The sequence below is a fragment of the Parasteatoda tepidariorum genome, chromosome 6, assembly GCF_982258835.1.
Source record: "Parasteatoda tepidariorum strain Cologne lab strain chromosome 6, Ptep-v5.0, whole genome shotgun sequence".
NCBI lineage: Eukaryota > Metazoa > Arthropoda > Arachnida > Araneae > Theridiidae > Parasteatoda > Parasteatoda tepidariorum.
This window is the reverse complement of record NC_141760.1, coordinates 3,925,211-3,997,299: the sequence shown is the minus strand read 5'-3', so window position 1 is coordinate 3,997,299 and position 72,089 is coordinate 3,925,211. Positions and strand designations below refer to the sequence as shown.

Here is a 72,089-nt window from a genome sequence, read left to right as displayed (position 1 = left end):
TTTTTTAAATTTATTTACACGTCTAATAATTTGATAGAATTTAATTACTTTTAAACCAATAAATTTTCAGGCGTTTTTAATTATAAAAAATTAAAAATTAAGTTCATGTTATTGTTTTAAAAAAAGTTAAGCAAATTTTCCCGTTTTTTAATAATTTAACAATAGTACTTATAATATTCTTTTCTTAACATTTTTTCAATGCGTGTTTGTTTGATAATTTGTTAGATAATCAGTATAATTTTTAAACCAAAAAATCTTCAGTCGATTTCATTTTCAAAAAAGAAAATAATATGAAAAAAAAATGAGAAAATGAATTCATGAAAAAAATTGTGATCACTTTATTACGATCACTGGTCAAAAGCTCTTTTTTTTTCCGACTCCGATAAACGCCACAACATTTCAAATCATTGGTTGCAAAAACTGTCTCAATCGATGTTTGTAGTCGGATTGGTTTTCAATCCTGGTTATATACGTGTTTCAAGACGTCACAAAATACTTTTCCTTCTTCAGTATTCATATTTATATTAAAATCACCGTCAAGACAGTAATTATAAGTTAATAATAAAAAGAATATATAAATACTTTAAATTGTTATTATGTAAATACATTAAGAATGACTGCTGGTGAAAATAAAAAGAAAAAAAGAATTCTAAAAAAATTATCAAAAAGCAGCGGTCGCCATAGCAACGCATAAAATGAGGACGCATGTACACTACTTACTCTTGAACAAAGTTGAAAAGTGTGATGACGTCCAAATAAAGTGCCATAAAACCCAAAACAAGACCCATTTTGCCAATGGGTAATAAACAAAAAAGCTCACATTTATTTTTACATTTTTTAAGTATAGAATTTGGCCATTAGTCAATTTAACTTTATTAACTTAAATAGATAAATAAAAAAAGGTCTAACGATATTTCAAATGAACGTTTTCTTCCACCAAAAAAATTTAAAAAATGTTTTACTAAAGTGAACATTTATTTTGTTTGTTTTTTCCATTTGTTTCTTTTTTCCTTTTAATTTTTAATGCATGTATGTAAAATATTTTGTTACAGTTTTATTATTATTTTTAAACCAATAATTCTTAAGTCACTTTTATTTTTAAAAAAAATTAAAATAAAGCTTGTGATTTTTTTAACTTTAAAACGTCGGTTTTAAGTCAATCTATATTCGTTATTTTAATTGAAAAAATTATGCAATGCTATTGGATGCTATGTTTTGGAATTAATATTTTGTAATTGATTTATTCCTTTTTATTAACTTTTGATTGATTTAAAGAATTGTGATAGATAATTTTCGAACATATGTTAAATCGCGATACATTGATCGCTATGTCTAACTGACGATGTATCACGATAAAGAATTTCTTACATCACCCAGTCTTACTCAACACCCGTTGATTTTCACTTGATCTTTGATTTATACTGAAATTACCTAATTTTTAAGATTAAATTCAAATAAATGATTCACTTTTGCATAAAACAAAATTTTACTTTTAATTCTATTTTTAAAATTATGACATTCATCAAATAAAATTTTCCTTTTTAAAAAGTTAGTTTCAATTTCAAATATGAAATATTTGATATGCATTTTTGTGGCATTAAAAATATTGGAAGTGAGGGTCTGACATATGCATGAATCAGAAATATTTCATTTTTTTAATATTTTATAACTGTCGTTGAACAGTCGACCCAATTTTTGAGCTTATGACCACTAATATTCAACTCCGTAGCCTTGTAATTAATTTTGAATCCAATCCAGAAGATGAGGGAACTCCTTAATCAAGTATTGGGTGAAATTTGCCTTCGCGGAGGACTTTTTGATCGAACTAATCCGCATTTGCTTGGCATGGAGAGGAAAATCGCGCAGATGAATTTAGTAAATACAATATAAAATAATACATCACATTTGATAACAGCTAATAGTTTCTTTTATTTGAATTCCCTCCTAAAACGATTTTCTAGAATAATTTATGATAATTTTTTTTCTTCATAAAAACGATCAAAACTTACTGTGTTTAATCCACGTTTAGTAAAATTGTTAGTGAGAAAAATTAAAAAAGAATTAAAACGAAAAAAAAAATTATTAAAACTAAAATAAGTTTCTCACAGGGTTTGAAAAAACCCGGGGATTTTTGAAAAAACCCAACCCGCCTGGGTTTTATTGAAAAAACCTGGGGGAAATTGGGTTTTATTTGAAAAAACCCGGTGAAAATTGGGTTTTATTTGAAAAAACCCGGGGAAAATTGGGTTTTTTCATTTAGTGCTCATAAATTTTACTGTGAAAATATTTTTATTTATTAAATACTGTTGTATAAGTAAACACTGAAATTTCATCTGACTTTTACCTGTAATAAAATTAAACTGGAATAAATATTTAATGGTCTTCCATGTTTTTATAATACGATTAATAGAAAGTGAAATTAAAATTACGTATAATTATAAAGAGTATCACTTACTTGTCCCTTTTTTCAAATATTTAGATAAATATATGCATTTTTAGATACATTTTAACTTTATAGTATCAAAAAACAAATTAATCTTAAAATTATGAAAAAGCATATATAAAAAGTTATAGTTTATTTTTTTTAAAATCAGAAAATAAAACTTTGAATTTGTTTATTGTTGTTTAATGTATCACTTAATAGAAATTTTTTTTGTTTGCTTTCAATATTTTTAAGCATGATTAAAAGTAACAAAAAAATTTGTATTCAAATGAAATCTTAAAAATAATATTTAAAAAATCTTAAAAGTAATATTTTAATTTTTAACTGTTTTTTAATGGTGATAAACTTTCTCCAAATAGTTAAAAATTGTCAGCAGATGTTAAGAGTTAACTTAAAAAAAGGTCAATTTTTTCCCTTATTATTATTATCATACAACAGATTCAAAGTGTCTACATTTCTCTCTTAGATGGTGAATGAACAATTTTATTAATCTTTTTGTTTTCACACACATTTATTTACTACTATATTTATTAAACATATGGATATTACCTATTATAAAATTATAATCTGTAAATATTTATAATCAGTAAAAACTAAAATTTCATCTGACTTGAGTTAAATAAAAAACAGAAATAAATATTTAATGGTCTTACATGTTTATATAATAAGATTAATGGAAAGTAAAATTAAAACTACGTATAATTATAAAGAGTATCAGTTACTTGTCCCATTTGTTTTCAAATAATTAACCCTAGGAAAATGATTTCATTTTTAGATAAATAATTTTAAAAAGTTCTCTTATAGAAAGTTTCAGCTTTTTTTTTATAGCCAGAAAATAAAACTGTTTAAATTTGTTAATGTATCACTTGGTAAAAAAAGAAAAAAATTGTTTCTTTTCAATTTTTTAAACATATGAATTAATATTAATAACCCTTTTATTAATATATAAAGCATGCAACTATATTTGAAAAATTGATCTTTTCAGACTATATTATTTAAATTTTTATTTGATTTAATATCATTAAAATATCACTTTTTGAAAAAACCCACTTGAAGTTTTCAATAGTACCTACACTATAAAATTATATGAAGATTCGAGTTTCTTTTACTTTACTAATATTAAAAACTTAATCATATAAATCATGCAACTCTATTTGACAAATTTATGCTGCACAATAAATTATATAAAGTAAATGTGAAACAATAAGTTTTAGTAAAAAAAAAATTTTTTTTTAGTTGAAAAAACACCTTATCGTTCCAAGTGGGTTTTTTCAAGGTGGGCCCACCCGATAAAACCCTGGTTTCTCAGCAGTTATTACTACTAAGCATAGTAAAGACTCATTATAAGGGATCTCCAATTCCGTTCCAAAAAAATAAACTATGAACACTAGGCAGAAAAAAAAAAAATTTTATTGTTATTCGGTAGCATATATTTTTTTTTTACCTAAACTCTAACAGAATTTGAGAATGACGTGGTATGTTTAAACAAATCTTAAATAAGGATATCTATGTTTTAAAAAAATGAAACTCGAGTGCATTTCGATTAAGTACCTGAGGCACTTTCAACAGAGCCAAGATCTGTAAATAACGAAACGAAACTAAACAGGAAGCGCGCGTGAATAAAAAATTTTAACAAACTCTGGCAACTTGATTTGTTCACATATTAAGTACTAACTCTAATTGCTATTCTTAATTACTGAAATACTACTGTAAAAGGCTAGAAACTTATTACTGTTATTAAAATACAAATGAGTTTCAACAAAATTAAAATTCTGCAATGAAATAAAATTATACAAAAGAGCATTTGAAACTCCATAATATTTTGATATAAATACATATGAAATGCTAATTTAAGAAAGGATAGTGATTTTAGTACAATTCTAAAAATGAAAATAATGCAACGAAATGAAACTAAAAATGATACACACTTGCACTTATTAATGCTGACAGGGCGTGTAGCCAAATTTTTCAACAGAAAATAAACACTTTTAAAGCACTTTTTAAGGACTCAAAATATTTTTAAGCACTTTAAAAAAATAACATAATAAAAGGGTTGGCGAGTTTTTGGCAATTGTTGGTTTTATCCGGTTTTAACCGTCATGTTAAAAAAAAAAAAAAACTTTTGACATGGTTTTTGACAATTGTCAAAAACTCACAATTTTGGCGTAAGGATAATTTGCTATTATAAATATGAAGTATTTTTAAATTACCATACATGTAAATTACAAGTGTTCCATCATTATGTTCTTGAATTTTATTTAAACATAAAACTCTTTTGTTTTGAAAATTACTGCCAAAACCCCAAATTTTGGTGCATGAAATATTAAATAATTATAAATAAAAATAGGTCAAATTGCAATTTATCCAATCCCTTAATTTGTTTAAGCATTGAAAATAAAAATACAAAAGCAATTACCTTATAAAAAACACTTAACAATCAACTTTATCAATTTTAATAACTACTAAATATTGATAGTAAATCAACTAAACCTTTAAATTGATTGATTTAAAAAATTATTAATAAACAGCATTAATGTAACGGCCCTCACCTGCTCCAGGGACTGCTGGATTGGGTTCAAAATGACAAGGCTACGGAGTTGAATATTAGTAGTCGTAAACTCGAAATTGGGTCGGCTGTGCAATGACTGTTATAAAATAAACTAATAAATTTGGCCGGGATAGCCTATTTGATAGGGCGTTAAACTCGTGTTCATGAGAATGGGAGTTTGAATCCAGCCGGCAGAAGAATACCCATGTATAAAATGGTGACTGGTGCATGTTAAATCTGTCGAGGTCGCAAAGTCCCCCAAGTTCTTATAACAAAGAAATACCTCTGGGTACAAATCTAGCAGTTCCCTTGTCTTCAGGATTGGGTTCAAAATGACAAGGCTACGGAGTTGAATATTAGTAGTCGTAAACTCGAAATTGGGTCGGCTGTGCAATGACTGTTATAAAATAAACTAATAAATTTGGCCGGGATAGCCTGGTTGATAGGGCGTTAAACTCGTGTTCATGAGAATGGGAGTTTGAATCCAGCCGGCAGAAGAATACCCATGTATAAAATGGTGACTGGTGCATGTTAAATCTGTCGAGGTCGCAAAGTCCTCCAAGTTCTTATAACAAAGAAATACCTCTGGGTACAAATCTAGCAGTTCCCTTGTCTTCAAGATTGGGTTCAAAATTACAAGGCTACGGAGTTGAATATTACTAGTCGTAAACTCGAAATTATGTCGTTTGTGCAATGACTGTTATAAAATAAACTAATAAATTTGGCCGGGATAGCATGGTTGATAGGGCGTAAACCCAAAATTGAGTCGGTTGTTCAACGGCGGTTATAAAAAAAATAAAACTAATAATCAAATTGTATTTTCTTGTTTTCTTTCTAACTCTTTACATATTTTCGACGCACATTCAAAATTTCATGTTTCTAAGTCTTATAGATTTTGTAACGTAAGGAAAAAAAACAATTGAGAAAAAAATTTGCAAAAAAATCATTAAAAATTGCAAATAAAATATATTCAAAATGATACTATAAAAAAAACTCTGTTAAATATATAGTTGCCCAGCACGCCAAATTTTGACTCTGTGCTTAAAATGTGTTTCGTTTCTAACTTTTTCCCCTCGTTCAAAAGATATATGTGCAACAAAAAAAAGGTTCTACATAATAGTCTCATCACAATTAATATATTTAACAATAAAGTAATATTATCAAATTTTTTAATAACATAATGTTAATACTCAACAATAAAAAATAGTGACAGTTTACTTTAGGTGTATAGAAATAGAATTGAACTTATAAGGGCCCCATCATTTTCAGTAGCTTAGGGCCCCACCAAGCTTAAATCCGGCCCTGCAAGGAATCCAGTTCAATATACGCACATGCGGACCCGCAAGTATTTCATCAAACATGTAAAACAAATGGCGTTTTCATACTCTACGGAACAACAGAACGCTGAAATAGATTGAGGTTGAATTAATTGTGAAGACGTTGAGTAGGACAATATCTTTTTGCATAATTCGTGGTGAAAATCAACATGGTAAAGAAAAAATATCTTATTTTGGAAAATGGAAAATTAAACACTTTTTTAAAACACCCATTGAAAAAAGCACCTTAAAGGCTTTTAAAAAACATAAATCGAAAATAAGCACCTTTTAAAAACTCTACGCACCCTGTGCTGATTACCCAAAATAGAACTACAAAATAAAGTGAAAAAGAAAACAAACATTCATCAAATACAGAAAACAAAAACAAAAATAAGTTTAGATAAAAATCAAATTATATTTAAATACGAGGAACAGAAAAATTACCTTTTAAACTATCGTTTCTCTCCACCACTTTGAAAAAGAGACTGAAACTTCCCGCCACCTGAAAGGAAAAGAAAAGAAAAAAATATATATAAAACAAAAATAAAAAGTGCGGGAACGAATCACAAGAAAAATAAGAAAATGTATCGATATTTTCAAGTCATCATTTGAGTAGATGTTTTTCACTGCGACATTTATTATCAAAAAAGGAATCGGCGTCAGCTGATTTTTGCAAAAAAGGAATTAAAAAATTTAATTTAGGAAGAATTTTAAGTTGAAAACTTTAAAAACAGAAGAGGATGATAAGACGAATTTAAATGAATCATACTTTGAAAAAATATTACTTTTTAAATATCTAAACTAAAAGTGATTACGAAAGAGAAATCATGTACTCACCTACGGTTTATTTGCAATTGAGGAAGGGAACATTTACATGGGTTATTTACAAAAGTAAATTAACTAGGCAAATTTACAGGGAATACTTACATGTGAGTAGTAACATAAAAAGTTAATGTGAGAATTTTAACAAGAGGATATTTGTATAAGAAAAATTACTTATGAAGAAAATAGGAATAATAAAAGATTAACTCACAATTCCTTGAAAAACATGTAAACATTATGGGAGTTCAAATAGCATTTCTCGAGAACTCATCTTATTTTTTGCTATTATTCCTCTGAACAATAGGCTGAATAGTGCTGCTATCTAGGTGTTAATTATTCAATTGGCAAAAGCTTTTTTTCTGTTGGAAGCGTATAGTGCTTTCATCTAGTGGGCAAAGGTCTTTTTTTTAGCAATTCTGTTTCTTTCAAAAATGTAGCCAGAAAATGGGAACTGGGACTAAATTGATTTTACGGGGCGCCTACACAAAAAGTGCTTATCCCCATTGTAAAAGTTGTTTTGACTAAAGAATAATTTCCTTGTGATAAAAAGTTTACATGAGTTTTTATGACAAAAGAAATTAGAATTTTGTAAGAATTAAAAAAAGGATTAAGTTCCATAGATCCGGTTGCTGCTACTGGCTTTCGGAAAAGTCATGAAAATCTATCGAAAATTACGTATGGTTTTGGAGGCTAATTTCCTGACTTACCTCAGGTTTATTTACAAATAAGGGGAATTATTTACAGGGGGAATATACAAATGATGACAGCAATGCAGATGGATTATGATAACATACAGTATGAAGTTGATGAGGGTCACTTTTTAAAAGGGAATCTTATTTTATTTACAAAATATACAATTATTAAATTTCATCATTCAAGTCTGAAATTTCATACTATAAATAAGATGGGTATACGAAAAATTGAAAAAATTGTTGAAGAAATAGATTGATAAATTCTTCTTTTGAAAGTTCAGAAAAGATTCATAATTTTCAATGCTCTTTTCCTATAACTAGTAACCATCTCGTGGTGTCCTCTATTGGTTGAATTGAAAGTTATTCAGGAGCCGTAAGGTGCTTCCATCTGGTGTACAGTTGCTTTCCGGAAATTTTAGTTGAAGTCCAATATAATAATGAAGGGGATTAAAAGATAGTGAAGAAAAGGGAAACAAGATTTTTCTTGCTGTTCCGTACAGTTGAGATTCTTCTTGAGATTTCTACTTATGAAGAAAAGAAAAAGATATAAATATTAAATATTGGAAGATTGTATTATAGTAGGGTGGGTCGATTTTTCGGGTCTGTATTTGTTAGATTGATGATAATAATCATATATTGGTAGCTTTTTTGAATTTCAACATTATTAATGAAAATTAAATTATTATAAAATTTTATAGCTAATTTTTGAAAATATGCGTTGATATTTTTAAATCATTACTAATGTTGTAATTTCTGTAATACCAGGGTGCGTTAGTTAAATACCTTAGTGTTGTGTTTTGAAGAGTTTGAATTTTTTTGAGATGGGTTGTTACAACGCCACCGTATATTGCACATTCATAGCTGACTATGGGGCGTAATATCATTTTATAAAGCAATAGCTTGTTTTTAATGTTTAATTTTGAGTTTCTTTAAATAAAAAAGAGGGGGGGGAATAGGACTGTTCTAATCTTTTTAAATTTTAAGGAAATGTTTGACGCGTGGTTTTTAAATGTTTTACATTGTAGAATGCTTGAAATTTCATTCATAAGACAAACACTATTGTTACATTATTTAAATTTCCTGTTTAAAATATTGTAAAATAATAAGTTAAACACCTTTATTTTCATTTCTTAAACATAGACAGATTTGCATGTTTTTGATACATCATTATTTATATTAATTTGTAAATGATAGCAAATGATTAAAAAATAAGCAACAAATAACAATTATATGGTTAAGAAACTCCCGTTAGTTTTATTTTTCTTAATACGCTTATAATAAATGAAATGTTCAAATTATGTTATTTCCCAAAAGACTGGGCTGACCCTTACCCAAACCGGGAAAAGATCAGCAATAAACTACAGACCCATAAGCTTGCTATCTGCTGTTAGCAAAATTGCAGAAGAAATCTTCCTAAATAAGATCAGAAATCACTGCACAGAAAATAATACCATCACCCCCCCCCCCCAACAATTTGGATTTCAACCACAATTATCAAATACCCACCAAATATTCAGAATAACGGACCTCATCCACAACGACTTCTTTAATAAAAAACACAATATTTCTTTACCTTGAAAAAGCATTCGATAAAGTAGGGATCGAAGAGCTTATACACAAAGTATTTTCGCTAAATTTTCCCTACACCTTTAATTTTTTTTATAACCGTCGTGGAACAGCAGACCGAATTTTTCAGTTTGCGACTACTAAGGTTCAACTACGTATCCTTGTAATTTTGAACCGAATCCAGAAGATCCAAGGAAACTCCTGGACCAAGTATTGGAAGAAACTTGCCTTCGTGGAGGGACTGCATGAAGGAACTAACCCGCATTTGCGCTACTCGGAGTGAAAAACCACAAAAACCTCCCACGGGTAGCCTGATGGCAAGGGGATACTAACCCATGATCCGTCTACCGCTAAGGATATTTTGCGTCAGCACTGTGGTCTCTCGAGCCCGGTGCGAAATTCGTATCGATTTGCCATCACTGAGATTCAACCCCGGTTCTTCTCATTGGAAGGCGAACGTTCTATCCCCTGAGCCCCCACGGCTTCCGCATCTTTAATTTTAATTCATATTTTATAACCATCGTTACGACTTCTAATGTTCAACTGTGTAGCCTTGTAAATTTGAACCCGATCCAGAAGACAAAGGAACTCCTGGATCAGGCATTGAAGGAAATCCTGGATCTGGTATTGAAAGAAATTTGTCTTTATGGAGGACTTTTTGATGGAACTAACCCGCATTTGAGTTACATGGAGAGGAAAACCACGAGAACCTCCCCCGGTTAATCGGACGTCAAAGGGACTCTAAACCATGATCCGTCTACCTCAGAGGATATTTTACATCAGCACTGTGGTCGGTGCAAGCTAGATGTTGGTTTGTATCGACCAGCCATTGCCTGGATTCGAACCCGGTTCATCTCTTTGGAAGACGAACTCTCTATCCCCTGAGCCATCACGGCTTTCACACCTTTAGTAAAACTTATTTAATCCTCTTCAACTAATAGAACTTACTTTGTCAAGGCCGATAATTTCCGTTAAATACCAATAATATAAAAAGCGGCGTGGCCAAGGCAGCAAGATAGGTCCAGTACTCTTCTTATTAATGATGTTCCCAAGCATCAAAACGTAATATTGGTTTTTTTCGCATTTATACTTTTTTTTAACTTCAAGCATAGTTCTCAAGAAGACTATCAGCTAACTTCTTGAGTCTCAAAAAAGTTTTATTTTATTATATTATTTGTATTATATTATTTTTTTTAAATTTCTAATCTTCTTTTCTCTTTTAATAGATTAAACATCATCTAGTATCCATTCCTTACTGAAGACAGAATCACAAATTGTAAATTAAATCCGCCAGATGAAAACACTTTCTGGCTAAAGAACACACAGGTGCTATCTTTCTAGACCTAGAAAAAGCGTTCGACAAAGTCTGGATTGAAGGTTTAATCCATTAACTCCATAAACAAAACTTACCCAAAACATTTATCAAACTTATTAAATCCTATTTATCTGACAGAAAATATTTTGTAAAAATTAATAATTCCATGTCAATAATCAATAAAAATAAGTAGCGGCGTGCCACAAGGCAGCAAATTCGGCCCTGTTCTCTTTTTGCTGTATATCAATGATATTCCTAAAAATTCAGACGCAATTCTGGCACTGCTCGCAGACGATACTGCTATTCAGTAATTAATACCCTCAATTCCTACCTAATAAACATCAAGAAATGGTTCATAGATTGGAAACTATCATTAAATATAGATAAAACACAAGCGATTATGTTCTCAAGAATCACTCTCCCTATCCCTGGCCAAATTACCCTTGACAACTCAAAAATACATTGAAAAGATAACGTAACCTACCTTGGCATGGAACTAGACAAAAGATTACCCAAGTAGCACCTAATATTAGATAACACCAGAAAATCGGTAAAATCTAACGTTATTTTGCACAACTTCTAATTTTAGAAAGATACAGGAGGTCGCTGTTTGCTCTGCATTATATAATATTAGATTCTATGCTAACTAATATTATCTAGCTTTCACCGTAATATTATTTTGCATTAGTTTTGATGCTATATAATATTAGATTTTGTATTTTCTGATATATTATCTTGTGTTGCTTTTTATTTTTTGGAATAAGCAAGAGGAAGATATGGATGATAGTAGAATAATTCGGTGATATAATTTTACTTAATTTTCTGAATTGTTGTGAAGAAGAAAAACATAGAACAATAGTTTTATGCCATTCCATCCATTATTTACTTAGCAATACAGAAATACTAAATAAAATTTTATTAGCGAATTCTGCTACCTCCCATTTTCCTCCTTCTTACTCCAAAGTATATCTTATGTTCAGCTGATTTTTTTGAATATTTAAAAATTAATTAGGAAATAATACTATATAGCAACTTTTATTGATATTTTTTTCTTTTCTTCATACAATAGGTTTTCCGATGAATTTCATATCATTAATAATTTTAAAGTCATTAATTTAAAAATGTATTCTTAATTTTTTTTAGAAATGAGCTTATCTAATCAAAATTTTAACTGTATTTATTAGTTCGTAAAACATGTTTCATAAAAGTCCTAACTTCAAGCCATTTGTAATTTCACAATTATCATTAATTATTTATATTCTGAAATTATGTAATAAAAACCACACTATATAAAATTATGTATTTACATTTGAGTTGAGTGTGAATTTTAACTTAAAAATTTTCCCCCTTATAATCCTAAAATAAAATTTTTCAATTTTTAAGTTGTCATTTTTTGTAATAATTGACACAATAAAGAACATAATTTAAATATATTAAAACTACTTACTTCAATAAATTTACAAATTTTTTCTTCCACTTCAATTTTCATCACTGAAATTAAATGTAGAAATACTTACGTAACTTTATTCCTTTAGTATTTGAAATTTTATTTAACAAAACATCTGAAACAAAACCCAAACGCAACGTAGAAATTTTTTCAGGGAATGAAACCAGGAAAGCAACCAATATTATAAAAATTGCTAATATTTTTTTATGATGTTAAAATAACTTTTATGGGCACATCAGAAATTTTCATCAATTCGATAATTATTTAAAGGTGTTATGTTCTATTAAACTAACAATCTTTGCAAAAAATTCACACAACATTTAAATTTCAAAACTGTCAGTAAATATTATGTTTTATCTAAATTAAATGTGCACAAACATATAATTGCATACAAGAATGAGACGAAAAAATAATATTTTTTACACTATCTTTTAAAAGTTGTATTAATCATGTAAGTAGTATTAATGATCAAAGTTTGACTACAATCAATTACTCTTTTGAGAAAGTTGCTATAACAAAATAGATTTTTGATTAAGACAATACCATTGCTCGTTTTTCTCTGATTATAGAATATGCGTTAAGACATAAATAGGTTTGAAAAAAAAAGCAGGCGTAATATGAAAACATTTTTAAACAGATCTTTTCAGAAAATAAAATTTAAAAAATTAAGCAGACGCTGGAGTCCACGTTTTTGGTATTGATGAATTTACCATAAAAAAAACACATATATAATGCATTTAAAAAACTTGCTTTCGCAAAGAACCTTATATATGAAAATTTAAACAAGATTCCTCTCTACGTTGATTTAAATTTTCTGCTTTTTCAAAAATGTAAATAAATGTTCAGCTAAAGTTTAAATATTAAGCCAGCGAAATTTTTACTATTATATCATTTTAAACATCTTAAAAATATATATACACTTCTTATCTCGAATTTCAACTAAATAATTCAAAATTAAAGTAATAAATACAATGCTAGTTGTATATATGCTCATAAGCTAGAGTTAATGTTTAACAATGATATTAAAATAAAAGTGCTTCCGATATCTTCAAATTTTCTTGAATATCTTGAATTTTCATAATACTAAAACATAACTATAATGACTATAAAAAAAATTCTGACATATCTTCAGTTTTTTTAAGGAACACACTGCCAAACTCATTTTCTAAAAATCTGAAGATTTATTGCGAAGTTGCAGAATAAATTACACAATGCAGTTTTTAAGAATAAATAAAATAAAAGCATGACAAACATTATTTCACAACTTAATTATTTTATTTTAAAACATAACACAATATAAATATAAACTTCACTCAACTATAAAAGCAATACATTCTTACCGTCATTGTTTAATATAAGCATATCGATAATCCTTTGTTAAAATACAAGTTAAGAACACGTATTTGTCATTAAATAAAATAATTCTTATTTTTATTTGAAAAAGCAACAGTAGGATTATGTGCTATCATTTTAATTATTATTATTTTTAAATAAAAAAAAAATTCCAAAACTTTACAGTCATTTCATACAGTTTAAAGTTTTCCTTCAGTTGCAATTTTTTGTTTATGTGCAATTATATTTCAGAGCAATAAACTAAGGAATCTTTGCTTAATTGAAAGACTTTATAAAATGGTCAGCAACAGTTAACAATGTGCATACCACACAGCAGGGATGAATCACACAGGGATGCACCTTTCTTCAAACTTCTACACAACAACAAATAAGAGGACTTTCTGGCAGATTTAAAGATAACCTCCAGTCGTTTTGTTTTCTGTCAGAATCGAACATAAGGCCCCCAGTTTTCTACCAGAATGTCATTTTCCATTTGCATTGTCCAGCAGTCTCAAAACTGAATTGCCCCTTCCTGATAGATAAGCTTGTTTATCCAGAAGACGAAGCTAAAATTATAAGAGAAAAAAAGTTAAACTTTACAATGAAAATACTAAATTTAAAACTCGACATTACTTTACATTGAAAATATTAAATTAGTTAAAGTAAATTTAAAACTATTAAGCATTGAATATTTATTTAAAATTTAAATAATTTAATTTGAAAATTTCTAAAATTTAATGGGTAGATTTCCGTAACAATAGCTGCACCAAAAAATCTCACTATCACCGCGCAAGAATCGAAAAATATTTCATTCATAACCGCTCTCAAGTAATAATTTTATTCTTTTTTTTTAAAAAAGAAAAATTTTAGTACAAAACCCTTAAGCCCTTTTTATTTGAAGTGAATATTCAAGTATATAGGGTAAATCAACCAGTGAGGGAACACGACCCAGTGAAGGAACCTTTCATATATATTGATTAAAAAAAAGATTTTAAAAGTTTTTCTTTATATTGATTGGCATATATGGCAACGTTACTTTTAAAAAGTAACGAGTAAAAGTACAAGTATTTTTAAAAAAAGTAACGAGTAAAAAGTAAAAAGTTCTTATTTTAAGAAGTAACGAGTAAAAAGTAGAAGTAAAAGTACAAGTACTAAACAAAAAAAGTAACGATTTAAAAGTACATTTCTAGGAAATCGAAAATTCAAAGTAACCTAAAATTTTATTGAATAATATTCTTATGTTCTTCAATGTTTTTGCAAAATTGGTTTTATTTATTTAATTATTTTTAATTTTGAAAGTTATGGACATTAATTTACTTTCAAATTCGGAGGAATGTTATAATATAATTTTGTGATATAATCGTATAATATAATTTTAAAATCAAATATAATTTTAATATCAAACTTGTTATGGATTTGCACTAAAAAGAAATTTTACCTATTGATTTTAATTTTTAGTTTATTATTTTTATTTATTTAAATTACCATTGATTTAAAATTGTTTTACTCTATAGAAACGCGTTTTAAAAGCACAAAAATAAACAAAGCAAACATGGGGTTTCAGATAGCTTTGTGATCTTTGAGCTGGTAAAAAATTATTGAATGTGCAGTATAAGTTGAAACAGAACAGTCTACAGTTTTATTTGTAACAATGGCTAATGCTGAAGTCATGAGAGAAAATCATTTTCCGAACATTTCTGCCAAACGGAATGATTAAAATTTGTAAACGAATTTTAGTATCAGCGGCTAAATTAATACCTTCGAGTTTTCAAGAGTTAAAATAGTAAAATAGTTTTCAGTCGCACAAATAGTTCCGAAGTTCTTAGAGATTTGACTGGGCGTTGTTTGACAAGGTCGGGCATAAACATAATTTTAGGAAAAAATGTACTAGGTAAAAATGTATTTAGTAAAAAATGTATTAAGACAAAAATGTATTATTAGTGAGATCAAAAAGAAAATTGAAAAACGTAATAACAAAATCCAACAATTTTTATTTAAAATGTATTAAACAAATGCATAAAACTCAAAAATGAATGAAAATAACTTCTTAATTAATATTTTTATTCATTTTGCAAAATAATTGCATTTTGACAGCACTTTTTTTTATTTTTTTTTTAGAAAGCTTACCGAGTTTTAGAAAAAAGTAACGATTTCATTCGACATTTCCGTTACAAATACTTGTACTTTTTCCCCAAAAAAGTAACGAAAGTACAAGTAAAAGTACTAAATTTAAAAAGTAACGAAGTACAAGTAAAAGTATGTACTTTTTACTTGTACCGACGGTACAAGTAACGAAAGTAAAAGTACTGCCATATATGTTGATTGGTAACAATAGCTTACGGCCAAACAATGGGAAGTCATCTAACAATATATTGGATTACCTGGTCATATAGTGTTCTCTGAAAAAAATTTTGAATTTGTTATTATCTGTGCAACACCTTGTTTCTTTGACAAAATTATAAGGTGACAGGGTTATTCAGGGTGATATCTTTTTTTCTTTCTTGCGGACTGTACATGTAATGTTCCAAAAAAGAAATCAAAGGTACAATGAAACTCTTCTAACTCTTCTTTCCTTAAAATGAAGGAAATTTACTCAAAGTGATATTGATGACTTAGCTCTAATCACTTACATTATTCAAGGAATACCAGACCAAACAAATAATAAATCAATTCTTTATGGAGCCAATAATATTTTTGAATTTAAAAAAAAAACTTAAAATTTATGAAAAAATTAAAAGTGACTTAGTCAAAAGTAAATTTCAAAATAATAAGGGACCATATATGAAAAAAATAGAAAATCCAAAACATGACATTAAGTGCTTTAAGTGTAATGCACCAGGACATAAAGCTCCAGCTTGTCCTAAAAATAAAAATGTAACCGAATGTGATAAAACCCTAAATACATCATACAGCACAGGAGATCCCGATAAATCAATGTAAATATTGTTCGAAGAAAGGACTTTTGAATCAATTTCACATGGGCTCCTCGTGTGTAAACAACCCTAATAATGTGGTTGATGTAAACGTTCAAAATATGACAAATAATCAATAGCAATTAATAATATCCGGATATAAAGTGAATGATAAATACCTAAATGGATATCAAGTTGAAAATAAATAACTAAATGGATATAAAGTGGAAAATAAATACCGAAAGGGACGTCCAAAATCAAAACAAAATGTGAACAAAGAGATATTATTGAATGTTGATACCGGGTCAACATTGAATATAATACCAAAAGAAAAATTAAAATTAATTGGTGTTAAAATTGGTGTTAAAATTAAATATTCCTATTAAAAAATGTGAAGAATTAAATGTTACTCAAACGAAAGGACAATTAACACTTAACAGAATTTGTGATATACTCCTTAAGATAGGCGAAATTGTTAACTCAGCTAAGTTTTTTATAATTGATACTGATTTACCATATGCTTTATTAGGGTTGCAAGCTTGCAAAGATTTTTGTTTGTTTATTGACTGTGTCGGGCCAGTTGTTACTCAACTTGGTAAGAAATTTATCACCTCTGCTAATTCTAACAGTGACAACTTATCTTTGCTCATTAGACAGCAAAATTCTCAAAATGTTAAGGTTAAAAATGGTGAAAAAATAAAAGTTAAGGATGTTTCAGCAAAAGTAAACATTGAAAAAAATAATGTAAAAGATAACAAAAATAAAAAGAAAAGGAAAAATAGGAAAAAGAAAGAATGTCCAAAAATTTCAAATGATTCGAAGGTAGATCTAGGTAATGGATGCATACATTATCAGGTTAATATCGACGATAAAATAAAAAATGAGAACAAAATAGAAAAGGTGGACTTAAAAGAAATTTTAGAAAGTTATGATGACATTTTTGCGAAACATAAACATGACGTGGGAGAAATCAGAATGGAACCACAGAGAGTCAGGTTAACTTCAGATTTACCTATATCTCTAAGGCCTTACAAAACATCCCCAAAACAACAACAGGAAATTGATTTACAAACAGAGGAATTGTTAAAAAATAACATTTTAAAAGAAAGTTCATCCCCTTATGCTGCCCCTGTAACTTTAATTTTCAAGAAATATGAAAATAAAAAGAGTCGTTTATGTGTTGACTTTAGGAAATTAAATCAAATTACATAAAACAGATTCTGAACCTCTACCTTTAATACACTCTTTAATTGAAAAATTGTCTAATAGTAGTTATTGTTCTGAAATAGATTTATCACAGGGATATCATCATGTTCGTATTCATCCTGATGACACTGAGAAATTAGCATTCGCTACTCACAATGGTCTATTTGAATACTTAAGATTACCTTTTGGCTGGAAGAATGCACCAAGCATCTTTCAACCTATAATTCGTAGAATTTTAAATAAACATAAAATTAAATTTGTTACAAACTACTTTGATGATATCATTATATTTTCTAATTCTTATGATGAACATTTAACCCATCTTAAAAAGATTTTTGATATTTGTAAACAAGAAAACTTGAAATTAAAACTTTCAAAATGTTCATTTTTGCAGAAGCAAATAGAATTTTTAGGATACGAAGTAAGTAATGGGATTGTATCACCTGATTACCATAATATTGAAAAAATAAAAAAATTAATGCCCCCTGAAAATGTGAAATCATTGCAAAGATTTCTTGGATCAATAAATGTTTACAATAAATTTATTGATAGTTATGCAAATATTCGACATCCTTTAAATAACTTGATAAGAAAGATGTAAAATGGGTGTGGTCAGAAAAATGTCAACAATCTTTTGAACTTTTAAAAAATGCTATTATATGTAAACCAATTTTGAAATTTTTCAATCCTAATCATGAATGTCATTTTTTTGTTGATGCACCATTAGTTGGAATTGGTTCAGTGTTAAAACAGACAGAGGAATGTGGTGTATTGTATCCTGTAGCTTTTCATTCACGTTCCTTAAGGAACTATGAAAAAAACTATGCAATTACAGAACTTGAATGTCTTGCTATTGTAGATTCTTTAAATAAATTCCATCATTATCTTTTTGGCCAAATATTCACCATACATACTGACCATGCTGCTTCAGTTTGGCTAAAAAATTTTAAAAATTTAAAAGGTAGATTATTTAGATGGTCATTATTGTTAAGTATGTATGAATATGATATTTAATACACAAAAGGTTCTATTAATTCTGAAGCAAATTGGCTTTCGAGAGATGCAACACATTCACTTGTCAAAATCAATAGTAATAATAGTAAAATTCATGTTTCACATTTGTTAAAATTGAATGAAATAGTTGAAGCTCAAAGGAAAGATAACTTGCAAGGTAATTTTGTTGATATCAATAATGTTTTGTGTGTACGAAAGAAAAATTTTACTAAAATAGTTGTTCCATTTTAGTTGAGATTAGAACTACTGCAAATTACTCATGATAAGTTTAATCATCCAGGAGTGCAAAAAATGATTAAATTAATAACCCCTGTTTATTATTGGAACAACATAACTAATATAACAAAACATTGTCATACGTGCCAGTTAAATAAAGAAACCGTGACAAAAAAGATTCGGATTATTACAATCCTTACCCCCTGTTAATCAGTCTTTTGACTTGCTGGCAATAGATAGTGTTGGAGGATTGAATTACTATAATTCAACAAAAAAATATTTAACTTTAATTATTGACCACCTCACATGATACACTTGGGCTTTTGCATCAAAATCCATTAGCTCAGAAACCTATACAAATTTTTTACATCAAACTTTTCAAAATCAAATTCCCAAATCCTTGTTGAGTCATAGAAACGCTGCCTTTAGTTCTTTACATTTTAAAAAGTTTTTGAAACATAATAAAATTCAACAGTTATTGACAACTGCACATCAGCCGCAGTCTAATGGCATGGTAGAACGCCTTGGTCAAACAATAATTACGCGTTTAAAATGTAAAATCAATGAAAAACCTATTAAAACTCCCTGGCCTACTTTGTTAAAAGATATAGTTAATACTTATAACTTAACTCCCTATTCTGTAACAAAATTTCCACTTGCATATCTCATGCATGGAAGACTCCCCTATGAAAATCCCTTAAATGAAGAAATCCATCCACCTGTTGAGGAAGCTAAAAAAAAAATTCAAAGAACTAAAGAATATCATGAAAGAAATAAAATCTATAATGATGCTAGATTTTTAGATATAGATTTTAAAACTGATGAATTAGTTATGTTTGAAGAATTTACTTATCCTAATACGAGGAAGTTGTCACCTCCTTTTAGTGAACCATATTAAATTCTTCAAAAAATTTCAGAAACTAATTACAAAATAAATAAAAGGAATAATTTAGGTAAGCAAAATTTTGAAATAGTACATGTATCAAAGCTTAGGAAATATCACAACCCACAAATGTTGAAATTAAATCATGAATAGTGTCCAAAAGAAAAGAAATGTTTTTTACTTTCTTCGAAGGAAGAAGTAAACCCTATATTTTTGAGAGATCCAAATCGCGTGTGGAGATGTTTACCTCAGCATCATTTGGATGTGAGGGCGACGAAAGTTGTACTTTTTTTTTCTCAGCAAGGTGAGAAAAATATAATAAACTATTTTTGTATATGTCCAATCTGGATCTCTCAATTTTTCTCTGCTTCATGAAATTCTGTTTTCCTCCATTTTAGCGGGGAATACAGATTTTCATCAAGTAAATAACCTCTTTTAACCACACAGAATCTTAAATTCTGAATAAATGACACATGTTGTCCAGTTCATTTGCATAAAAATTTTGCATATTTTCGTGTGAAAAAAATTTTTGAAAATTTTAGTAGAATAGTTTATAAACATGCTTCATTTTTCTTTCTGTTTAATTGACTAAACAGATAAATTGCATTATCATGTTTTTCATATTTTTGTCATTGTAAATAATTGTGTCTTTCTTTAACACTTAATTGAAAAGATGTTATTTGTAGTAGGGAAAAGGAATAGTCGTACAAACCTAAATTTTATAACTATGAAATATTCTAAAATTTTTTTTATTTTGGCTTACCAAAAAAATTTTCTTTGGGGGGGGGGGGGATATAATACAAAAATTATGAATACTTTTGTATTGATAAAACCATTAAAACTCTTTCGTTTTCATAAAATGTCTTTGGTAAAGAATAGGTGTAGAAATTCTATTTTGGGACTTCCAGGCTGAAAACATACTATTGAATTATAAGTAGATTTATATTTCAAAGGAGGAGTTATCAATTTCTTGAATATATATTTTATAAATATTAATAAAAATACGTAGTCAACATTTTTAAGCATCTCTCACAACATCGTAAATTTCTCAACATCTTATAGGGTAAATTAACGAATGAAGGAACATTTAAGCTTAGCTTGCCTTTAAGAAAAAATCATAAAATTTTTAATTTTTGCTAAATGATGGTGTCGACATATTTGTTATTAAATACAAATTATGTAAAAAAAATTTAGATAACTTACATAACATTGTTCTATGCTTTTGGTGGTTTAAATATTAAGTAGTAAGATAACCAAGTGAAGGAACAGTTCTTACCAGTGAATAAACACTAAATTTTCCAGTGAATGAACGCTTAATTTAGAGAATGTTTGATGCTCGTTAGGAATCCATACGCCACACAAATGTCTAAAAACAATATTGTCAAGAATTACAACATATAACGACAGTTAACATGGAAAATGTTACTTTTTTTTTCAGTCATGGAATGGAAAGTAAAAAATGCTTGAATACATAAATCAAAAAAAAATTGTTTTTAATTTTTTTTCTTACAGTTTAATAGTCCGTTCTAAATTATGAATGTTTATCATTGCGTAATCCGATGATGTTTTTATTGTTATTATAATTAGATCACTTTTTTGTTTACTCTTTTCCCCATATTTTTAAAGCTATTTTTTAATCTTTTTAAGTATTTTTTTTTCTCTTCGTCATATTTTCTGCTTTAACTTTTTTTTCATCTGTTTCAATCTCCTTAAATTTTCGTTCTTTTTCTGAAGTTAATGCAAAAAAGTAATTTATTTCTTTTGATTTAACCTTCCTCTTTTTTCCAAATTTTTGGCCAATGTAAATGTATCTTCGAAATTTCTTTTGATTTTCCAGTACCATTTCTAGAATTCCTCACTGGATAATAAATGAGAAAAAGGAGTTTCGAAGTTTGAGTAAAATCTATCCCTCATTGACTTATATCTAGTGGGTCTTCAGCAGTACTTACCATTTATTTATGGAACCAATTGTTTTTGCAACTAACAATGCCTCAAGAGGACTTATATCAAAATCAGTTTTCAAGATACTTTCATCATTAATGTTAGTTGTATCAGCTTCAGTGTCAAAATTTGATTTACCAAATGTTCTTTTTTAAATAAATTCTTCAATCTTGAGAAAAGCACTATTGGATATTTGGGAGATTAAACTTTTCTGTCGTCAATGCTCTTTTAAAAATTTACAACATAACTTGTGAGATTTCCTTGTCAATCTTCTGAAGAAATAGTGCATCGTTACTCTCGAAGCATGTATTTTGTTGATAAGTTGTCTTGCTCATTAACTCTTGGTGTCTGTTTTCATGCATTTGTTGAAGTCAACGTTTCTTACATCGAATGGAAAAATATCGCATTTCATAAAAGCATTTTAACTTCATCAGTTGATGCCTAAAATCTTATTTAAAAATGGATGTAAAATTTTCTTGACATATTGCTTTACAATTCTTTTAAGATCTAACGGGAGATTTCCCTGAATTAGGTAGAAAACTAAACCAGAAAATTTGTTTTGATGAACATAACTTGCTCAGTTTCAAATTAATATGAGAGTTATACCTATCCAAAACAGGCTAAATAGGGAATTTGATAGCATTTTTAATTAGCCATGGGTAGAAACATTTGCAATATATTTGTAAAATGTTGCTACGGTCATTGTTTCATTTCATGAATCGCTTTTTATAATGAAATATATAGCAGGGACTGATTCTGTAATATCTCAAAGAATTCTTCAGTAAGGAAAAACTACCAATGGAGGTACTTTTTCTTTCCTAGGTACTTAAGAATATAAATCCTTATAATTTTTTGGGGCAAGGATTTTTCCCGTTTAAGGGCAGTATTCAACTCTTGTTTCTTTCGCATTGTAAATGCAATCACTTTCTAAAAGGATGCCAGGGCCTCCTAAAGATTCATCTAAAGTTCTTAAAACCAGTTTTTCGAATATTATTCTCTAAGGGAAGTTTTGCCTTTTGAAATTATCTTCGCATTGCACTGAGTTATCGGTGGATGTCGCCTTAAAAAAAACTTCACCCATTTTTCACTTGGATGATTGTCTTTAAATGGATTTTTCCTACCAGAAAAATAAGTGAAAACTAAAAAACAATAATTTGAAAAAAAATAATCGCATGCATTTTAAAAATTTTAATTTGTAGTTTTAAAATTTCAGGCAAAAGACTATAAGAATTATATATGTCTAAAACTACATGAACACATATAATAGTTAGAATATTAGAATATAATAAACTTTCATTAATATAGTTAAATTAACAAAAACTAGTATTTTTGCATTTAAGGATACAATAAAAACATTGTAGATCATTGAAAATATTTTTATATTCAATAATTATTTTTATATTAAGGAACAGAACATATTTTTATACAATACTTAAACATATGAAAAAAAATTTCTTTAAAAATTAATTTTACCCCTATTTATATGTGATATAGGTAGTTTTTCAACTTCTTTAGACCTAAGAGTACCTGCGATACATCACTGACTACAGGTAACCAACAACCTGAGAAAATAAAAAATTGGTATAGAAATTTTTGCAAGACTACTTAAAATTTCATCAAGTTAACTTGTAATTTAGTTTTATAAAATCAGTTACAAAGTTTCCATACCACGATAAACGAAATAAAATTATTTTTAGCACATCTGAATACTTCAGCAGATTTCGAGTTTTCGAATATTTGGCTGATACTTAAAAAGAATCTCAAGTTAGTGCTTAGTCAAAATATACCACGTCTGAGAGGTCTCATTTATTTACTTTTCAAGAAGTTAAAACACTTTACAATATTTAAGAAAAATGAATTTAATTTTTTAGAAAGAAGAAAGAATATAACAAAATGAAAAATTTAATGTAATTAATTGCAGAACGCATTAGTGATAGACAAGCTGTCAAAACAAAAATTTTAAATAAAAATAATCAATTATTGAAAATAAAATAACACCACTAACTTATATATAAGATTCAAATAAATTTGTAGCTTTTATCTGCTTACATCAACTAAATTTCCGATATATTTAAGTATATACTTAATCCTTAATGTTTAGTTTGAAAATATTCTTAATTGTTGAATAATTTTCCTTCTTCTGTGTATTTTTTAAGAGAAATGTAGAAATGTCTCATCAAAACAAAAATATATGATATAAATCAATTAAGAAGATTTTTTTGCACAAGAATTTGTTAAATCAACAATTCTGCTCATAAGTCATAAACATTTTAAAAAGGTAGACAGTTTATTTCTATATAATGTGAACAATTTTAATGTTTTAAGACACAATATCAAGATATTATAATGATATTTTTATTTAACTTTTATCTAGGGTTGAAAATTCTTTCAGGATGACACCACTACAACTCATTTATCACTAAAATGAATTAAAACAATTTATTACAGGTTTCCAGCCAACATTAGTTTCTATAAGTACTTCTTAGTGAAAAACAGGAAAGGGGCCTAGAATAACACAACAATAAAACAGCATATTAAGATAGATCTAATTATATATATTTGATAAAGAGATTAAAGCTACATCTACTAATCAATAAATATTATCTAAATTCATTTGATTTAAATTGTTCGATTTTAAATATCAATGAAATATTTTTTCAAGTAAGTAATGAAATATTTCTTCAAGTAAGTGATAAAAAAATATTTTAAAGAATGAGAAAATAGAATGCCAGTTTTTTTTAAAATTAAGGGTGGAAATTTTTTTTAAACATTTAAATACATCAATATCACATTATTTATCTTTGAAGGGATACTAGAGAACAATTTTAAACTATAGGTATATCAGATATTGAACATCAGAAAATATTTTATACCACTTAATGCAAATCAACTCGCTGAACATATATATTAAATAGAAAGATCCAATAAACGATATATTTTTCAGAAAAAGAAATCGAATTAAAAAAGCAAAATATATGTCAGACAAAATTCCAAATACTAACTCAACATAATTCTAAATGATCAACATGTATTTCAATGCTTTTATAATTATCACAGAATTTCATACCTAATAATGGTCATAACTGCATAAAATCCGTGCACTATAAATGAAACAAATAAATGATATTCATTTCTAAAAATATGAAAGAAGATCGTCCGATTTAACAAATAAAAGCATGCTTAGAAATAGCAGACAACTGTCCGTTCAGGGATCGTTCGTAAAATCTCTCTACCGATTGAACTCGAAAATTGACGAAGTTTTTGAGGCCCTCGCTCCTCGGGAATATAAACAGACCCTTGTTGTCTTGCACAGACACTTGTTGTCTTTCGAATGACCCCATTTGTTGACTCAGGGTTCGTGACGTAGCTTTACGATCTCTTAAGGCCATGTGGATAACATGTCTGTCTTCTCGGCTGTTAGGGATGGGGGGGCCTCTGAGATCCTGAACGGCGATCCATATGACCGCCATGAGCCCATCGATTCCATATTCTGCTAAAAGTCATGGGATCTCGACCAACACGAGCAGCAATACTTCGGTATGATAAACCACGATCCCGGTAGGTCACAATTCGACCTCGATGAAACTCAGGCACGTGCTGGTAGGCATTTCTTCTTCTTGCACGAGGCATAACAAAAACTTTATAACCCAAGAACAAAGCTCAAATTGAATCACTGTATGAGAAACTTTTGACTTGACTTGATGTAGTGTTTGGTGAAGTACCTGCCATCGCAAGCGGGCACCGAACCCCTTCATCTGAAATTTTCCCCTAGGGCAATAGTGACTAAATGGCATTTAAAAATGGGTGAATTCCACAGAAGGTTCTGTGGTCGTCTTGAGTGGATTTTCTCTTTGTCAAAGTCTTGGGAGGGAAGAGATTGGAGTAGTGAAACTAGCCCTGCGTCTTTGAGGAGTTCCCGCAACTCACTGATGAGAAACTTACTGCCAAATCTCTTCTTTAATACACATTGTAGATGTCGCTACCGCCGCCTACTTTGCTTGAATGCGCTGATAAGCTAATCATTTGCATACCACAACATACTTTACCTGTCCTGCGAATTTCACGTTCGTGCTATATATAAATGTATATATATATCTAATATAAGGGCAACAACCCCTATATTTTGGTGGATTTATTTGTCAAGAAAGCAGGAATAATTAGAACATGTTGTGCACAAGATTTTATTTACTAAATAGATCGTGAAGCCGAAGTCACATCCCCGCTCTCCCGGCTGGAGAGGGGGGACAAAGTTCCAGTCAGATCCGACGGAGTTTAGTTGGTAAACATTATACACCAAAAAGCCACGCTAAAACATTGCTCCTGCATTTTATACGATAATTAAACTGTTGTGAAGAGGTCCAGTCATATGCCTTTTTCTGTATTCTTACGCCTCATCAATTTATTTATTACTCAAAGCAAATCATTTAATCTTTCCTTATATGGAAGTGAAAGATCTTAAAATAACTTCTCTTTTGAAGTATAAATCTAATTATTATTCATTAGCATGTTTTAAGCCTTGAAGTCCCGAAATAGAATTTCTACCCTTATCTTTTACTAAAGATATTTTATGAAAACGAATGAAGTTTTAATGCTTTTATTAATACAAAAGTATTTAATTTTTGTATTACATATATATATATATATATATATATATATATATACACTAGGGGCAAGACGCCCTGTTCGCTGCCGTTCGCCTCGCAATAATTGTCTTTTCTTGGCGGAAAACAGTTTTTCTACTAAAGTTAAAATTATTCACTAAACATATACGTACTAAAAGGAATTCTGTTTGCTTTCGCTAGTGCCTCTACTTCCCACATCCGAATATTACTATTTATTAGTATTATAAACAAAACATTTAGATCTCTTGGTGAACAGAAGTGATTTTTCGAAGTGATCATTTTTTGAAATAACATTTATATTCTTAAAACATTATATTGTTCAAACAAATTTAATGAGTTCACAACTATCTATATATATATTTCTCTTACACGGCGACAAAAAAAAGCCTCATTACAACTCCCCGAATGGCAACGCTAGAAAATCGACCAATGATTGCCACTAAAAATGTCACATGCCAAATCTAGCTGAGATGGCTCAACATATAGCACTTTTAAAACGGAGACTGAAATAACCTGAGAGAGCATAAGCTAGGCAAAAGTGAGTAGTCTTTGTCGATAGATCTCTATTTTAGTATTTTGTCAAAAGAGCTTTTTTTCACGAATTTATTTGACGACTTTTGATTTATATCACGAATTTATTTGTTTTACTAGAATTTATTTGTTTATGCAGGTTTTTTCATTGCAATTCACTTATTACAATTTTTAATAGACTTATTATAGCGAAAATTTTAACCTTTTTAAAGAGATATCAGTTTTAGAAATTTTATCTTAAGATTTTATACTATAGCACATTTCTAATAGGTTTAACGAATTACATGTCATTTATTTGAATTCAAATTTATTTTAATGACTTAGTATTTACTAAAAAGATGTAATTTTTTTTTAAAAAAAAGTTGTTATATGGATTTGAATGATTGTTTTGAATTCTTAGAATTTTGTGCATTTGCAATGTACCTAAGTTAGTAGCGAGCGAAGCGAGCTTGGTTTGCGAAGAAAACCATATAAGATTGCGTAGCAATTTTTGGGGGTTGGCGAGCGTTAGCGAGCAGGAACCGCAGCCCACTAGTAATTTAATATTTTCTCTAATAATAGCAGTACTTGAAAATACATTTAAATTAGGGATACAAAAATACTCAATGGAAAACAATTCACGATCGCAGCGCTCGAGTGCGCCCTCTAGCAGGAGACTGAAAATATCGGACATTAATTCCATCATAACCATTGGCCATGGCGGACGCCATTTTCTTAGCAGCAAATAAGAAGCAAAATTTCCCTAAGGAAAAGGTAGAAGAACTTGAAAAAAACTAACCAGAACATGCCAAGCATTGAAGCAGAACACGCCAAGCATTTGAAGAACAATTTCTCAATAATTTTTACCTTTCTATTACCAACAACATAACTTCGGATTTCATGATCACTTGCTGTTACAGATGTGATTATTACAATAAAATAATTTTTTCTGTCTTCAATTCATTACAAATTAAAGTGAATTCAACATTGCTTTCGTCATTCCAAAAAATAAAGTGAATTCAGAACTGTAATAGTTATAGAATATTCTTCTTCTTTATAGAATAGTATATATTTCAGTACCTGTATAATTCGGAAAACAACAATAACGAATCATTCAAAATACTTGAAATAGTTTCATTTGTACTGATTATTAATAATTTTTTACCGTTTTCTTAGTAAGCATTTTTTAGTTTTGAAAGAATAATTTCGACTAGAATTCAGCTGTTCTGTTTTTAAGCTACATATTCAAATTCATATCGAGATCTTACAATTACAAAATTTTGATATGTGGTATGTTATCTAAGAATAATGAAACGATAACCTATGCATATATTATTTGAAAATAAAATTTTAAAACGAAGAACATTTCATTTGGAATTCTGCGGATTTATAAAAATTTACTTGTAAATATTTTTTCTTTCTTATGTGATGATAGTTTTCTACAGAATGGTTTTTTACGTCTGATTAAGAACTATAAGAATAAAAAAAGAAACAATATGAAAGTTTTTATTTCAATACAGAGAATTTTTAAAATCGTTTTTTTCCCTAAGAATTCTTTATTTTACATTTTTTAGTTAATAATTTTTTGATAAAAATTGTAGTCAAAATACTTTTTTTGAAAAATTAAATGGTATAACATTAAGTGTTCATGTATACTTCTTGTATATTCTAATGTTTGAAGTAATATGATTCAGAAAAGTATGAAATTAAAATTCGGTACTTACGTACTAATGCCACCGCCGCTACAGATTTGGCGGTTGTTAAGTGCCGCCAATGTGAAATTACACTTAAAATTTTTGCGACATATCTTAAAATAAAACACTTTATTTAAAATCAAAGTAGTCAATCGGATTTCGGTGGAAAATGGGCCGATATAGAGTTTAGCATAGATTCAAAACAATCATATCTCCATATGAACTCTAACAAATAAGATTCCAAATGAAATAACATTTCCAAAACGTACGTTTACTAAGACAAAGTTTCATGTCGTGGGAATTCGCAATCGCAACGCTCGAGTACGCCCTCTATCGGGAGCCTGTAAATATCAGACATTAATTTATCACGTTATCATTTAGTTCCATCAAAGTCATCGGCTATGACGGACGCCATTTTCTTAGCAGCAAATAAAAATCAAAATTTCCCTAAGGAACAGCTGAAGAACTTGAAAAAACTAACCAGAACATGCCAAACATTGAAGCAGAACACGCCAAGCATTTGAAGAACAATTTCTGAATAATTTTTACCTTTCTATTACCAACAACATAACTTACAATTTCATGATCACTTGCTGTTACAGATGTGTATATTACGGTAAAATAATTTTTTCTGTCTTCAATTCATTACAAATTAAAATGAAGTCAACATTGCTTTCGTCATTCCAATAAAGAAATGTGAATTCAGAACGTCAAGAACTGCAATAGTTATAGAATTCTTCTTTGTTATAGAACAGTATATATTTCTGTATCTATATAATTCGGAAAACAACAATAAAGAATCAACCAAATTACTTGAAATAGTGTCATTTGTGCTGATAATTAATAAATTTTTTATCGTTTTTTTGGTAAGTATTTCTTAGTTTTGAAAGAATAGATAATTTCAACTAGAATTCAGCTGTTCTGTTTTTAAGCTACATATTCAAATTCATATCGAGATCTTACAATTGGGTATAATATGAAAAAAACACAACTACTTCTACTCACTAGGAATAACATTTACCTTCTAGTTTAATTAATAAGCTGAGTTCTAAATATGTTAACTAAATTCATATTTCAAAAGGAACTAGACTAATACAATTCCAACCTGCCGAATAGCGACTTATAACAACACACTTCATTTAATGTTTACTTGTTGCTAAAAATCAGGTTCGCAGAAAATGCTGTTTTTTAGTTAAATTTAGTAGGAATAACACATCCTGTGACGTAGGCTATAGCATACCCAATAATGAAATTTTGATGTGTGGTCTGGTATGTTATCTAAAAGTAATAAAGGGATAATCTATGCACATATTATTTGAAAATAAAACTTTCAAACGAAGAACATTTCATTTGGAACTCTACGGATTTATAAAGAAGGTAAGTGTTATGATTTTTATAATAAAAAATTAGCTTGTAAAACTTTTTTTTCTTATTTGATGATAGTTCTCTACAGAATGGTTTCTTACGTCTGATTAATAACTATAAGAATAATAAGAAACTATATGAAAGTTTTTATTTCAAAGTAAAGAATTCTTAAAATTGTTTTTTATCCTAAGAGTTCTTTATTTTCCGTTTTATAGTTTATAATTTTTTGATAAAAATTGTTGTCAAAATACTTTTTTTGAAAACATAAATGGTATAACATTATGTGTTTATGTATACTTCTTGCATATTCTAATGTTTCAAGTAATATGATTCAGAAAAGTATGAATAAAAATTCGGTACTTATGTATTAACGCCACAACGGCTACAGATTTGGCTGTTTTTAAGTGCCACCAATCGACACCTAAAATTTTTGTGACAAATCATAAAACGAAACACTTTATTTAAAATCAAAGTAGTTTATCGGATTTCGGTGGATAATGGGCAAAATATTTCGCTCCAGAAAAAATAAAATTGCATCTTGTTCTATTTTTGGCAAATCCCAAAGACGCATTTTCGTAGCACTGAAAAATGGTAACAAAAATCGAAGAACAAATCATTTTGGAATTCTTCTGATTTATAAGCAGGTAAGTGTTAATTTTTAGCAAATAAAAAATTTTACTTTTAAGTAGTTTTTTTCTTGATGATAGTTTTCTATAGAATGGTTTTCTACGTCCGATTATGAATAAAAAAAGAGAAAACATGAAAGTTATTTATTTTAATATAAGGAATTTTTAGAATTGTACTTTTTTTTTTTTTTTTTTTTTTTTTTTTTTTTGCATCGTAAGCATTCTTTACTTTACGTTTAAATAATGATTTTTATTAAAACTTAAAATTTCTTGATAAAATTACTTGTCAAAAAACTTTATTTACAAAATTAAATTACATAAAATTATGAAGCTTATTTACACTTTTTGCTTATTTTAATGCTTGAAGTAATATGATTCTTAAAACTATGGAATGTAAAGTTTAAATAGGCCTTTCAGGTTATATTATTAAATTTAGTAAAACTATTTCTCAGGCATTAGGTTTTAACTCTAATAAGAAGATACATATTTTTTTCTGTCCATTTACAAATATTTTTCAGATGTGTTTTGGATGTTCCTTCTTTAAAAAAAAAGAGATACCATCTTGTTTTCGGTTGTATAAGAAAGGATATCAAACATTTTTCTTTTTTAAATTTAATAAGCCACATTAAAGAAGGAACGTTACAATGCTACACGCTACATTAAAGACGTCTTCAGAGTAACTGAATGACGGTTCATATAGAAATCGCAGATATGCGTCTCATACAACAACGCCCCCTATAGTTCGTTGCGATCGCAAATTGGTACATTTTCGTTTTTTTCGGCAAAATATTTCGCTCCTGAAAAAATAAAATTGCATCTTGTTTTGTTTTTGGCAAATCCCAAAGACGAATTTCCGTAGCACTAAAAAATGGCGACAAAAAAGAATTGTTTTTTTGTTTTTGTTTCGTCAGTATTCTTTATTTTACGTTTTCTTGTTTCTAAATAATGATTTTTATTAAAACTTGAAATTTTTTGAAAAAAATTGTTTTCAAAAGACTTTTTTTACAAAATTAAATTTCATAAAAATATGAGGCTTATGTATATACATATAAAAAGTATATACTTTTTGCTAATTTAAATTTTTGAAGTAATATGATTCTTAAAACTATGGAATGTAAAGTTTCATTAGGCCTTTCATGTTATATCATTTAAATTTAGTAAAACTATTTCTCGGGCATTAGGTTTCAACTCTTATAAGAATATACATATTTTTTTCTGTTTACGTACAAATATTTTTCCGATGTGTCTTGGACGTTCCTTCTCTAAAAAAAAGAGATACAATTTTGCTTTCGTTTGCATAAGGAAGAATATCAAAAAATTTTTCTTTTTTAAATTTAATTAGCCACAATAAAGAGGGAGAGTTACAATACTACACTCATTAAAGACATCTCCAGAGTAACTGAATGACTGTTCATATAGAAATCGCAGGTATTCGTCTCATACAACAACGCCCCCTATAGTTCGCTGAGATCGTGAATTATACCTTTCGTTACTCTAGCTCAGCGGTTCCCAACTTACATGAGACCGGGGGCCAGAATTAAAAACTTGAATCAAATGGCGGGCCACAACTTTATCAAAATTTTATGTAGGCCTTTTTTATGTTTGAAGGGACATTAAATATTACTGTCATATTTTTACAAAACAAAAAGTTATACAAAACAAAAGTATTGAATTACAAATCAAAATAAGAAGAAGATTTTTAAAAATATTTAATTGTTATTAATAATATTTAAAAAAATATTAAATAAATAATAAAAATTCGGGCTACAATAACTTTAATGTGCACCTATGTATTAAGCAATTAATTTAATAAGATATCTAATTGTTCAGATATAAAGTTTTACAAAGTTTGGTATTAAAACTTACGTAGTAGCACTCAAAATATTCAATGAGAAAATTGAGGTTTGTCTGCTGCAACCACCAGAAAATAGATATTTACATTTTAAATGTAAAATTTACAAATGTGTGTGTAAATATTTTCGTCCAAAATGAGTGGTTTCAAAAAGTTAAATCGGAGCATTTCTTTGAGAAGAATTCTGATAAGCACATGCTAAATTATATTCACAAAATACAAAAAACTGAATTAAAAAAGAGCAACATGCACGATTTTTTTTGTATTTCAATAAATATTTTCTTCGATGCAAAATCTGAGAAATAAATTTCTTTGCACCTTTGGTATGTTAAATTTCACAGAAACGAAGAAATTAGTTTTTTTTTCGCTAACTAAAGAAAAGTATTTTAAACCCATATAGATTTTTTACGAAAATTTTCCGCAAAAAAATGACAACTAATATATTTTAGTTCGCGGGCCACAAAAAAATGCATCGAGGGCCGGATGCGGCCCCCGGGCAGCCAGTTGGAAACCCCTGCTCTAGCTAATTAAATATGTCCCGCAATGGACTGATCGTTAAGACACGGTTCCCAGCAGATCACCGAAGTCAAGCATCACTGGCTACGGTCAGTGTGCGGGTGGGTGACCACTTGGATCAGTCTGCGTAGGGACAGAGGGTGTGCGGTATTGGTCCTCGTTAAACTGTGCTACCGTAAAGTGCTCGACTTCGCGCGCAGGTCGTCGGGCTACCGAAGCGGGGGTGCCATCCCCTCCGCAGAGGATCAAAATTGTGATGGTATGTCTTCGGATCATCCTCAAGGATGTTTCCCAGACCGTCGCCAATAGCCCATTGTGCAGCTCTAGTGCGACGTAAATTAACAACAACAACAACAACAATAATTAAATATATTTTAAATTTAAAAACTGCTGTATTCCCAGCAAAATGTCTAAAAAAAGACAAACTATTCACTCAAAAGAGAGAAATGCCATATTTATTGCTGAAAAAAATGTACATAAAGATTGCGAAATGATTATTTTTGTCATTTGATCGCCAAATAGAACCTTGTTCAGTGTTCAGAAATAGTATCGTCGGATACCTCGTGAAGAAGGCGAAGCCTAGTGCCAACTCCTGGTTAACGAGCTATAGTTATTGCATGTGGTATTTAGACTTAGAATTCACTGTTAACACAAGTAATAAATAAACAAATGCAACGTTTGCATGAACTACTATTCAAAAGAATCTCGAAACACATTGAACACCTTCTGAGCCAAATTACTTCAAAATACACCAGAAAGCTAGCTTGCAAACAATAATATAAATTAATTCTGGTGACCAAGCCCAGAAGTAAAGTAAAGAGCCTGCAGCGCTCCCTAGTGTAGGAAACACCATCTATAGAGGAGCCTTACGTCCAATCACTCAACCACACAACCTAAAGATAAGCGAGCTACAAGCGTAAAATAGCTAAGTGCTCAAAAAACACCGTGAATTATCATCATCCATACAGTCGTTTAGTTTTTGGTAGTCTTTTTGAGACTATTTAGTATTATTGTATTTTCTGATGTATTGCTGCAAAAGATTTTTAATTTAATATATTTCTTTTAGCTTACTGTTTAATTCTGTTTGTTGCAGTTGAAGAAATGGATCTCTCGGGGTCTTTTTTGAATTTAGGTACGCCACTTTCTGTGCCATCACAACCAGATCCCGTAGAAGAACAACACATTCAAGAACTCACTCGCCAACTGCAAAATTCTCCTCTTCCTCCTCCTCAGCATGAAAACTTACATCAAAGTCATCCACAAACCCCTCAACACATTCAGCAACAAAGGACTGGAGTTAGTGTTATACAGCCTTATACTTCAACAAGTGGGTTGACTCCTCAGCCATTGTTGCAACCAACTGGATCTGTGAGTCTTTTAATATTAGTTTATAGTTTTATATTATAATCTTATGCATCTTATAAATAAGCTAATTGGAAAATAAATAATTGGAAATAAAGAACCAATCACATAATGGTGAAAAAAAGCTGTGGTAACCCTAAGGTGACATCATTAAATGTATAAAGGGCAATGCAATGAATATCATGGTAACTAAAAATGGGGTTTCTGGCAAAACTGAACGAAAATTATCGCCAAATCAAGGAGCCCCCAATTGTACATCTGAACCGTCTTCGTTTTTTTAAAATTACTTTTGAAAGAACTACTTTTACAATGAAAGGAAAATTTCTGTACAAATATCTATGTCAAAATAATTGCCAAGTTTTTACCACTTCCTGCTAGACGTGGCCTGCAAAAAGCTATAAAGTAACAGAAAGGAACCACTTATAACCACCCTCAGACAAACACCAGCATATTTTTTGCTAGTTAAAAAAGGAGGTGAGGGTAGTAAGCATGAAAAGATACTGCTACTGAAGTATCCCCTTTTCTTGAATTATTCTATTTAGTGCTTTATCTTTATAAATGATTTAGTGTAGGGGTGCACAACCTGCGGCCCGCGGGCCAAATGCGGTCCTTCGACTACTGAAGTGCGGCCCGCGAGAGCTTCTGAACACAATAAAAAAATTTTGAAAAATGGGAATTTTTAATCGCACTCTTAAGTTATCACGTTTTGACACAATCAATTTTAACAGATTCTTTAGTAAATGTACATTTAACGCGCTTTCTTTAAGCCGGTTTTATCGTAAATATAAATGATTTTTTTAAACAGTTATTTCCGCTATTCTACGTGATTTCGAAAATCCCGAATTTTTATTACGACGCGAGTTCCAGATCGCAAATTTAAATAATCACCTTTTGTGCACTGTATTTGTGACGATTTCATCTTAAATCTAAGTGATTTTTTATCTTTTTTTTTTTTTTTTTTTTGCAATTCTTTCTTTTTTTTCAACAATTTTACTCGGCAGTTATTGCTATGCGTTCCCACGTATTATAAAAAATTCCAATTATTCTATTACGACATGCAAATTTGAAATCATGAATTTGACAAGCTTCATTCGTGCTGAGTTTAGCATAAATATATTTTTTCCCAATTATTTCTATACTTTTCCACATGATTTTGACGATCCCGTTATTTAACTATGATGTTATTACGACACGTGATTGTTAATTGCGCAATTAAATACTCACTTTTTGATATGGTGTTTCGGTACGGTTTTATTCCTAAATCCTAGTTATTTTTCCTTCGTTTTTATTTCCGCAACGAATATGATTTGGTCGAATGTGGTAATGAATTGTGATTTGATCAAAAACCAAATATTCGGCAAAGAAAAACAAAGAAGAAAAAATCGACTGAACGCCGTACACTTGGGGCCAAATAGCGAAATCTTTTAGCAGCATAGCCATAGCAACACTGAAACTAAAATTTCAATGCTCAGAATAATATTTCCTGGAAAAATGTATTCATAAATTAACTCTAAAGAATAAGGCCAATCAAGAACGTTTTTGAAAATGTCGAAAAGCGAAACAGAGAACATAAAAATCAATCTTAATTTTTGAAAAATTTTTTTAAAGCTGAACATCTCAGTTTTTCAATTACCAGAAAAAGCCAAGAAAAAAGAATTAAGTCAACAGAAATGCTATTAAAAATTACTGCGTTATAATGAAAACCTCTAAAAAAAGTTTTTTTTTTATTGAAAGAAAATAAAAAGATAGAAAAAACATTCTTAATTTTTTAAATGAAAATCTTATGCCGAAAATCTCAATTTAAATTTTTCTCATTGCCATAAATTTAGAAGAAGAAAAAATTACTATAAAATAAATTTTATTTGTAACTTTATTTTTTAAAAAAATGCTGAGTCATAATAAAGATGCCTAAAAAAAGAAAAACCGAAAAAAACAAATTTTTCTTAGTTCCTGAAACAAAACTTTAATACTGAAAATCACACTTTTCTATGTTACTGGTTATGGAAAGAGTGATAATAAATTAATAGTGTGAGACGTTCTGTTCAAATGCTGGGTTATAATAAAAACAGTAAAAAATGGAGAAAAAAATCCTTCTCAATTCTCAAAGAATTGAAAAAATGACAAAATTGATTAGTCTGATTATAATTTTTTTTAAAAAAAAGTAATATCAATAAAAATTCAAAAATAAAAAAAACTTAGAAAAATACATTTCTAAAAAATATTCTACCAAATATTTGACTGATCATTCAACCAACTGAATTTTTCACAGAAGGGCCAAATACTCGTTACATCCCTCCCAAATTTAAATGCAATGTTATTGCAACTTGAGAAATTCATAAAATGGTGGAAAATGTGAATTTTTAAACTGCTCACTGTTTGTAGTTTAGATTTCAGTTTTTTGTTGCTTAAGTGATCTTTTTCGATTAAAAAAAAAGGAAAATGTTTACGATATAAAAAATCTAATAATTAATAAAATAAAATAATAAAGTACATTACAAAATAAGCATTGAATTTTATTTTGAACTATCACAGTTTTGATTTTATTTTAGGCTTTTGTTTCAAACCTATTAATTTTCTTCAATTAAAATATTTAATTTGAATTTATATTACTTAATTACGACTAAACTTTTTCCTACTTTCATTCTGTGGGCATTGCAGTTTTTTTTAATTTATTAGAATTTAATTCTAAAATGAGTTTTCATATTGCATATGTTAAAAAAAAATATTTCTTTTCTTCAATGTTTATTTATTTTGATAAATCTATTGTTCATATGATAAAAATAGCAAGTTTTTTTTGTTTTTGAATGAATTCTAATAATGGAACACTACTAAGTTATTGATATTACTAAGTTTATTGATAAAAAAAATGGAACGCTAATGTTTAAATAAACATTATTACATTTGTCATTAACATGTCTAAATACATGTGTGGACCTTCGTTAGCCAACCTGCTGTGCAAGTGGCTCTTCACTCAAAAAGGTTGTGCACCCCTAATTTAGTGTAAACTTTCTTGTTATTGCAAACTTTTCACTCAGTAGCAGTAATTATCCTAACTTGGTCGTTTCTTTCCTTTTGTGCCGTATTACAGTTAGGAACCATTCTGTCAAAATGCTTGATTAGACTTATCACAATTTTATAATTTAACTGCTGTAATTTTTTCATTAAAAAATGTGAAATTTTTTCGCAATTAAAGGGTATAATTTAGGGAGACACTTTCTTATCTGAAAGGCTACTTGTACAACAGAGTGCATAGTGAAGAACCACATGCCAAATCTAATTGGGCATGTTAATAGCAATTATAGTATTATTCTTTAAATATCAGTTTTCTAGGCACTAAATTTTTTTTTGTTAATCAGCTTTGTAATATTTGTTGTATATTAAAATAAAAAAAAATGTGAATTAAAATTGTAATTTTTTTTAAATATTATCTTTTTATTAAATAAAGAAGAAAATGTTAGTAATGTGAAAAAATAATGTTTTTTTTTTTTTTTCATCATATTGCATAGCACAAATGTCCATTTTAAAATAAATTGTTACAATTAAAAAAAAACATTCATATTTATAGAATTAAAGTAAAAAAATTTAATTTAATTACTTTATTTAAAATACTTTCTTTTAAAATATCTAATTAATAAAATTTACAGGATTGATTGAATATTACTGAAATTAAAACGAAACAGTTATAGTTCAAAATAAGATTCAATATTTAGTAGGGTATGTATTTAATTGCAACTTTAAGACAGTTATTAAGTAAAATATAAAGGGTTTTATAAGTTTTAAATATTTTTTTCAACAAAATAATTTTTTCAAGCTGTAAATATATAAAACAGAATTGCAAACAATTAAAAATGAATGTTTTTCTCTACCATTCAAATTTCGTGAATTGTAAAAGATATCATGATTTTAAATTCCACATAAAATTGCATTATGCTAGCTTAAAAACATATTCTAAAATCACTTGTATTTTGATTAAATCAGCTCTAAAAAAAGGAAATGTATTATTAAATGGTGATTTAAATGTGTTTCAATATTCGAGAGGCATAATAATAATGTATTAAAATGATTTTTGAAACTACCATGAATTTGGTTAACAATAACTGCTGCTGGAATAATCACTAGAATTAATTTTTGTCTGTTAAAAAATTGGCACAAATAAAGCATTAGTGAAATAAATTATTTGAATGAACATGCAACTTGAATCACACAAGTTATAATAATATCAAGATTTTAAAAGCAATCAAGATACCATTTTTTTTATCTTGATATCAAGATAAAAAAAATGGAACGCTAATGTTTAAATAAACATTATTACATTTGTCATTAACATGTCTAAATACATGTGTGGACCTTCGTTAGCCAACCTGCTGTGCAAGTGGCTCTTCACTCAAAAAGGTTGTGCACCCCTAATTTAGTGTAAACTTTCTTGTTATTGCAAACTTTTCACTCAGTAGCAGTAATTATCCTAACTTGGTCGTTTCTTTCCTTTTGTGCCGTATTACAGTTAGGAACCATTCTGTCAAAATGCTTGATTAGACTTATCACAATTTTATAATTTAACTGCTGTAATTTTTTCATTAAAAAATGTGAAATTTTTTCGCAATTAAAGGGTATAATTTAGGGAGACACTTTCTTATCTGAAAGGCTACTTGTACAACAGAGTGAATAGTGAAGAACCACATGCCAAATCTAATTGGGCATGTTAATAGCAATTATAGTATTATTCTTTAAATATCAGTTTTCTAGGCACTAAATTTTTTTTTGTTAATACGCTTTGTAATATTTGTTGTATATTAAAATAAAAAAAAATGTGAATTAAAATTGTAATTTTTTTTAAATATTATCTTCTTATTAAATAAAGAAGAAAATGTTAGTAATGTGAAAAAATAATGTTTTTTTTTTTTTTTTCATCATATTGCATAGCACAAATGTCCATTTTAAAATAAATTGTTACAATTAAAAAAAAACATTCATATTTATAGAATTAAAGTAAAAAAATTTAATTTAATTACTTTATTTAAAATACTTTCTTTTAAAATATCTAATTAATAAAATTTACAGGATTGATTGAATATTACTGAAATTAAAACGAAACAGTTATAGTTCAAAATAAGATTCAATATTTAGTAGGGTATGTATTTAATTGCAACTTTAAGACAGTTATTAAGTAAAATATAAAGGGTTTTATAAGTTTTAAATATTTTTTTCAACAAAATAATTTTTTCAAGCTGTAAATATATAAAACAGAATTGCAAACAATTAAAAATGAATGTTTTTCTCTACCATTCAAATTTCGTGAATTGTAAAAGATATCATGATTTTAAATTCCACATAAAATTGCATTATGCTAGCTTAAAAACATATTCTAAAATCACTTGTATTTTGATTAAATCAGCTCTAAAAAAAGGAAATGTATTATTAAATGGTGATTTAAATGTGTTTCAATATTCGAGAGGCATAATAATAATGTATTAAAATGATTTTTGAAACTACCATGAATTTGGTTAACAATAACTGCTGCTGGAATAATCACTAGAATTAATTTTTGTCTGTTAAAAAATTGGCACAAATAAAGCATTAGTGAAATAAATTATTTGAATGAACATGCAACTTGAATCACACAAGTTATAATAATATCAAGATTTTAAAAGCCACTGGAAAATCCATAGCATTAATTGCTGAAAATATCGATCGAAAATCACTCAGATTTTTGATGAAATTTGCACAAACAAGGCACTTCAATTTAAATAAACCATTCAAAATGCACGAGATTAAAATTTCATATTAAAATATTGCCATTATAGAAACCATTTGGATTTACAATTAAATCAGAGCAATTAAAGAGTGCCAAAAATAATTATGTCAATTCCAAATTCATATGCCCTAATACATTCTATTAAAAATAGTGGGATCTTTTAAAACTATGAAATATGCTCGAATAACTGCCGAAAAAAACTGATGTGACGATCATATTCATTTAAGAAAAAACTGCAAAATTAGCATTTCAAAAACTCAAATGAGCAATTTAATACCAGATTATTTTTTTTTTTTTGAAAAGAATGTTTTTTTTTTCTTTCTTATAAGTTCTTTTTAAAATATATTATATCTTAGGAATGACAAAAAGTTCAAATTTTAGTTGTCAGGAATAATTTAGAGTCAGCTTAAAAAATCTTTTTCTTTCCCCTAACTTAATGACATCTACTGCAAAGAAACGTTAACAAAGCATTTTGATTAGTCATTTAAGAGATTAACAGTGTTTTTACTACATCTTGAGAAATTCACATGTTTGTTCCTTACATTCAACAGAGATTAGATTTTTCTATTTTTTAGAAGATTTTCTTTTTTTTTTCCCTCTCAAAAAAAATAATAAATTAAATTTTTTATTAAAGAAAAAACAAACTATTTATATATTTTTTCTTAAAATTTTTAGAAAATTTAGCTGTTTAAAATAAAATAATAATTGTTTTATTTCAATTTACAGGCATTTTAATTACCCATAAAGGCTGAGTCATTAATCAAAAATTGGACTGCCCAAGTTGTAGAAATGCCTGTATCATTGGTAATTACTTTAGAGCTGTGTCTAGTATTTGGGCGGCGCCTACTTGCCCCTTATTAAGGATAGGCAACTAATGGCTACTTTTTTTTTCATGTAGAACAGTTTTAAAGCTAATACTTTTAAAAAAACTCGTGAAACTTAACTTATTGAAATAATATTTCATTTCCCAAAATTGCGAGTTGGGAAGAATCTAGTTATTGAATTCAAATAAGAAATATTGTAATTCATAATATAATTCATAATGTAATGTGAAAATAGCCACAATTTTCTCGTCTAGTTTTTATAGAATTTTTGTGATTCAGGAAAGACAAAAAGAAAATACTCTAAGTTGAAATTCATATTAGTGTAAAATAATATATATTTTTTAATAGAAAATTGTGTATTGGAAGATGTGTGCTTATTAAGTGAATTGTTCAAAATTAATTATAATTAGAAGAAATAATATTCCTTCATTTTTTTTCCAGCCTGTTGCAACTTCTTTGCTGCCTGGTCCTAGTGGTTCAATTTCCCTCACACCCAGTGGTGCAGGGAGTGGCTTATTTCCAAATACTCCTGGTGGTCCTATGACACCCATGACCCCGATAACACCCTCTTCAGCTGATCCCGGTATTGTGCCTCAACTTCAGTGAGTAGTTTTTTCTCAAAAACATTTATAAAATTTTATCTTTCAAGCATTTTATTTATTTTGATGATTGAGTTATTAAAAGGTATCCTGACAATATCAACTAATTTAAAAATAAAATATTTCGATGTTACGATAATTGCCAAGTTTTAGTTTGTTAAAATTGTCTCAGTGAAGACTAGTTTATATACTAGTTTTTGCTGAACATAACTAGATAATATATATATTCATATATATATAAAATTAACAGTATATATATGTATGTATGTATGGATGGATGGATGGATGCATGCATGCATGTATGTATGTACATTCAACAAAATAAATAAATACAAGAAAACACAAAGAAAGTTAAGAAAAACAATAAGTTTCATTTATCGCGCATAAGCTGCAAGTAAACAGAACTCATTAGATAAGTTCAAAATGAAGATAAAACAAAGGAAAATTATAGACATATGAAAAAAAGGGGGGGATAATAATGAAAAAAATAACAAACAGATTAAAAAAAAAAGATGAAATGTTTTTAAAAAAACCGGAAAGTAAAAGATATAATCTTTTCATCAGCACACACGATTATATCCGCAAAAAAGAGTGCTTTCTGATATTGTATCAATATAGCCAAAGCAAAATATATTAATACAATAGTGTGAGGAGCACTCAAAAACATTTTTTTTACAAAAATTGCAACAAATAAAATAGAACACAATAAGTAAAAATAACACGTAAAAAACAGAAAATAAAGTAAAAGAAAAAACAGTATGAAACAAAATCTATAAAGCGAGTAGCAAAATCAGATGTACTTACATGAACGGGAAATTTTTCAAAAATGATTTAAAAATATTTTTGCAACAAGATTGCCAGATTACAAAATATAAAAACAAAAGCACAAATTGAGTGTAACTAGAGGAATTTATAGTGCCGTTCTTACTGCGTTGTTGAAGTGATTTGTTATGCTGTGCATTGATTTATTAGTTACCAAGGATGGGCCTGAAATGGATGTGCGCAAGGTAATATTATACTGGATAATTTAAAAAGTTGACCATAAATAATTTTTGAAAAGAAATATTTATTTAAGAAAAAATATAGAATAGAAAGGAGAAACATGAATTGCCTGTTTTACAAATAATTTTAGCCACGGATTTCCCCGAAATGAATTTTTACATGGAAAAATTATATAAATTATCAAAGAAAAAAGATTTTAGTAGATAATTTTAACACGGATTTGCACATGGAAAAATTTATAAAGAAATTTTTAGTAAATAATTTTACCCACTGATTTGCCCGAAATGGATTTGCACATGGAAAAATTATTAAAATTAACAAAGAAAAATTTTTTTAGTAGATAATTTTAGCCACGGATTAAGATTTAGCCACAGTAAGAACGGCACTTTAAATTCCTCTAGTTACACTCAATTTGCGCTTTTGTTTTCATATTTTGTAATCTGGCAATCTTGTTGCGAAAATATTTTTAAATCATTCTTGAAAAATTTCCTGTTCATGTAAGTACATCTGATTTTGCTACTCGCTTTATAGATTTTGTTTTATACTGTTTTTTCTTTTATTTTATTTTCTGTTTTTACGTGCTATTTTTACTTATTGTGTTCTATTTTATTTGTTGTAATTTTTGTAAAAAAAAAAAGTGTTTTTGAGTGCTCCTCACACTATTGTATTAATTTATTTGGCATTGGCTATATTGATACAATATCAGAAAGCACTCTTTTTTGGGGATTAAAGATTATATCTTTTATTTTCCGTTTTTTAAAAAAAAAAAATTTCATCCTTGTGTTCTTTTTTTTTTGAATCAGTTGTTTGTTATTTTTTTCATTATTATTCCCCCCCCCCTTTTTTTCATTTGTCTATAATTTTCCTTTGTTTTATCTTCATTTTGAACTTATATATATATTTATAATATATAGACTGTTAATTTTAAAACAGATTTAATTAATAACCATATTCATTCCTTCAATTTTATTTTAACAAAATTATAAACAACTTAGAACACTATTTATATTTTATTTTTGATCTTAATATTAACTCTGATTTATTTAAGATGAAAACTAATTATGCTTCACTGTTCAGGAGGGAAGAGTTTGGATGTTATGACTTTTTATACTAGAGTAATTAAGTGAACTTTTAATTAGTAGCCCTTATTAATTTTTATTGTCCAGTGTAATAAACAGTTAAACTTAGTAATTATGGATAAGGGATCTAGCCTATAAAGGGACAACCCCAATGAATGCTGGTAATATGGATGAAGTCTATAAATGACTTTCTCTCCCTGCATTTAGTCTCTGATTTCACCCTATGAAAAAAGGAAAGTCATTAAAATGGTTTATTCCTAGTTGTATGTAATAATGCTAAATGTATGTAAAGTCTAAAAAATATTACTAATATGGATGATATTTGTTTGAATTATTTTACTATTTAAATACTATAATTTATTCATTTTTATAAACTTCTTCTCCTATTATGGGTTTTTGTTACCTACTTGTTTCTGAATATTATTACTCTTAGTGTTGTTTTTAATAAATGGCAGCATAGAAATTTAATTTGCCATTTTTTGCCTATTATTTTATACAGTTAAGCTAAAAGCCCATACTTTATTTTTTTCCTTCTTTACACTTTTTGTTACTAACAAATGAGTTGATCTATTTTTAATACAGTTTTTATATTATTTTACTTTTTGTCTGTAAGTTTGTCATGATAACATTTGTAAGTTTGTAAGTTAGTTCTTTCATTTTAATCTCATTTACAATTACATAATTTTTTCTAGATATTGGTGCATTATGAAAAGTAATTTTTATCTTAGGATAATAATTCTTCATTTTAAAATGTCTCTGTCTTAAAGAAATGTATCCTGAAGACAACCTTTTTGTTTTTATTGTATTTCTATTCTGTCATGTTTCTCTCTCTCTCTAGTATTTTAGTTGAATAAAAAACTTATTTGTATGGGAAGTAGCATTCTGAAATGCAAAATTTTTGGTTCAATAGGATACACAGTGTGATGTAATTTTAAATGTTAAATTTTTTAGACAACTTCCTCCTTTTACATTACCTGTAGTTAAGGTGTCACAAAAATATCACTTTCTTAAACTTGAAGTGAGTACGAAATGCGGGTTTCTCTTAAAACATATATATTTCATAAACACAAACATCAATATAACATAAACTAAATTAAACATTATGGGTCGTCCTGCGACCAAGCTAGCTAGTGAAGAAGTTGAAAAGGTAAGTGGCTGTTCTTCTTCTGAAGGTCAGAATATATATCATTAGGATCACAGAGTTGCTTTTACCTGAAGATCTTAAATCGCCAAGCTGGCGGTAAGACTGGTGAGAGTGGCGAGCACCGCAAACTCTTAATGTTTCAATTATTTCTAATTACTGATTTTCATGCTCTATGTCGAATTAACAAATTAAAAGGGAGATGAAAGGCATTTAAGACATGGTGCTACAAAATAACTTAAAGATACTAAATATAACAAACAGCCATTTAATGTTTTAGACAAAGTCTTGAAGTTCAAAATTTTTATTTTAAATTTTTGATTAATATTTTTTTTAAAATAAATACACTTACTAAACACATATTTCAAAATCAGATATTTAAAAAATATTTATTAAATTGCTTGTGAATTATTGCAGTTATTTAAACTAGATTCCTATCACAAACTTTTTAATTTTTTTTTTATTTAAGTAAAATAATTTCCATTTTTTCCACTTGCATTGGAAGAAACCTTTTTCTTCTGGTGTGGTTTTTTTCATGGTTTTTTCCATTACGTATGAACTATTTTATTGTGTAAAATAAAAAAAAAATAGGTTTTTCAGCTGATTTTATAAAAAATTTTCTTTCACTCACTTAAGGAATATTGTGTCGACCGTGAATCTTGGTTGCAAATTGGATTTGAAAAAGATTGCACTTCATGCTAGAAATGCGGAATACAATCCAAAACGTTTTGCTGCTGTTATCATGAGAATAAGGGAGCCCAGGACAACAGCTCTCATTTTCAGCTCTGGTAAAATGGTGTGCACAGGGGCCAAAAGGTAATTGTATCCTTCTTTCTAGACAATTAATGTTTTAATAGACAGAGTTAGTTACTGTATCAAATGAACTTTGAAAGATAGGGTAAAAACATTTGATGTGTTTGCAATAAAAGCAAGGTGTATTCCAGAATAAAATGTTAATTTTTTTAAAATCACTATCATTAAATTATTGTTAAAGTTTTTAAAACAGCCAAAAAAATCTAAAAGTATGTAAGGCTTTAAGGGAAGAAAAGTAATTTTACAAATAAAAATTATTTAATTAATAAATAATTTTGCATTTTCTTCCAAGCAACATTATATATGAGATTCCTTTAATTTTGGCGGAATTTGCGAGTTCCTAAATTATAGAAGAAAAAATGATCGAAGCATTTATATTATATGTCTAATATATATTTTTTCTTAACATTTATACATTATTTTGCTGTTTTACTTTAGTATCATTTTATTCTCTTCAACACTAGAACGGACCACATTTGTAGCGACCTAGAATGACCATTGTGGTCATTTTGACCCCAATAAGAAAATACGACTAAGTATTTGAGTTTTAACACAACTATCATTAAAAAAAAGTTCAGACAAGTCCTTTGTTTTAACTTTAACATTCTAACGTTTTGCAGTATTTTACTTTTATTTTTAAAAATAATATCCTCAGAAAACAATTATATAACATTTTAAATAGCAGCACTTGATTTGACATAAAAGTACTTCATAAATATTTCTTAACACTGTCCACAAATAAGTTTTAAGCATGCAAATATTTAATTCTTTTAGTTTACGCAGGAAAAACAATGTTTATTACTTGAAGTTTCAAAAAGTTAAAACAACAGGCATGTCATTAGATAATTAGTATGGCATTCATTAAAAAAGGTTGAAATAAGGCTCTTGTAGAGTTTGTTACTTTAAAAACACGAGGAAAATTTACCTTCATTTTAGAAATGAATGTGCAATTTTCTGGGAGCTGTTCGTGTCTTACACAACTGTCTTATTTGATGAATACGCCATAATTGGTGGGATTGAAAACGATTTTTTGTGAGACATTTTTTAGATTTATAGGGAGGTTTTCAAGTTTCCAATTTTGCTAACATTTCCATACATGGTATTCAAGAGGCAGTATCTTTTTTTTTTTTTTTTGGTATATAGTAACTTTTTATTTTTTAGAACTTTTGGTGACAAGTGCGCTTTGTAGCTTTGAAATTATTTGTGATTTAACCATAGCATAGTAACAAGTCGGATTCATTAGTTTCTTAACCTCTTTACCTTTTACTAGTTGCTTAAAATCAATCAAAAGATGTATGGTCTGGAATTCCCAAACCAGACAATCTTGGAAATATGGTCTCAATTATATGATCAGGAGAGCAATCCAAAGTTTTGACCCTTTATTGTTGATTTACGTTTTGCATATTTCACCATATCTCAAACACTTTTGAAGTGAATTGAAAGATTTTCACACTCAATTATAAAATTCATTTCTTCAAAGATAATTCCATGAAAAATGTAACTTTCAGTAAATATTTATAATTTTTTATTATTTTATTTCATAAATGTTGATAAATTAAAGTTGTAATGTATACAAATTTTCACATAATTTTAAAAAATACAAAATTTGAGCAAAATCAGTCAAATAGCTCCTGAGAAACTGAATTTTAAAAATACATCTTTTTTGACTTTTGGTTTCTTAGGAATTATTTGACTGATTACAAAATAGGTGTGAAAACATTTGGTATAATCCCCAGTGTGTAACAGATTAAATTAAAATAGGCTTCCAAATATTGGGAAGTGGTGGGATGCTACAAAGATCATTAACTAAATTTTTATTAATATTATGTTTATCTGTTGCACCCTGAAACTCCTCTGTTTATCTCCCCTTTTTATTTTCTTGTTAAAACTTATTCCTTTGTCCCTATTGGTTAAACTATATTGCAGGTATTTGTTTCTTTGCTATCTTTTCCATTTTTTGGTGTTGAGACACAGTGGAAGATTCTTGCTTAAAAAGCTGAAACTAAACTATGTCCATTTATGTACTTCTATTTGTACTTTATTCTCTTTATTTTTTGCTTCAGTCTACATAGCTCAAAATATACCCTATCCTTTGTGTTGTTAATATGCAAATAAAATCTCATTTTTCCTCTCCTTCTCAAATAAGTTGCGCGAGTTGCGTGATGTAATACAACGACTTCCCGATAGGGGAAATAGATATATATTTGTTGAAGAAGCTGACTAGTTGTTGGTTGATTCAGATGTGTAGCACTGTGTGTGCGAACTATTGTTTCCTCATATTATGTTTTAATAAATACTTTATTTGCCGGCATTAGCCTCTGTGTTATTCAACCAAACAACAGTGGTAGCAGAGCGTGGTTTACGATCATCATGGAAAAGAACTTAGTTTTTGGAATTCCGAAGTTGACTGGAACTAATTATCATCTTTGGGCCATGAAAATGGAAGCGGTTTCGAATCTCAAAAAACTAATGTCGGCATTGACAGAGGAAGCTCCAACTGACCCTGGTAAATTGCAAGTTTGGGAAACTACAAACCAAGATGCCGTATCATACTTGAAATTGTCTCTATCAGACGAACAGGCTTTGCAATATGCAGAAGAAAAGAATGCAAAAGCTTTGTGGACAAGAATTAAAACTACCTACACTGGGCTTGAGGAAGATAGAAAGATTGATGCGGGTGCCGAACTTAAGAGCTTAGAAATGCTGGATTCAGAAGCCGTAAACGATTATATAGCTCGAGCTAAAGGATTATCGACTAAGTGTGCTTTCTTGGGACTGAAAATATCTGACAGAGAATTAGTGTTCTACACGGTCAGAGGTCTAGCTGGAAAATATGAGCGCATAAAACAAGTTTTAAAAACACAACGAGAAAAGTCGATAGAAGAAATACTTGAAGTCTTAAGGGAAGAAGAAAAAGATTTACTACAGAAATCCCGTGGACATAGAAATTTGGAATCCGCATATGCTACTCAGAAGAAGAGTTTACCTAGAAAAATTTGCTACTCCTGTAGACAACCGGGACATATAGCAAGGGATTGTTATTCGAAACATCAAAAAGGGGGAACAGATAGAGACTACAAAACATCGACCAGCAGAGCAAAAGGTCGCCGAAAACCAAATTTTCAAGAGACATTGGTATCCGAAAGTGCTACTCCAGATGATTACGCCTTAGTTTCAGCTGAACAGAAAGGACAAGTGGACGAATGTTGGATCCTGGATAGCGGAGCCACGTCTCATATGTGCAAGGATGAACGCTGGTTCGAATCTATAGATGCTTGCGACAGTAAAATATACCAGGCAGGTAAGACTTTTACATTAGATACTAAAGGAACCGGAACTGTTAAAGCTATTTCACTAAGTAATAATGCAAAAATTATAATTAGTAATGTATTGTATGTACCAGAATTACGTCATAATTTACTGTCAGTTACATGTTTAATGGATTTGGGGTTTAATGTAAAATCACATTCAAACTCAGTCTTAATTATTGCTCCTAGTGGACACGTAGTTTTGAAAGCTTTAAATGTGAATAAAAAATTAGAAGTTAAGCTAAAACCAAATGTTAATAACGAGGTATGTCTTTCTGAGTGTAACAAAGTTAAAAATAACGCTGAAATGAATGTAATTTGGCATAAAAGATTGTGTCATTTAAATGCTGATTATATGCGTAAAATGTGTAAAATGTTAAATTTAAAAATTGATAATGAATTGTCTTGTGAATCATGTGATATTTCTAAGATTACCAGAAAACCTCATTTTAGTATTTTAACTCCTCAAAGTTCAACAACTTTAGAATTAATACATGGTGATTTGTGTGGACCATTCCCAGTTAAGTCCTTAGGTAATTCAAGATATATTTTAATATTAGTAGATGATTTTTCTGGCATGTATTTCACATATTTTCTTAAGAACAAAACAGAAGTATTTGATAAAATTGTAAGTTTTAAGTTGAAATTTGAAAACTTAATAAATAAGAAAATTAAGAAATTCCGTAGTGATAATGGTCTTGAGTTTGTAAACAAAGATCTTGAGTTTTATTTCAGTGAATGCGGAATTACTCATGAAAAATCTGTGCCGTACAACCCAGAAAGTTTGGGTAAAGCTGAACGAGCTAATAGAGTTTTGTTAGATAGAGCTAGAACATTAATCTATGATAGTAAACATCCTTTAAATTTTTGGGCTGAAGCAATAGCCTATGCAACGCATGTTACTAACCTAACTCCTCGAAAAGGTAAAACTGAAGTTCCAAAAGAATTATTTTTTAATAAGAAGTAGAACTATAAATATCTACGCGTTTTTGGATCTACAGTATACTATTACGTTCCTAAAGCTTTAAGACACAAACTTTCTATTCCAGGAAAAAAGGGTATTATGTTGGGATATTCGAATGAAAGACGAGCTTATCGTATTTACGACCCTGAAAGAAATAAAGTAATCGAAGAGCGTTCAGTAAAATTTAATGAGAAATTATTAGGTAGTAGTAATTTGTTTAGTGAGGATAAATCTAATGACATCGATGAATTTTTTAATATCCAAACTAACGTAGAAGACCAAAATACAAGTTTTGAATTTCCACTGGATTTGAAAGATACCCGAGATCTAAGTGAAACTAAAACTCGCGGTCGTCCAGTAGGTTCAACCAAAGAAAAAATTAGGGAATTAAATGAACAACGAATAATTGAAGACGAAAACAGGTTACTAGAGCTAGGTGTACGTCGATCAGATAGAATAAAGGAAAAAAGAAGTTCAAACTTAGTAACTAATATTCCGGGTAATTTTGATGAAGCTAAACGTGATAAAAATTGATTAAGATGGGAAGAAGCCATGAATGAAGAATTAAATTCTATTCACAAACACGATGTTTGGGATCTAGTTGATAAGCCTGAAAATGTAAAAATTGTTAAGAGTAAATGGGTTTTTACGATGAAAGAAAATAAATACAAAACTAAGTTAGTAGCAGCAGGTTTTAATCAAGTAAAAAATCGCGATTATTTAGAGTCTTATTCACCCGTGTTAAGTACCGAATCTTTGCGTTTGTTGTTAGCATTGTTCTATATTTGTAAAGAAACCTGTGACCATTTCGTCTGACAATCAATCTGCAATTGATTGGTTGAATAGTGCAAAATCATCTTCTAGAACGAGACATATAAATTTGAAACTTCATTACGTAAAGGATATAATTGGCAAAATTATTAAAGTAGAGTATGTGCAAACGGACGAAATGATCGCAGATTTCCTAACTAAAGCTGTAACTTTTGACAAGCTCACTTGGACTGTGTCACAAATAAATTTAATTGATTAATTATTAATAAGTTTAAGTTGTATGAGAAATTTAGTATATTTATGTTTTATATTTTGTGGAAAAATGTGTATTTATTCGCAGGGGGAGTGTTGTTAATATGCAAATAAAATCTCATTTTTCCTCTCCTTCTCAAATAAGTTGCGCGAGTTGCGTGATGTAATACAACGACTTCCCAATAGGGGAAATAGATATATATTTGTTGAAGAAGCTGACTAGTTGTTGGTTGATTCAGATGTGTAGCACTGTGTGTGCGAACTATTGTTTCCTCATATTATGTTTTAATAAATACTTTATTTGCCGGCATTAGCCTCTGTGTTATTCAACCAAACAACACTTTGTTAAAAACTTAAAATGCTATTTGCAACAAAAGATTTGTCTTGTTTGCAACTGTTTCCCATTATACTTCTGTAAAATAATAGGCTTACTAAACCAAATAATATAACATGTTGTTTCATTTACTTATTTGCTGAATGCAAATTTAAAATGAGTATAATCTTCATTATCTAGTTTTTCTGCAGATTTTTAGTTGCAGAATATTATTCATTTTAATTTTATGGACTTAATAAAAATATCAATATAAATTTCCAATTTTAATTTTGTATTTATTCAACTATCACTAATTTATTTAAAATAGTTTTCAGAATTAGATTTCTGGATTATTGTCTGGAGTTAGATGTCCTTTTAAGCATTCACCTTTCTTTAGCAAGTATATTTCTCAATCTTCTATTTTCCTTGAATTAAAATTCTGCACAAAGGTAAAGTGTGTCATGCTTAAGCAGTTATTTCAGTTTTGATTTTTAAGAAACTGACAGAATTTCACTCTTCCATTTTCAAAGCCGTAATTTGCGCAATTTTTTTTCTTCCAGACTGCTTTTAATTAGGGGCATCCTCAAGATTCTTCTGTTATTCTGAAATCATTTCTGGAGTGTTGTCAATTGGATGTCCGAGTTAAGGAATTTGAAATTTTTGCCCTAAGAGTACCGACATGTTTACTTTTTTTCTCCCTTCCTCTTTTATTTCTCATTCTTTGTTATCCGTGATATATTGTGACAAATTATGGTTTCATAATTTTGGATAGTACATTAGTTATTACAAACAAAACATTTTTTTATTATTTTCCATCGTCTATTATGTTTATTTGATATCTATTAAAGAAAGGATATTTTTTAATTGAATAAATTCTGATTCCTCAGAGTTGGTATTATTTGCAAACTTTGCCTTATAAGGAAAAACAATTGCTTTTATCAAAAATCTTCTGCTTTTATTTCTTTATAAAATATGAATTATTATTATTACAATTATTTATTACTGAAAGCAGACGATTCTTTTTTAAAATAGATTGCAGCTTTCTCTTTTTACAAGTGATACATCTCTGATTCCACTATGTTTCGATGTTTTTTCCGTTCACAATTCTGTACTCAATAAATTAGTTCTTCTTATTCATGAATGTGTGTTTATGAATTATGTGTTGATGAGAAAAGAATTTTTTTCTCTCTCTTTAAATTTTATAAATATTCTTTTTTTTTTTGTGCATAAAAATTACAGTCTATTATTTATTTGTGTACAAAAAGGAAAAAAGTACCTAAAAAAACTACTTATTGAGAAAAAAAAAATTCAGATTATCTCTTTTGTCTGATATGCCTTTTATTGTATATTTTTAATATTGTGAGACTTATAATCCTCAAAGTACTTAAAGACCGTGGGCGGATTTTTGAAATCAAAAGTTTCGTTTACCAACTTCAGTAACTACCTAAACTTTTTAAAGTCACATTTTTCATTGAACCAAAGTTTTAAAATCATAATGTCTCCCACATTCATAAAAAATGTCCCCTTTACAAAATTCCAATTTCTAAGAAGGGCCCCTTCACAAAATTTAAAAAAAAAGTCTTCTAAAAAACTAGAATTCATAAAAACAGCCCTCTCCCTATTAGAATGCATAATAAAAGCATATTACAAATATTATTTTATCAAATTACTACATTGATTTGAAAAAATTTTGATGCTAAAGCGAAACATCGACTGCTGTGAACGAAACGTTTCTAAAACAAAAACATTTACTTCTCAGGGGTTTAAACTATGGGAAGTGATCTGCATAATTTCTAAGAGTAAGTGATTCGGCTATCTCTATGTAGTTCCTAATTATTAAGCTTACTCTATAGTTATGTGCAGGTGTTTTTAGGTAAACATTAATGAATTTTTGAAATAACTAAATTTCGAAACCAAAAACATTATAAATATGTAGTTATTAGGTTTGGTAAATGAAAGTTGATTTTTAAAGGCTTTCTGAGTTTCGGCTCACCGTCTATTATACTTAATTAATATGTGCTATCAGAGCTATTACACAGTTCAAATTGTTTAGTTTATTTATTTTGAATTGCAAGGAATTTATTATTTTATTTATTCAAAAGAATAAAAACGAGTGAAATTTTTACTTTTCTGTTTGTTACCTTAAATTGTAATTGAAAAAAAAATTCGAAGTTTAAGAAAAAAATTATTAGATATTTTTTATTTAAGCTAAATTTTTGATGAATTTTCAATTTCACAAAATGTTTGATTGATATAAACATTCAGATGTTTTTACTGGATATAATTCTTAATATTAAAAAAAAATGTCTCTCCATAATGAAAGAATTTTAGTGTAAAAAATATTTGAAAACAATTTTGAGTTAAAGAAAAGTTCATATATTGGAATGATTATTTTAAATACATTAATTGCAACGTAAAGTTTCAAAATTACTTACAAATTAAAAAGCAAAGTTTTTAACACGTCTGCAATTTGAGCTTATATTCTGAGATTTGTTCATAAAGTTCAAAAAAAAAAAATCAATGTTATATTTTATCTATTTAATTACATATATATATATATTTTTTTGTATAGTGAAGAGCAGTCTAGATTAGCTGCAAGAAAATATGCAAGGATAGTGCAGAAACTTGGATTTGAGGTAACAGCTCTCTTCATTCTTAGTTCATAAATCCCAGGACTGCCATTGGTGACTAAAATGGCAACTAAATTGACTAATTTAAAGCAATAGCAACTAGGGCGACTATTTTAGTAGGAATGTGAGTAAAAACAACTAATTTGCAATGAGTTGCGTAAAATTGACAACTTTTTCAAGCCAATTAGCGACTTAAAAGAGGAATAGCTTCATAAGCTTCCCTCTTCCCCCACTTTGTTGCCATGCTTTCATTTTATCCAAACTTTATTCTTCCTCACTGTTTGATGTCAAAAGCAAGACAGACATGTTTAACCAATCAGACTAATGGAATTGGAATTCGCACTACGTGAATGCTCGTCCTGCTTCAACAAGCTAATGTAATATCTCTGAGGAATACGTTTTTCCCCCTCTTTTAATTTGAACGAAGTAGCAAAATAAAAATAATTGTCTTTAATTACACAAAATGTGTACTTAATTTTTTTAGAATGATTTAGAGTAGAAAAAAAGGTACATACTGATATTCGTTCTGTCGAATTGTGATCCGTAATTTTTTTGATAAGCATTAAGTTTGGAAATGCATCAGTTATGAAAAATAAACAAAATAAAAACTTAATCGATGAATTAAATTGCAATATTTCTTTTTTTTTTCTCTTTCAAATGTCTAAACTAAGCAGCTGCAAATTAGAGCTGAGAAAGGAAATTCGAGTTTCAAATTCACCTGTTCTGTAGCAGATAAAAATAAAACTCTCTGTTTTTATGCGTAGTGTGACAGAATAAGGGTCCAGCAGTTAATTACAATTTCGGATCAGTTTGTTTTGATGTTCTGTTGGATTTGGAATATTGAAGTATGCAGGGACCGCAGACCTCCTGTTTTCCCTACTTTTTCTATTATTTCAGCATTCTTCCTTCCCCCTGTTATTTCCTATTTTTCTTATTTTTTTTAAATCCTCTCATTTCTGCTATTACTCATGAAGCTGCTGAAAAATTACGAGTAAGAGAGATCATGAAATTGAATTGGTTAAAATTTAAAAACTTGTTCTTGAAAGGAAAACAAATTTAATTGATTTTTATAATAAAAGCCCCAAGGAAATGTTAAAAAAAAATAATAATAAATTTCACATTTTATGCAAGCTTGTGTGTTTTTTCTTCACTTCATTTTCAATCGTAAAATTCTTAATTTTAATTTATTTGTACCTATATAATAATTTTCCTTTCATATTATTGTTTAAAATTATTTAAGTACTTTTAGAATGCAGATTTTGTTTATTATATGCTAAATTTTTATTTTATAGTAAGGTTAAAAAAATCTAAGTATGAAAGTAAGTGTCATTTCAGCTTCATTTTTTATAATGCATGAAATTTTTAGTCCCTAGCTTTTTTTTTTTGTCAGTAATTTTTTTAATTACAACTATTGTTTCTTATATGATATTTGAAGCTTTATGCCTCATAAAGAATAAAACTAAAAATAGATATTTTTCATATGTTCAAAAATTTCTACATCAGTTACTTCAGCATTCCTCTATCTATATATTGTTGGTAAATCCAAAAACAAATGTACATTTTTTATAAAATATGAGTATTTAACTGCATATTATTTTAATTTTATACTGCTACAGCACAAATAATTAAAATTAAGTTAGAGGAGGATATGATGTTGGCAACTATTTTATATATCTTGGTGACTTTTTTTCATATATGATGCAACTAAAGCAACTATTTTTCTTGTTTTCATTCAGTGGCAGCCCTGATAATTTCTATTTTAAGGATCACAAAATTGTGCACAAATCTATATTAATGGATGTTATTTTATAAAAAATATTAATATTTCATATCTAATATTTTTGTGATCTGTGATGAAATGGCCAGTAAGAGATTAATATAAAAATCAAAGAAAATTTATCATTTGTTTCTCAAAACATTTTTTCTTTCATTTAAATCCAACCTGTATTTGTATTCAGGTATTATTTTCATTTTTAAATAATCCTTATGACCCCCCCCCCTTCTCTGATATGTGAACTTTTTAAAGTTTTTCTCTCTTTTTGACCTTGATGCTCCTACTTATATTACAGGGTTCCTGCAGTCCTTAAAATGCCTTTAAAACTGCTTAATTTTTATTTTGGAAAATAAGGACCCTTAAAAGTACTTAATTTTGGTTAAAGGTTTTTAAAAGTCCTTAATTTTTTAGCGTCACTATGGTTGATAGAAACAATTTTTCAGTTCAATTTTTAAAAAAAAATTTTTTTTTGCTCTTTTATCACTTAGAATTAGACCATGCATCTAGGGTAAAACATTTTAGAGAGACAAAAGTTAATGTGTGTGAGGGGTGCAAGTAAGGGGAATAAAGCCTGTCCTTTCATTAATATATTGGTTCTTTCATCAATATATTCTGCCTTTTGCTTAGAATGATACTCTATGAAGAGAGTGGAAAAGGGGGATACTGAACTGCTTTTTTTTTTCAGGGGACGGGGGCAATTTTAAAGTACCTAAGTAGAAGACCCACACTAACCTTCAAAATTGACTGAATTCAAGAAATTCAGTTCTACTGGTAATGCATCTGCTTATAGGAATTGAGTAAAACGCTAAAAAAAGAAGTATCTGAAATTTTTTTTTAACTGGATTCCATAATGAAATCTACTTCCTAAAATCTTGAAGAATTAAATAAATTTGTATAATATTTCAATGTGTAATAAGTAACTAAATTTATGGAAAGCATAATATTTTTTGAAATTCATGATTGTACTGAAAATTAAACAGATTTGTAAGAAACAGGGTTTGAAAAATCCCTGCCCACCTAGGTTTTTCAAAAAAAAAACCTGGGGTTTTTGGGTTTTGATGAGAACCTATTTTTTTTTTTTTCAACAGTTCTTTAAATTTTTTTCCTGAGTACTAAATAAGAAAGCATGATTGGCTTCTAACAAGAGAGTTACATATTTGGTAACTATTTATAATTTGTTATGTTGCAATGTAAAAGTTTTTTTTTAAGTTTTAGATTGTTACGCTGTTATTTTTAATTCTTAATGAAAAGCAGATTGTTACAGAAAAATTTTAATCTACTCAATTAAAAGATCTTTAGATTTTAATAATCATTTCATTCAGTTAACATTGCAACTTAATATACTGTTTTTAATTTTTATTCAATTTTTGGTTACCTTAAAATTAGTTCATGTTTTTCACCAGACTGTTTAGTCGCATTATCTAAAGTTAATTCCTAATAACAGGTTTGACTGGAAATAATTTTGTTTAAGTTCATCATAAAAGTTGTATAACTCATTTGCTGGTCTAGTAGCGAAATGTAAAAACTTGTTGAAATAATTTTTTCAATGTTTTTGCCAAAATTCTTTATTTACTCTTTCTTCTTTAATATACATGAAAAAATTGCAAATCTTAATTTCTGCACTTAATTTTACGATTTAATTTCAATGACATCAATAAAAATGGAATACAGATTAGTTTCATACGTTAACTTTTACAGTATGAACAATGTTAACTTTTTGCAATCTGAAAATGTTTTTTAAAAAAATTTGAACCGGGTTTTCAAAAATTGCCTGGTACTTCTTTAGCGAGCCCTGTTAATTAATATAAATATATCAGTGCTTACATTATAATAAAATTGTTTATTACTTTTTTTTTATTTATTGATTTTTTTTAGGAAGGTAAATAATTTGCACTGTCACTGGAGGCATTCGATGATAAACAATCATACTATTTTTAAAGTCCTTAATTTTTCAAAAGAACTCTTAATTTTTTCAAAGAAAGTGTTTAATTTTGCTTTGTTGAAAGAGTGGGAACCCTGTATTAGTAATAAGCTAATTAATTTATAAGAAATGCATGTTTTCATTTTAGTATTATAACCTGTTTTTATGACTTTATATTAATTCAATACACATACATTACAAAGTCTCATAACTTGAAACTTCTATTTTTAGGTACTTTTGAACACAAAACTAAACTTTTTCCTAAAAAAATGTTTTTTTTTTTTAAATTTCTGGTTTGTATTAAGAATAGTTTTTTAAGGTTTGTAATATGTAGAAATTTTTCTTCTTACATTCTCTTGCTGCATTTTATTATGAAACATTTATGCTGCTTTAATGAGCACATTGAAAGAATTGTTGGGGGAAAAAAAAAACTAAAGTAGCTAAAGAAAATCAAGCTTCGAGGGAGAGGAATAAACTATGGAGGGTAATGAATCTGAATATTATTATTGTTTGAAAGAAACACCTTCAAAATGGCTTTGTCTTGGTTTAAATTGTGAATGTTTTCTTTAAAAAAAAATCTTACTGAACTCCATTTCTTGTCTCATATTATTTCTTCATTTTATTAAATAAGATTTATTTTCCCTTCTAATCAATTTACCAGAAAGTGTAGTGGGTTTTTTTTTAAGAGAAATTTTTTTTAATTCATTAAGAAAGAAATTCAATTTATCCTCTGCTTGCTTTTTCTTTCTTTTTTTTATTATTTTATTAGTGAAAATTTATTTTACCATACTAAATATTCTTTTGTTAATTAAATATCATTTAACTAATAAGAATATGTCATTTTGAAAATATTGACATTAAATATCTCTTATATATTGTTATTTTATTAAATAATATATTTTTTGATCTTTGTTAATCTTCAAGACCTGTCATCCAGAATTTTTTTTTTTTTTTTTTACTTGAGGATTCTGCAAAATGGACATTCCACTGCATATTGAAAAAGTGGTTCAAGATATAAAATTTTCTTTCGTTGTTATTCCATTATTTTATTATTATTATTTTTTTCAATGTTTCACCTGAAATGTTATTTGTTATATTTCTTTTTAGGCAAAATTTTTAGACTTCAAGATCCAAAACATGGTGGGTAGTTGTGATGTAAAGTTTCCAATAAGGCTGGAAGGATTAGTTCTTACTCACAGTCAATTTTCAAGGTTATTTTCACTTTAAATTTTTCTATCTTTTGAAAAAAAATGCATAAATAGTAAACCACAATCTAATTCACTATTTTCTAATTTAACTTTATGTAATGTATGTGTTGAGTACAGTGCTCAAAAAATTAAACAAAGCACCCAGAATTACTTTTGATCTTATTATTGGATTGTCACATGTTAGAATTCAATCTTAACGATACATAGCGATGACCTCAAATAATCTGATTTGCACAAACGATATTTTAATTTACAAAATCAACCGCAAAAACATATCTCTGATAGTGAGTTCAAGAGAGTGGTCCAAAGTTTGGTTCCTTTAATTCTAATATTACATATTGGGTATTTTGCCATATCTCCAGAACTTTTCAAGCGATTTGAAGAAAAAAAATTGTGCACAATTATAAGATGTGGTTATCTACGAACTATTTTTTTTCATTATTTTATTTATTTGTAGTAAAAACAGATTTGAATTGTAAGGTATTTAAATTTTTACATTATTTTAAAGAGAGTAATTATGTATGGCAAAATACAAAATTTGTTCATAATCGATTTAATAATTCTTCAAAAATCCAATATTAACTATACAATTTTTTAAAATTTGATTTGTCAGAAACTATTTGATCAAATTTTGTAACATTACACTCTTTAAAATGATGTAAAATTTTAATGTTTGCGTTTCATAAGGAGGAAAACCACCCACGGTAAAACCTCACTGCAAGAAAACTCTAACCTATGATCCATCTAGGATATTTTTAGTCATCACTGTGGTCAGTGCAAGCTGGGTGTGGAATTCATATCAACCAGCCATCGCTGGGATCTGAATACGGTTCACTTTGCCACCATTGACTAAAGCTCATACAGGAATGGGGCGAAGGCAGATTTTGGATGTTCAGGTTAGATCTGAATAATTTCTAAAAAAAAAAAAAAAAAAAACATTCAGCTTTATCTTAATTATTTATACGTTAAATTATACTTTGGAACTAATCTGTGCCTGAATTTGTAACTCATTGGTTTTTAGTACCAGTTGCGAAACTTTTTAGAAATGCATTTTAGTTCATATGTTTAGGATGTTGTTTCATATAGTAAGAGAAAAAAATGTGAATTTGCATTCTTTTTTTTCTTCTTTCAGTTATGAACCTGAACTTTTTCCTGGTCTCATCTATAGAATGGTAAAGCCAAGAATTGTTCTTCTAATTTTTGTTTCTGGGAAGGTTGTGCTAACAGGTATCTTCATTTTGATTTAAATTTTTCTCTTTAAAGTATAATCTATGTGTTCTTTTCACTCACTGGAAGAGATATAGTAAATTACTTTTGCTGCTTAAAAAAAATTTTTAAATTGTAAAAAAATTCAACTCAGCTAAATTATTAAATCTAAAAATGTTATCATTAAAATCAATTTCTCCAAAAGAGTAGCTTTCGTGTGATTAGTAAGTATTTTTATTAAATTAGTAATTTTAGAGGATTAAGAAGCTTTGTTTTCCACAAAAGAAATTGTTACACAGAAGAGAAAACTTATGTGTGAACTCATCAAAATCTTAAAATGTGCCACTATCATCAGTATTGCCAAAAAAAAATAGCTGTTAATTTCACTTTTCTATTAATTTTTGTAATAATATTTTTTCTATTAATAACAATAACTTTGTAAATTACCATCATAATTGATGATTCTCCAAAACCTAACAACATTATGTTCAAACAAAATATCCCAAGTTTGACTTAGGCTAGAAAGTTTTTATTTTTTATATTTTTAAGATTTAATTTTTACCATGCATTTTCGCATATAAAAAAGACTATTCATTCGCAATTTTTTAAATAAAAAAATTTGAAAATGACCAAAATGTCAGTCTCCTAGCCTGTCCCTAACTTTTTCTTAGACTTATTTAGATTTATTTAAAATTTTTATGCCACCATTTCTGTAATTAATTAAAGTATATTAATAAGCTATGACTACTCAAAGGTGTAAACTAATATTTTTGGAAACTGTTAAATCATTTAACTCACCAAGTTGTGTTGTTTAAAAGTTTCTGTCACTCTTCAGGTGCAAAAATTTTTTCTATAATCGAAACTTTTTAGTTTCTGTAAAGTTTTAATGGTTTATTCTTTGCCACCGTTGGTTTCATAACATTCTTTGAAGATCAGATTCATCTTATCATAGTTTTAAAGTTCTAAACTGATGTTATGTTATAGTTTCTGCTGTCACTTTTCTGAATAACATTTCTGTTATATGTGAAAACATTGACTTTTTTTTAAAAGAATGAACTTGTTTTCATGTTTAATGACGTGATGATTCTAGTAAAAGAACGTTCTGAAGCCTAAATTTATTTTAAAAACTTTGCAGCAGGAATAATATAAAAAAAATATCATATTCTTAGCTTGTAAAAATGTCACTCTGTTTGCATTTTCTGATCCAGAAGATTAACTAATTAGCCAACATTGTTAAAGTGAGTTCCCTTCATTTTTCTCTCATTAAGCGTTTTATAGAAAGTTAGTATGAATTTTTCTGGATTTTCTTAAGGCACTTTTAAGAATTTGTGATTTGAAAATTTCAAGTTTTTGGAGAGTCACCCTAATGCAAATTATATTATAACAGATAAATTATGCAAAGTTGTTACTAGATACTAGAATTTTTGCTTGAATCTTTAACCATAAAGCTTTAATCAACTTTTTGTAGGTTAAAATGACTCACGTTTCTAATAAAGTAAAATTTATTTATTAACTATATAGAATTTAAATGTTTTATTCCATCATTTCACAGTATGATTGAGTATCACAATGGAGGAGGAGTTGTTCCCAAAACAGTCTAAGAAATCTCATCCAAATGCTCAGTACCAAGCAAAACTCTTTTATTTTAGAGTTGAAAGTTGATTTGATTAGAATTGATTTTTCCCAAGCAGCACCGTTTATTGCCAATATTATAGTCATAGCCATAGTAGCAGATTATTACCGCAGTTGCAGATTTTTTTTTAAAAAAAATAAACAAACAAAACAAGGCAAACAAACAAATGGGAGAAAATTGCTGAGAGACTCCCTATTAAAACATCTCTTAACTTATTTAGAATAAAAATTAAAAAGCCGAATTGAGAGAACATAGCAAGGAATTAAAAAAATTTTCTCCTGTTAGTTGATTACAGAGTTAACTGTGTAGGGATTTGTTCCATTTTTTAAGTATCATTGTTTAAAGTTCAACTTAAAGAAACATAAAGTTTTTATGCATAATTTTTAAGGACCTTTTATTTGCAACATATATGTTAGATTCAGCTTTTTGAATCTATCTAACTGGTTGCAATCATTTTAGGTTTTTTGAAGTTAGTATTGCACATTCACTTTGCATTCTGCTACCAGAGTCATAGCTATTGATTTCTTAAATTCAGAATTCATGAAAGCGGTGTCATTATTGCCCTCTTTACATGCACTGATTTATTACTCACTGATTGTTTTTTGTAAATTTTATTTTTCTTGAGCAGTTGAAAAAAAAGCCAATAATTTTAATAAAAATTTTAGGAGTATTTTTACTTCAGATGAAATTTTTAGGGGGGGGGGAATTTTGTGAATTATGCATCATCTAAATGCATCTTGCAAAATTTGATTATCCTGCTGTTTCAGTATTATTTATTCTAATGAGACCATATATTTGGTTTTTATAGATTGCTCAATAAACTTTTTTTTGTGATAATTTTTTGAAAATAAAACATTGGAAAAATAACACTGATTCTTAACTTCAGAAAATATAAAATTCTGAAGTAGAAAGCAGAATAGCTTACTCTATAGAATTCTACTTAATCCTTATTTCCACAAACAAATTAAATCTTCACTTTTAGTACGTCTCAAGAGATCTTGCACCTTCTTCAACTCAAGAATGTATTCTAGCACAATAGTCCGATGGTGTGCACTCTTTATTTTTTCAAGGTGAATTTATATTTGGACATAGTAATGCATATATTTAATATTTTGAAAATTTAATTTAACATTTAAAATTATTATTAATTTTCTGTTAAATATGTAATCAATTTAGTAATTATTTATTACAATTTCTATGCTCTGTAGATTTTTATGCATTTATTATTTAGTAAATAAAGTCCCTGTGTATCATTGCATTTTATTGGACAATGCTTTGTAATATGGAGATATTGCTGCTCATAGTCAATCGTCAAGGTACTCATCAGTTATGATTGATTTGTTCTTTGAATTTATATTCAAAATGTTAGATTCACTCAAGCTTGGGCAATTGTTACTGTACTTTGAATAAAAGGTTTCAACTTTATTCCAAAAATTCTCACCTGACTCAATCGATTTCAAAATAATATTATTCTGATGATTTCTATTTCTGAACCTGATCATTCATCATGGTTGAACTGCAGCTAGCAGATGTAAAAAAATATGACGGAGGAAATTTATTTGAACCATCGTAAAGAAATTTACAAACATTATCCGAATGCGTAGCATTTTCAAAAAGGGCTTAAAGATACTTGTTTTTGATTTTCATTTTTTCATAATCCTTAAAGGTGCCTTTTTTAATTGGGTCCTTAATTTTTTTCTTCTTCCAAAAATAAGATTCTTCTTAATCATGTCGAATTACACAATAAGTGGGATATTCAATTGGTTCCATTCAACATTCTTGCTATTCATTCAACCGCAATCTACTTTGGCCTACTGTCGTTGTTTGCATGGTACAGAAGAGCAAATCATTTTATATGTTGTATATATTACTCGTGGGTCCTCATGCACGTTAACTGATTCAGTGGGTAGGATTCTTGTGCATACAACTTGCTATATTTTCATTTCAGGCTTTATTTCTTGCCCTTTGAAGTCAAACTGAAAATCTCTGAAATATTTTCTGGTCATGGGAATTCATTTTTCAATATCTTCGCCACCATGTCTTCATCACAAGCAAGTATGCAGCATACTCGCACTGCTCCGATCAGTTCTATATTACTTAAATGTGACTTGGGATCATTCACTAATAAAGTATCAGGGGTCTGTAGGGGCCAAATTTACTACCGTTTAGCTGTACCTTCACAAATTCAACTTTAGGAAAAACGGCTTTTCCTTAAAATTTTATTTTTTTATCCCGTAGGAAACGATAAATCCATATTTTTGTGTTGATTTTTTAATATAATTTTTAATTTTCACAAATTATGTCTAAATTTTCACAAAATAGGTGCCTCTCAGAAAAACCTAGACAGACCCCTCAGTATTTTCCTTCGGGTCCGGAACAATGAACAATTGCAGATCTTCATCACTTCGAGCACTTTGTGTTCCGTTTACTTGATTTAATGAAGATAAGAACTGAGATTTTTTAATTATGGGAATTTGTTTCTGATATATTTATATAAAATATTTCACTATTTTTGGATTTTTTTTCTAGTCTCATTTTACTAGATTGATTAATAAAATTTTTAGTACTCTGGGGTAATTTTTTAAAAAAAGATTCAATGAATTTTCGAGGCAAGATTTAAAAAAAAGTATGAATTGAAGGAATTATTATTGCTTTAATGTTTAACAGATGTTGTTGGAAATCTGAACTGATTCAGCTATATCATTTCAAAATACAGTGAAACCCCGATTTTGCGTTTTCGGTCGGACCAGCGATAAAAAACGCTCGAAGCGGAATAACGTAAAATCGGGATTAAGAAAAATCTATGCATATTTTTAAAAATTTACACCTACCAGTTAAATTAATGGAAAAAATAAGTAATCTTTACTTCTTTTTTGTTTTTAGCTACAATTACATCTACAGCTCGTTCAATACTAACAATTTTTTGCAAACTTGCTTCTTGATTTACATTTGCAAGTAAAAATTTTCACTTATTCAAAAATTCAAAGAAATCACTTATTCAAGGGATTTCTGAAGTAATGAGATCTGTGTCACAGTCGATGTATGCATCATCCACTTCCGGATGATCCTCAACTTCAGACACGCTACCTTCTTCCTCTTCCAAAACAACAGCGCCCTCCTCCTCCGATATTGAAAATCCTGCTTTATTGAATCCATTGATAATACACTTTTGGTTGACACTGTTCCAAGCTGAAGATATCAAGCTAAGAGCCTCAAGAACATTAATTTTTGCCTTAGAAGCATCCTGAAAGTCACCAGAATCAAGAAACATAAGAGATTTTCTAACCAGTTGCTTCCGGTAACTCTCTTTAAATGATCGGATAATTCCTAAATCCAGTGGTTGAAGTTTGCTGGTATAGTTGGCTGGAAAAAACTCTATTCGCACGTTTTTCAATTTAAGGTTTAAATGAGCACTGCATTGGTCTAGGAATAAAATTATGTTGCGCTTTTGAAAACGCATTTTCTTATCCAGTTTTCAAAGAAAATTTTCAAATAATGCTTGCGTCATCCATGCTTTTTTGTTTGAAGCGTAATCGGTAGGAAAACTCTTGATATTTTTGAAACACTGTGGTTTCTCTGCTCTACCGATCACAAGAGGCATTAACTTTTGGCTTCCATGAGCATTTGCACAGAGTAAAACAGTCAAGCGAATTTTTGAAAGCTTTCCTCCATGGCAATTTTCACCTTTGATTGTCAATGTCTTGTTTGGCAATAGGTTGAAAAACAATCTCGTCTCGTCGGCATTAAATATGTCACTTGGATTATAGCCCTTTAATAAATTTGGCAGAGTTTCTTCTTTCCACTGTTGCATAGTTGTCATATCCACACTATTGAATTCGCCACAGATAGATTTGAAGCATAAATTGTTCCTCTTTTTTAATCGAGCGATTCAGCCATTTGATGCACTGAAGCCCTGGAGTTTAAGCCTTTCAGAAATTTCAAGCGTCTTTTCTCTCAGGATGGATCCATTTATAGAAATCTTTGCTGCTCTGGCTTCCTTGAACCAGTTCATTAAAAAAATTTCTAACTCATCATACGGAGATGTTTTAAGGGTTTTTCTCTTCTTGGTATATTTTCCGAGTTTTTCAGCGTTTAGTTCTACTGAAGCTTCTTGCTTTAAAATCGTTTGCAAAGTTGAATAACCGATACCCAACGATTTACCAAGATCAACATTAGTGCCATGAAATTCTTTAGCTTTTTCGACGATTTCAGCCTTTTCGGCCGGAGAAAAGCATTTTCGTTTCGACATCTTCTTTCAAGAAAAGAACATAATGACTGAGGTTTCGAAAATGAGAAAAAATGCTATAGCTTTCAAACTGAAACAAAACCGACTGAAAATCTCATTTGACATGCTAGCACAGAAAAATTAGTGAAACCATTTTTCATGGGGGAGAATTGAAGAAATGGCCACATCTCTCTACTCAAAGTGACTTATCTTTGTATCGCAAATAAACAGCGTCAGTAAGACGTCTGGAGTACATATGAAACTCGATCATTATTGACAGTTGTCTCTCTAATACCCCCTCTTTCTCTTTTGTTGAGAGGGAGAGGGGGAGAATAGAAGGCGTAGATGTCATACTTCCATCACCTGTGGTTTTGGGGTTCCAGTGAATTGCATCTTCCCCCACCCTTCCGATAGTGACAGAGTGGAAACTTCACCCTCCTCCCCTATTGACAAATGGACAAAACGGAACAGAAAGAATGCAAGAATTGCTCCATACAGCTGAAAAATAAGTTTCTCTTGTTCAAAAAACTAGAAAAAAGTTTGTGTGAGAATTGTAGAATAAAAAAATTATTTTGATCTGTTTGTAGAAAAACGCGTCAAGCGGGGTTTTCATAAAAGGGATAACTCAAAATCCTGGATTTTTTAACATTATTGGTATTGGCAATTTTCACGGATCAGCAGAAAATGACGTAAGAAGTGGGATAACATATGAAACGGACAACGTAAAATCAGGGTTCCACTGTAATATTATTTATCTCTGTATCATTTAATTTAGAAAATAATTGGAATTAAAAATTGAGTGTTCAGATTTTTTAAGTGTGGTGAAAATAGGGACCATAAGGTAATTTAGGAATAAAATTAATCTTTTTGTATAATTTAGTGATATAATTATTAATATAAATGAGAGAATGAGCAACAATATTTTAAATGGCATGTAAAATGTTTTTGGTGGCTTATAAAATCAAGAATAGAGTTTTCTGCCAGAGACTAGTTAATTTATCATGACTCCGTAAGTTTCGTAAAATCTGAAAAAGTTTTGACATTTTGTTAATTTTATGTATGCATAAATGAAGAACTTCTGTCTAAAGGAAAATAATATTTTTCTTAGTGTGCATATCCTAATTAAGATTTTCTTTTCCTTTGAAATGCTTAGAAAAACTTCTCTTTTTTTTAAATTTTTGCTATGTACCTAAATTTCTAACAAAATGCATACACGAGACTGTGACTTTCCAACATGGATACACTATATCTTATTCTCAATAATGAAAAGGTTATCAATGTTTCCCCATCTTTTTGCTGAAATGGCTGTGATTAAGGGGACTTGACCCACAATCTTTTGAGACTTAAAAGAAATACTAAAATTAAGAAGTTTGTATTTTGGAAATTAAGTCAAAATTTGTTCAGTTTCTGAATTGCATCAGCTCCTGATTTCTACCCGGACAAAATAATCTGTTTGTCCCTTTTTTGACTCATGAGGAAAAAAGTATTTGTCTGCTCGGGGAAGTTCTCCTTTCAAAAAAGCTTTATAATCCTCTAGCTTGATTTGGTTTATTTTTGATAAATTCAGTCAACAGATAGTGTAGGTACCCTGCTTTTAACAGGCAAGTTGACTCAGGCCATACACTCTCGTCATAAATGAATGGGTCAGTATTTATATTCTGTGAAATAAACTTTTTATTTTCATCATAATATGAATTTCTTTTTAAGTTCTTAATTCCTTTATTTGGAAGGAAAGCATGTTGAAATTGGTAAAATAATAAGGTAAAGGATTTTTCAGATGAATACAGTTGTTAATTCAATTCATTTGTAAATTGTGTTTAATATATCCTGATAGTTCTGAAATTGCTGCTGAATGCATGGAATTTATTATTTTCTAGAATGTTATAAATCTTTGAGAGATAAAGTGCATAATGCATTTTAATAAAATGACCACTTTCCTTGCAGGTGCAAAAGTTCGTGCTGAAATTTATGAGGCCTTTGAAAACATCTATCCTATATTAAAAGGGTTCAAAAAACAATGACTTTCACATCTAAAGTGATCCCTTATATTGTACATAATAAATCCTATTTGTAAATAGTTTCATTTTTTATGCATAAAATCTCTTGTATCATTTGTAATTTCATGTTTCTTGTATAATGTTTAAATTTATTCTCATTTCACTTTTTTCCCCTTCTTAGATTATCTTTGCCTTTTATTTTCTTCTTTCATATTATGAAAACAAGTGATAATTAACATTGATGGAATCAAATTTTAGTTTCAAACTGATAGCAATGTTATATGATATTCTCTAGGAAGCATTCTTTACTAGATTAGAAACTGTAATCTAACTTTAAAATTATTAATATATAACAGGGATGCACAACCTTTTTCCAGCAGTGAGCCATGAAAACTACAACATTGGAGGTCACAATTAATATTATGCTGTAATTATAAAAATGAAAGAAATATTTCTATTTTGTTTAAAAGTAATATGCATGAGTTACTGTTACAAATGTACAACTCATCTTTTGTTTCTGTGGAGATAATATAATGATTAATGATGTTTATGAATTTAAATTTTGCCTATAAATTTACAGTAATTTTAAGCAAATTGTAATAAATTTATAGGCTCATAACAAGAAAAGTAACTGATATTTACATTTATCCTAAAAGTTAACTTTTTTTCTATTCAAATATCAATATTTGTTACTAATACAGTATCATATTCATGTCGACTATTGCTAGAATTTTGAAATTAGTTACAATATAGTCTTAGCTTTAAGTTTATTTGTGCAAATCCTTAAGTAATTAAATTTCACTGAAAATTCTGAACCCTTTGTATAAATAGAACTTTCATTACAAAATGGTCACATTCAGAAAGGCTCTAACTTTCTATTACAGAACATGGCTGAGAAAAATTTCTGTTAATATTTTATTAACATTTTCGACAGTTAAAGAACCAAGTTAAAAGGCTTTAAGGGCCACTTTTGGTCAATAGGTCATTGATTGTGCATCTGTTTTATTAAATAACTGAAAGGTGTTAAGAGGCAAAACTAAACAGGAAGAAAAAAAGAGAAAATGTGAAAACATTAGAATAGCCGCTAATATAAAGGCATTTATAACTGTTTGTGTGTGTGTGTGTGTATATATATATATATATATATATATATATATATATATATATATATACAGCAAAATAAATATTAAAAAAAACGCGAAGAAAATTAAGAAATAATGCGGATTTAATGCCTTTTTTTTGCGGATATAATCGTGTGGGCTTATGAAAAGATTATATCTTTTATTTTCCGGATTTTTAAAAATTTTTTTATCCTTTCCCCCCCCCCCCAGTTTTATTTTTTTTTATTATTATTTTTCTTCCCCCCCCCTTTTTTTTCATATGTCTGTAATTTTCCTTTGTTTTATCTTCATATATATATAAAAACATTGTGTTGTGATGATAACATAAATGGTAAAAGCAGTGTACTAACTGTCATGAAGAATCAAGGCTCTATCTTTGGTGATTAGTTAGTTAACCCAGTTCACCAAAGTTCACCCAGCTTCAGACAAATGGGTACTATGCTTGCCGAAAAGTAAAATTGGGTTGCAATGCTGTAAAATCTAGTGGAACAGTTGGGAAATTGTTAAAAAAAAAAAAATCTGGGAATTATACATTTTTGAGCCAAATTCTAAAAAAGTCAAAGAGTTTGAATTAACCAACGCTAAGCATGCAACGTTTGCACCAACGCAGTTACTGAGCTAGAGCTTTTTTCCTTTTTTTGCATGAATTAAAATATAATACAATGTATAAATGATAATTATTAATTTTTTGTGATTCACTCTGTTTTATCCACAGTGCTGCTAGTACATATTGTGACACTAGGTTGAAATTTTTTTAGCGATATCTGGAAAAGTCAGAGAAACGCATTTGAGTTGTCACTCCCGTAAAAGCAGCAGATGTTGCCACCAATAGGCCATTGTGCAACCTTAACCCTCATGAACCCCTTAGACTTGACAAAGTACTTAACTTTCTGAAAATTTAAGTGTATGGTGAAAGAGCTCTCTGGCTCTTCTGAGGTCCTTTCAGTTTATTGAACAGTTTATTGTCCTTTCAGATTATATTTACCTCCCTTGAATTTTGATGATTCGTTCTAAGTTATGTGTTCTTGCCTTGTTTATGGCTAGCTAAGGTTGATCAAGTTTTTAAATGGGGGAAGTACTTACCTCACTTTCAATGCTGGAACTTTTATAAAAACTTCAAAACTAAATAATGCAAGCTATGTATATGATTCTTTTATAACACTGTTGCCCCCTAATCAAAGATCTGTTTCAATGCAAAATTGAGCTTTTTTCCCTTCTCACTTTTAAAAATCGTATGTTATGTATTTTAATTATGTTTTGAATGTTATTGTTTTTATAAGCATAATAATTATTGGGAATCTGTGGCATCAAAGTTGACAGCCTCATTCTTACAATAAATAAAACAATTTATAATTGTTTTTGATTTAAAAATGTAATATATGTTTATTGAAATCACCAAAACCAGTTAAAGTAAATTGTAACTATTATTGCAATCACCAGTTTTGAAATTGTCTAATCAGAGTAAAATAATAATATTTTAAAATGGTACCATTTTTTTAATTTTTAATTCTGTAAAATTTTAATAGCTCTTAAAACTTTATCATATCATACAGGTGCATATTAAAAAGATGTTTAGAGCATTCTATTGATGAAATTATCAATTCAACTCATTGCACCAATTAATCATTATTGTTCAGTTCTTTCTTTTACTTGCTTTAATTTATATTTGTATTAATTATTGCATGAAAATAGTTGCAAATTTTTTTTAAATATTTCTATTGTAAAATTCTTCGAAGGAAAAACCTGATTTGGAAGAATATGCTAAGGATTATCATTATTTAATTTATACGGTAACATATTTGAATAATAAAGTTTTTGTGTTCGTTTGTATTTTCTGTTGTTTAAATGTGATATCTTTTAAAGCTTAAAAGTTGTTATTCATGAAATCCATAGCCATATTTTTTTATTTAGTCTGTCATAAAAGCTTCTCATTACTAAAAAATGCTTTTCCTTGAGCCATGTAGTTCCTTTTTTAGTAAATTAAGGAAATAGTATTTATTTAATTTTAAATGTCAAGTGCAATAATTCATGTATGTATTAATATAACACATTGTGTTATCTATAAAAGTTGAGTATTTTATAATTAAAAGAGATCTGGTAAAACTTCCCTAGGACAATATAACTCAATTCTTAAATTTTAAGGATTGATTTGTTAATACATGGTCAAAGTTATGGGTCGAGAAGAAATTAAAAATTTTCAGCTTCTAATTTTTAATTTCAAGCTGAAGAAAAATAACCATATAAATAAATAACTTATGATAAGAAAAATAACTATATTCTTTGAAATTATCGGACCCTCTTTAGCTTTTAGACTTAATGCTGGAAAAAATATTCACTTCAAAAATTTAAATATTTTTAAGAACTAATATGTATTACTTTAATGTTTTAAGAATTTATGATCGTAATTAAAGATGTCAAGTCTCGGAATGATTGTCGTTATATTATTTTTTTACTATTTTGTAGGGATTATCAGTTGGCTAAAACGAAACTATTGGTGTTCGCCTAACCATTTGACCGCTGTGAGTTGAGGTTTAAAACACAAACGTTTTTAAATAATTGTTATACGAGTCACAAAATGCAAATGAATGAAAATTATTTATAATAAAAAAATGGTTTATCTCCTATTTTAAATAGATTAGTATTTTCCAATTTTAATCAAATTCTGCAGATTTGAATAATAATCTTTACAAATTAATAATTATGTAATTAGACAACAAAAGTATTTACTTTTCTAATAGTTGACTCGGTGCAGTGCTTATTGAACAATCACCACCAGTTATTTCTAGTGCGTAGTTTATTTTTTTAAAGACGCGATTTTTAGAGTTTTAGTATATTTCTTAAGTAAAATAATAAGCATTTCTTTCACTAAGTGGATTAAAAAAATTATTAAAAAGAAATTCCTATTCATGAGGAATTTGCAGTAATAATACAGGACTGATTTTTCGCGTACCGTGATCCAGAAGTTTCCGGAGATCGAAGGTTCAGACGTTTCAAAAGATCATTGATCACAAAAGTTTCTGGAAATCAAATTTTGAAAGGTGAAACTTTAAAACACATTTTATTTGTAAGGGAGAGCTAGATACTTTATAAGCTTTATATTTAAGATTAATATAAATTTTTTAGTGATAAATAGTTATTATAATCATAAACTCAAAAAAGAAAGACATATTTGTTAATTTTAATTACTTTTCCACGTTAGTATGTGTAAATGGTATAAGTATGTGTAAAATTTTTAATATATTTTAAGTAAACTAAGAAAGATTGACAAAAAGGGAAAAAACCTTGTTTAAATTTTTGTTCCATTTAAATTTTTTTTTTCTTTTGTACTCAAGAAATTTTCCGGAATTTTGACTTGG

The 72,089-nt window shown here is 28.5% G+C and overlaps 1 protein-coding gene across 2 annotated transcripts; it reads left to right on the top strand.

Moving 5' to 3' along the window:
• Positions 1–33,776: 33,776 nt before the first annotated feature.
• Positions 33,777–67,733, top strand: LOC107444597 (uncharacterized). 2 transcript variants are annotated; one of them, XM_087165327.1, is made up of 8 exons: positions 33,777–34,206; positions 41,218–41,378; positions 45,234–45,413; positions 53,591–53,654; positions 58,451–58,554; positions 59,684–59,778; positions 62,373–62,460; positions 67,560–67,733. In XM_087165327.1, exons 1-8 carry the CDS (start codon positions 33,940–33,942, stop codon positions 67,576–67,578), a joined length of 978 nt encoding a protein of 325 aa, XP_087021453.1. In that variant the 5' UTR covers positions 33,777–33,939; the 3' UTR covers positions 67,579–67,733. The 2 variants fall into 2 exon arrangements, with proteins under 2 accessions (XP_087021453.1, XP_087021455.1); XM_087165329.1 differs by lacking the exon at positions 62,373–62,460 and having other exon boundaries at positions 33,779–34,206.
• The last annotated feature ends 4,356 nt before the right edge of the window (positions 67,734–72,089 follow it).

What these genes read in the sequence shown, in the direction of transcription:
- LOC107444597 (XM_087165327.1), top strand. Translation starts at nt 33,940, where the DNA reads ATGGATCTCTCGGGGTCTTTTTTGAATTTAGGTACGCCACTTTCTGTG. An exon ending in GGTATTGTGCCTCAACTTCA is followed by an intron (nt 41,379 to 45,233) that starts GTGAGTAGTTTT and finishes CACTCACTTAAG; the next exon opens with GAATATTGTGTCGACCGTGA. An exon ending in TGCAGAAACTTGGATTTGAG is followed by an intron (nt 53,655 to 58,450) that starts GTAACAGCTCTC and finishes ATTTCTTTTTAG; the next exon opens with GCAAAATTTTTAGACTTCAA.